The sequence below is a fragment of the Prionailurus viverrinus genome, chromosome B2 (genome assembly GCF_022837055.1).
Source record: "Prionailurus viverrinus isolate Anna chromosome B2, UM_Priviv_1.0, whole genome shotgun sequence".
Taxonomy (NCBI): Eukaryota; Metazoa; Chordata; class Mammalia; order Carnivora; family Felidae; genus Prionailurus; species Prionailurus viverrinus.
This window is the reverse complement of record NC_062565.1, coordinates 125,977,259-126,049,347: the sequence shown is the minus strand read 5'-3', so window position 1 is coordinate 126,049,347 and position 72,089 is coordinate 125,977,259. Positions and strand designations below refer to the sequence as shown.

The 72,089-nt window shown below is 43.2% G+C and overlaps 1 protein-coding gene across 2 annotated transcripts; it reads right to left on the bottom strand.

Moving 5' to 3' along the window:
* Positions 1–17,138: 17,138 nt before the first annotated feature.
* Positions 17,139–68,513, bottom strand: HECA (hdc homolog, cell cycle regulator). 2 transcript variants are annotated; one of them, XM_047858109.1, is made up of 4 exons: positions 67,970–68,513; positions 30,356–31,396; positions 23,897–24,072; positions 17,139–20,747 (listed from the first exon to the last, which is right to left on the bottom strand). In XM_047858109.1, the coding sequence occupies exons 1-4, from the start codon at positions 68,238–68,240 to the stop codon at positions 20,583–20,585; spliced, it is 1,653 nt and encodes a 550-aa protein (XP_047714065.1). In that variant the 5' UTR covers positions 68,241–68,513; the 3' UTR covers positions 17,139–20,582. The 2 variants fall into 2 exon arrangements, with proteins under 2 accessions (XP_047714065.1, XP_047714066.1); XM_047858110.1 differs by having other exon boundaries at positions 23,897–24,051; positions 67,970–68,511.
* Between the last annotated feature and the right edge of the window lie 3,576 nt (positions 68,514–72,089).

Genomic DNA, 72,089 nt, shown 5'->3' with positions numbered 1-72,089 from the left:
GATCTACACCCAGGATAACCAGATCCACCGCTCACATTCACTTGACTAGACTGCCTTCTGCAATGGGGAAACACATTCATGTACATATGTGTGCACATACACACACACACACACACACACACACACACTCACACACACAGAACAACACGAGAAAAGCTCTTCCCCATCGACATCAGTGATTAATCTACATTTGGCACACTGGCATTCAATCCCAATTGTCCTTGCTTCTGAGACAATGTCTTTATCACGTTCTCAAGAATTTCACGAGAGTTCTTGTCACACCTCTGGTCGAAGCACCTGTTCACAGTATCCGTAAACACTGCCCGAAATACCTAACAACCTTTTAAAAAATGTAATGAGATCAATCTACCCTGATTTTTTTTTTCTTGAACTGATCCTGATTCTTGGAACTATTTAATACTCATTCCTCACTTAGTAATTCAGTCAAGGACACATTCCCGTGTCCATCAAGAAGAATTTTTATAACTGAGATATTAATGAAAATTTTGTTTCAGCAAACTGTCTAGTTTGTCAAGCAGCATAGAGAGTTGCACTTAAAAGTTTAGAGAAAAGAACAGTTTGGAATAAAAAGGAAGACTTCGAAGAGACTGTTTTTCAGATGATCAGATATCTAACAGGATATTAAATGAGGGGCGCCTAGGTGGCTCACTCAGTTAAGCCATGACTTCAGCCCATGTCATGACTTCATGGTTCATGAGTTCAAGTCCCACGTCGGTTGAGCTTGAGCCCTGCTTGGGGTGAGCACGAGCCACGCTTCTCTCTCTCTCTCCCTCTTTCTCTATGCCTCTCACTCACTTGCGCCCTCTCTCTCTCTGCCTCTAAAAAAAAAAAAAAAAAAAAAAAAAAAGACACTAAATGAGATTTTTCTTCCTGTTGCCCCAATTTCAACTAAAGTCCCAAGATGGAGTACAAGTAATAAAGTGCCCCACAATATTCTCTTTTTTTAAAGTTTTTTTTGGTTTGTTTGTTTGTTTTAGTTTATTTATTTTGGGAGACACAGAGAGAGAGTACCATCAGGGAATGGGCAGAGAGAGAGGAGAGGGAGAATCTCAAGCAGGCACCTGTCAGCACGAGCCCAGTGTAGGGCCCAAACTCCCAAAACTATGGGATCATGATGTGAGCCGAAATCAAGAGTTGGACGCTTAACCGACTGAGCCATCCAGACATCCCCAACAATCTTGCATCTGGACTGTCTTTGCAGAACTTTCTTAGGAGGTGGCCTCAAACGACCATCAGCAGTCTGGCAACTGTCTGTAGTCTATATTTGAGAAAATTGGAATAATAAAGAAAGGAAACACTAGTGGGTGAGGCTGTCTTGACACAGAGTTGTCAGACTGCTGTGTCACTTCTCTCTCGTGTCTCCCAGAGTTGGCAGCAGGGGACGGGAGACATGGGGAGAGAGTGGCTGGGAAGCATCAGAAGGGGTTGAAAGAAAAAAAAAAAAAAAAACCAGGAGAGTGCGTTGTCATGGAAACCAAGGGAAGAAACTGTTTCAGGGAAAAGGGAGTAGGCAGCCTCTTCAGGTGCCTCCGAGAGGTTAAGCTAAGGAGTGAAGGCATTTCTTGAATTCAGCAATAAAGGGACACCGACTTCCTTGATTAGAGCAGTTTCGTTGGAGCAGTAGGAGTGGATGTGAGACAGCAGTAAGTAAAGCACTAATGACAGAAAATCCAGACAGTTTTTTGAATTAGGCTGTGCAAGGGGAGAGAGAGAGAGAGACTGGCCAGTGAAAGTAAATGTGAATTCCAGGGAAGAATGTTCAAGATTTTACGTTATCAGTACAGGGGCGCCTGGGTGGCTCAGTCAGTGGAGCGTCTGACTTCTGATTTCAGCTCAGGTCATGATCCCAGGGTGGGGGGATCAAGCCCGCGTCGGGTCCACACTGAGCATGGTGCCTGCTTCGGAGCCTCTCTTTCTGTGCCCTCTACCCTGCTCCCCTGTGCTCTCTCTCTCTCTCTCTCTGTCTAAAATTAAAAAAAAAAAAATTATCAGTATAAAGCACTCCAGAAAAATCAACCTGTAGTTTTATATGTGTTCATGGGAGATCCCACCCTGCAGTGTGGCAAAGTCGTGAGCCTTGAGGAGAGCTATATGTATATACACCTCAACATTGTAATAATCTTTAAAACAAAGACCACAGTCCATTTGTTTAAGCCCTGCTGCATTAAACAAAATAAAAATAAAATAGATAAGGAACCGATGTATCTCTCAAAATTTGAAATTCCTAAAATGTCCAGTGTATGGAACTGTCGAATATTTTATCAAGGTTTCTGAGAAGCCTAGGATTGTTTCACCTAAACCAGAGACACAATTTGCATCCTTGAAATGGTCCCAGGTGAGCCCAGTAAAACAAAATGCATGACCACATACACGTTGATATGATCACTGACGATTAGATTATTCATCAGGTCAGTCTCAGACAAGTTTCTAAACTGTGCTGTGTAACTAGAAACAACAGAGAAACTTTCCAATGGAAATTTTATATAGTGTCATTTCAATCAAATGAAAATAATGAAATTAAGAATACATATCGTTAGCAGGATAATCACACAGAAAGTCGTGACACCGAGGCTCTTCTTTCCAAGAAGCAACTTTATTCCTGCCAGCATCGCTCAGTTGGGTTTGTACCCGAAAAACTGAGCCCCAAATGCCATGTGGTGTAGTTTTTTTATATATTTTTTACTACTTTGTCTGCCATATATGGTAACATACAAACATGTAGTCTGATGAAGTGGTCTCATGTTACAAGGTCATGAGGGATGTTATCACATAGGTGTATAACCAGGTTGCCTTGAGGTTTTCTTTCTTCTTTTTTTTTTTCTTTCCTTAGGGAGGGGACCCTACCACAATATCACTGGGGGTGCCTGACTGGCTCAGTTGGTGGACTGAGTATCACTGGGGGTGACTCTTGATCTCTGGGTTGTGAGTTTGAGCCCCATATTGGATGTAGAGATTACACAAAAGCAAAAAAAAAAAAAAAAAGAATACATATCACTATCGCGAGAGGAGGAAGAAGCATGTTATGATGTGGGTCCTGTAGGAGGGGAGGGGTCAGGGCACACATGAAGGGTTAGCTCTCGCTGAGTCGAAAGCATTTGATTTTCTCTGGTGCTTTCAACTCTGGGGCTGGTCTAAGGCCTCTCTCCAGCGTGGCTGGCCAGTGTTCATTCCAAAGCGTTTCAGTTAGCCAGTTCGAGAAGAGGCTCACGCTTTCTGGTTTCTATTCCTTCTTTCATGGGGCCAAATAAATAAATAAACCAAGCCTTGAGGAGTCAATAGCCAGGGAAATGTGGAAGAATCAGGATCGAGAATCTCTGAAGCAGGGAAAGAAAACAGGTAACAGATACTAACATTAGAGAGGAAAAGAGACAACCGTTTATGGATAAGACAGAAGGAATAAAGTAACAGCTGCTGTGAAGTTTGGGAACTTGGTGGCAAGCAACTGAAGGATTTTTCATGCATTGACTTGAATTTCAATGTGAAGCCAAAGGCAAGGTTGTCACCTGTGAACGGGGAGCGGGAAGTATGGTGGGAGGGGGTTTAAGAGAAGAGACTTTAAAAAAATAAATAAAACCTGCCATGGAGAATGTGTCAGGGAAACTAGTGAAAAGAGCACAAGATTGTAGACCTGTCGAGACTTGGACAGAGACCAGGAAGGTGAAATGTCTCCAAATGCATGGGTCTGGGGGCTCCCAGCAGCCGCCCAGGCTGTGCAAGGCACAGAGGAGGTGGTCCAGGATACAAATGGCAGCCAGGATACAAGGAGTAACCTGGAGGGTGTTAGCAAGACAGGAGTTGATTGGAGTACCTGTAACTCAGCAAGTCCTTGTTAACAGAGAAAGAAAAAAAAACAGACACCTAATAGTTCCCCCTCTTCCCACCAGACATAATAGCCATGCCTCACCGACTTTCGGTTACAAATCTCTCACCGTTTTCTCCCCTTCCGTCCCCTGCCACTATTGTCACCCCACGGTCACCAGCCTCCCAGAGCTTCCCCTACCCACCATTGATCACCGCAGTGAGAAATCTTTTCTTAAATACCAAAACTTGCCTTCTTGACTCACTGTCTTTCAGTAACAGGCCAACATGGCCAACACAAAGGGGCAGAGCTGAGGCAACACTGATCGTTCTCTGGGCCTCTCAGAAAACACGGAGCTGCTCCTTGGCCACATACATGTGAATCTACAAGAAAGATGTTGTTACCAGGGCACAACAGGAAGTGTGCAGCCGCACCCAGCATGCTCTTGGCATCGTTGTAGACAAAGCAAGTGTAGCACAAGGTTCTGGCCAAGAGCATCGCTGTGCATATGGAGCACACGAAGAGCCAAGAGAGCTTCCTGACACATATGACGAAAAATGATCAGAAAAAGAAAGAAGCCGGGGCGCCTGGGTGGCTCAGTCAGTTAAGTGTCCAACTTCAGCTCAGGTCATGATCTCATGGTTCGTGGGTTCGAGCCCCGTGTCGGCTCAGAGCCCGGAGCCCGCTTTGGATTCTGTGTCTCCCTCTCTCTCTGTCCCTCCCCACTTGCACTCTGTCTCTCTGTCTCTCTCTCAAAAATAAATAAACATTTTTAAAAATTCTTTTAAAAAAAAAGAAAAAGAAAGAAGCCAAAAAGAAAGCTACCTGAGTTCAACTAAATCACCAGCCAGAGGAGCATGCTTTGTGAGAAGCAATGGAAAGGAGTTTGAACACCCGGAACCCACTCCCTATGAATTCATGGAATAATAGGCATTCAAAACAAAGCAAACAAACAAAAACTCTGAACTATAAAAAAAGAAAAAACCCTAAACTTACCTTGCTTTTTCCTGCTCAGAATCCTTCAATGACGTGTGAGCCAGGATCTCAGCTAAAGATCAAGGTACTTCAAACACACGGCCTATGAGACGGTTTTGTTTCTCCCACCCCACAAGCCCTCTAATCTGACGTGCCCCAGTGAGTAAACATGTCCCTCTCAAATGTGCTGCCCAGATCCTAGACACCAAGATGGGATTGAACATGCAAGGACGTTACCAGGGAGAGAAAATAAAGGAGACAGCGGAGGCAGGGGGAGCAGGGGAACCAGAATGCAGTCTGCCGCCCAGGGAAGGGCAGAGGGGAGCAAGGTGGGGGGAGCGCCCGAACCTCCAAGCAGCTTCTGGAAGGGGTGACAGGCTGCTGGGGAGTCCTGGAGCTGAAAGCACCTTCCAGGCATCCTGTGTCGCCCAGGGAAGGGCCAGCCTTCATGACCACGCTGTGGTCGGTCACCGGCTGGCAGCTGCCTGTGCAAGCACAGCTCAGAGCAAACACGGTGAGGAATTTCAACCTATGGCAGCTGGACCCTTGGTTTCTCTCTCTGTCGCTGGAGTGTCTGTGAGGTGTACTCTTAGGACCACTTTTAGCTAATGTCCCAAATCCTTATTAAAGTGGCACATGCCATATAAACTCTGACCTTCCCTTACCACTCCAGCTTAACCCAGCCCTGTTTCTTCTGCTCCAACTATATCAGACTTCTCTCAAATCCAGGAACACTTCGTGCTTACATTTTATTAAGACTTTATACATTCCAGACGTGTGCCTGGCTGGCTCAGTTGGAAAAACATGCAACTCCTAATCTCAGGGTTGTGAGTTCAAGCCCCACGTTGGGCATACAGCTTGAAAACACACACACACACACACACACACACACACACACACACACACACACGGGTGCCTGGGTGGCTCAGTTCGTTAAGCGGTTAAGCGTCCAACTTCGGCTCAGGTCATGACCTCGCAGTTCATGGGTTTGAGCCCTGCATCAGGCTCTGTGCTGACAACTCAGAGCCTGTAGCCTGCTTCGGATTCTGTCTACCTCTCTATCTGCTCCCTCCCCTGCTCGAGCTCTCTCTCTCTCTCTCTCAAAAATAAATAAACATAAAAATAAAATTGAAAGTTAAACACACACACACAAACACACACACACACCCTTGAAGGCTTTATACATTCTGGATCCCCCACCAGGAAGGCTCATCCTGATCCCACCGCCAACTTTGCTCAGCTATTTTCTTTACTAAGTCTTTACTCACGTCTTCACTTAAACACCATCTCCTCAACCCCCCTGCCGATATCCCTCAGACTGGATCATATGCCCCATTACGTGCTCCTGTGATGGCCAGTTCTCCGATGTAGAAGAGGTCAGAGGAGTAAGCATCTGTCTAGTGTCTTGACTTTGCTGCCGGATGAAATAGCCGCATGACAGCTGGACCCGTCTGTCTCACTCTCCCCTGGCCCCCAGGGCCTAACGCATGGTCGATGCTCAAGAGATACGCAATAAACCATCTTGACTGACTGCCTGGCAAAAGGAGATCAGGTAGAAGGGGGTTGCCAGCAAGAAATCAGGGCACTCACAATCCTAGAGTGCCAGCTAAGGTTGAGGTTTAGGAGAAAAAAATTAGTGAGAGACCTAACACAGGAGGATTGGAATAGAAAGTCAAATAAAATGTTTTGCAAAGAAAAATTAAAGCAAAGATCATACTAACAATGTGACCATTGCTGAACTGGGTGTGAATCTAGGACATAACTATAGATATTTTTCTTTTTCTTTCTTTTTTTTTTTTTTTAAACTATAGATATGTTTCAAAGAACATGGCACCTGAAGGCTGTATCAGTCAGGATTAAATTTAGCTGCATATACCAAGGAACCTAAATTTGAAGCTCTATCCATCAGGGATCCTAGCATGAAACAGATGGTACATTCAAAAGGCTTTTACTAAAACAAGGTTTAAGGGAAGCACTGGTATAGAGGTGCGACAGGACCAAGGAAACCAATAAGGAATAGGTGGGGAAGCTCCCTGGGGTCACCAACACTGGGAAGCCATGACCACCTCCAGGCTGAAGAGACAGTGGAGGGATGGTGTTACTGGAGCCCATCAAGAGCTGGTGCCACAGAAAAGGGGCCACTGGGCAGGAGCTCTGGCCACAGAGGAACAGAGGCTCCGCTAGAACTGAGACAATGCAAGCAGTGTGGAAACAGGAAAAATAATCGTTCTCTTCTCCCACACTGATCTGCCAAGTGCCTCAACTGGCCAAATCCAACCAGAAGCCAGAGGGAAAGGGAGCCTCCTAGGGCACAGTTCATGGAAGAAAGGGTACAGAATGGATCTTGGGGGGGGGGGGGGGGACGGGGGCGGGAAGGGCTGTGAAAGGAAAATAACCAACACAACAACTTATTTATCTCACATGTAGCAGATCCTGATGCAGGTGCCTTAGGACTAAGATGCCAGCTCCATGGTCTTCAGGAACCCAGGCTCCTTCTATCTTTCTGATCTATCATCTTTAAGAGCTGGCTTCCTTCCCTACAGTCGGGCACGGTCCAAGATGGCTTCTGGTGCTTCCGATAACCATTCTGATTCCAGGAAGGAATAAGGAGAAAAGGGAGAAAGCCAAAGGGTGCCTTCCATTTGAGGAGTTCCCCAGTAGCCCAACCCCAGTTCTTCCCTTGAGGAGTTCCCTAGTAGCCCAACCCAAGACTTCCACAGACACCTCATCAGCTACCCATCGCTGCAAGGGAGACTGGCAAATGTATGCAATATTTTGGCTGGGCGTGTTGCTTTCCAGAATAAAATCATGGGTTTTATGAGGGTAGAATGCATATTAAGTAGGCCCTCTTTGAAACCATGATTGAAGTAACATTGCTAAAGATGCACTGAGAGATGGTATGAATTTTCAGAGGGAGAACAGTTTTTTTGCCTCATAGATCAACTTTACAACCTAATATCCAGTTAGGTTTCCACAGGTTCCTGTAATTCATAATCTTCCTAGACTACAAAGACCATCTTCTCAGTCACATCATTCTCAAAGAAGGTCTGTCAATTAGTGAGTGACCGATTTCCTTAGTTGATTGAAATGAATCGTAACTTCCAGCTGATGAAAGATGAAAACTCTTCATTCATTCGCTCAGTAAACGCTTATTGTGTGCTTACTATGTGCCAGGTACCAATCTAGACCAGCAGCGAGCGAAATAGAAAAAAAATCTCCATCGTCATGGAGCTTACCTACTAGCAGGGAAAACAGACACTAAATATGATACATAAATATATGTTTGTTGGTTCTAAGTGCCATGAAGAAAACTAAAGCTGGAAAGGGAAAAAGAAGTGTTAGGTAGGAGGTGCAATTTCCCACAGTCAGTAAAGACCTGAAAAGGCCAAATACAAGTAAAACCCTACAAGAGGGCGTGCTTTGCTGGTAACTGAGGGGAGAGAATAGCAACAAGTAGAAGAGGTAGTTCCCGGAGAGGGTAGAGTAGGCAGAATAAAAACTCCCCCAAAGATGTCAATGTCCTCATGTCAAGAACCTGTGAAAATGTCATGTGGCAAAGATTGCTAATTAGCGGACTTTAAAACGGGGAGATTATTCTCGCTTCTTGGGTGAGCCCAATGTACTCACCAAGGTCCTTGAAAGTAGAAGAGGGAGGTGTAAAATGATGTCAGAGGGATGCCATGTGAGGACTCAGCCCACCATTGCTCGCTTTGAAAATGGAGGAAGGAGCCACAAACTGGGGAAAGCGGACAGCCTCTAGAACCCGGAAGGGCAAGGAAACAATTTTCCTCTGTAGCCCCTGGAAAGGAATGCAGTCCAGCCAACACTATGATTCTAGCTCAGCAAGATCTGTATCAGACTTCAGACCTACAGGACTGTAAGATAATAAATGTGTGTTCTTTGAAGCCACTATTTATAGTGATGTGTTACAGCAGAGCTAGAAAACTAATACACACGGAAACACAGCAGTATGTTAGAGGAAACGCAAAGAGACATCACTGAAACAGAGCGGACAAAGGAAGGAGTGGAATACTTGCACTTGGAGAAACAATTGGGAAGCCGATCACGTCATTTCTTGTTGGTCATCTTAAGGATGTTGACTTACACTCTGAGAGGAAAGGGGACACATCACAGTTTCCAGCAGAGCTGTTACATGGAAAATACACTGAGAGCACAAGGTGGAAGGAGTAAGACGGACCAGAAGGCTAGGCCAGTGAGTTGAGCAAGACACAATGCCTTGTACCACGCAGTAGCACTGGGCTGTGTGAAGTGATCGGATTCTAGACACATTTTAATGGCTGAGTTGACAAGATTTTCCAAAACATTGGATATAGAATATGAAAAAGAATTGGATATAGAATATGAAAAAGAAGAGTCCAGCATGATTCCAAGCATTTCGGTCTAAGCAACTGGAGTTGCAAGTAATTGAAATGGGCAGGAAAGCAAGAATAATAATAGGTGTGGAGGGAAGACCAGGAACTCAATGTTGGACACGTCAAGCCTAAAATGTCTAATACACATTCCATTGGATTATATTGTTGTTCAAAATCATTCACTCCCTTTCCAGTTGATGGGGTACACTCCCTTGTCACGTTGACCTTGGTCTTGGCCACATGACTTGCTTTGGCCAATAGAATGTGAGCAGATGTGACATATGCCATGTCTAGAGGCATCAAAAATTTTCACCTGCCATCTTGTTCTCTCTGCTACAAGAGAATAGCTCAGACCAGATAGAGGTGATACCTTCAGCCAGTCTGAGGGGTCTGAGAATGAGAAGACAGGGAGAGAAGATCCATCTATGGAACAAAGAAAATCTGAACCCAACCCATAGCCTGGAGCTGAGATGCAGGTAAATCCATGAACAAGCCATAAATGGTTGTCAGTGTAAGGCACTGAAATTTAGGGGTTATTTGCTTTTAAATTAATGCAGTCTAGAGTTTAGGGGAGAAGTCTAGGCTTATATATATATATATATATATATATATATATATATATATAAAACATTATATAGGATATTATATAATATAATATAATATAATATATATAATATATTATATGTAATATATATTATATAATTATAATACATATTATAATTATATTATAATTATAATATATTATAATATATAATTATAATATAATATATAATTATATATAATTATTTAATTATGTAAATTTATATTTATATCATATAATTTTATAATAATTATATAAATATATAATATATTATATAATTATAATTATATAATAATTATTATATATTATATATTATATATATATAATATTATATATATATAGGATGAGATCACCAAGACAATGAGTACAGATGAAACAAAGAGGATCAAAAGCTGAGCACTGGGGCACTCCATTGTTAAGAGAATGGGGCGATGAAGGAGGACCTGCTAAGGAGGGATTGAGAAGGAGTTAGCCAGTAAGGTAGGAGGAAAAACTGGAACATTCGGTGTTCTGCAAGAGGGAGTGATCACTATTATCAAATGCTATTAACCACTTAAGTATGATAAGGACTGAGAGATGACCACTGGTTTTAACAGATGGTGGTCATGGTTTTAATGGAGTGATCAAATGGAAACATCACTCTTTGGAATCACATCCACTTATTCATTCAATAACTGTATCTTGACCATCTACTATGCGACACACTATCCTAGACATTGGGTACATGCCAGTGAAACACACACCCCCTGCCTCCCCACTTCTCCCTTAAGAAAACACCTGTGCCTTTAAAAAGCTTAGATTGTAGTGGGAAGAGACACACAAACAAAAAGCACAATAAATGGGTCAGAAGGTGATAAATGCTATTAAAAAAAAAAGAATACTGCAGGGAAAGGGAAATCAGAAATGCCTGAGGGGCTGCAATTTAAATAATGTGGTCAGGGCAGGCTTCATAAAGAAGGTGACATTTGATTTATAGCTTGAAAGAGCTAATCCTCTGATCCAAGAGGCTCTCCAGGATTTTACTTCTCTCAATGTCCTCGCAGTTTACAGCCCTCAGCTGGCATTAAGGAATCGAGAAATCTGTAAGACCTGTGACTCTAGAGGCTGCCTGAAATGTTAACTAGCTAAAGAAATAAACCAAAAGTAAAAACCAAGATTCAGTCTCCACTTATTTCGCCGTTACCTTTAGAATGATCCAATCAGTACTGCGATCTATCAGAAACACCAAAGAAAAGTTATTTCCTATTAAGTCTAATGAAAGTTCATAAAACAATACTAAGACAAAAAAAATCTATCAATATTAGATTATTTAAAACTAAATTAAGTATATTTAGCTGCTCACAGAAGAAGCTAAATTAAGCAGGGATGTTAAGAACACCAGCTTTGGGAAGTTACTTGACACAGACCTGGAGTTAACTTTGTTGTTTCACAGGAGGCAGACAAGGGCCAAATAAGGCCTTTTCTGCTCAATCTCAGGGACATGGTTCTGCAACTGCTCACATCTAAAGGAACCATACACACTGAGTCTCCAGATCCACCTCCCTCCTGGGATAACAAAAAATGAGTAATAAGTAACAAAATCACTTCACACGTTGTTTCCAGTTTTCATTCATTTATTGAAACACAGTGTGAGGGACCAATCACCAGGCACCCATTCATTAAGGTTTTAAGTGGAGAAAAAAGAGCTTTGGTGAAAAAGTCTAGTCGAGCATGGTCTAACAGAACTGTCTCCAATGACAGAAATGTTTTAGAACTGGTGCTGTCCAGTAGATTAGCGCTAGCCACGTGTGGCTACTGAAAACTTGGGCTGTGGCTAGTGCAACTTAGCGAGTGGATTTTTAAAACTTTGTTAATTTAATTTGAATGGCTAGTGGCCACTGGACTGAATGACACAGTTCCAGAGGCCTTGATTCCAAGCAATTTTTGTACTGTTTCCCTTTCTTTCCAGAAAGGATTTTTAAGGGGCCTTCTATTTTTGACATTCTCTAATTCTAATTTTTTCATCTTAACTACCTAAATCATCTTAAACAAGATTACCTTTATTGTAAACGTGTGAAAGATGAAGTGATTTTTGCCAACGGCACAGGATAAAGGTTAGTTCTAATGATCCAGGTATTTTCTTTTCACATTTTGATATTTGATTTTCTGAAAGAAATCCCGAAAGGAACAGGCATCACAAATGCAAACCACAGTATGATGTATAGTATACTAGGTGAAAAAGAAACTGAGTTCTCCCACAACTGGCTCATTTGTGTCTCTGACCTGCAGAACTACCAGCACATTCGCTCAACATTTAACAGAGAGGTAACGGGGAAGGCCCTGTGCCAGGCATTAGGAATACAAAATGTCAAAAAAATAAGCCCTGCCCTTAAGGAGAACGTAATTCCATCATACAGTTTCCACAGTACAAGAGCCTAGCAAGTTCTCTGTACCCCACATCTGAGCAATTTCATGCCAACAAGATCATCCTTGCTAAATGCTTACATTGCAGTCCAACAAAGCTCTGTTTTCGCTCTGCCCTCCCCACCACACACCTGCAGAGGCAGTATTGCCTTTGAAGAGTTGAAAGCTTTCTTCCCTGACCCACATAAGAAGCACTTCTGACCTGGAGGGGTGCCTGGGTGGCTCAGTCAGTTATATTCCAAATGAGCACATCTCCACAAGCCAGGAACTCCATTTACTTCGAGAACTTTCTGATTTCCTTTCTTTTGGGTGTCATGATAAATTTTGAAATCTTCAGACTCATACTTAGTACCTTGTTAACTGAAATGACGTGTAAACCAAGAAAACTAAAAGTGCCAAACAAAGTACTTGCTCCAACCTCAAAATAGAGTTCTAATAACAAAAACCTTCAACTTGACTATTTTAAACATTTTTCTTTTTAGGAAAAATCATCTTTTGAACTTTAAAACAGCAATTTTGAATAAGCTTTCTCACATCGCTTAGATAATTTGCTACAGGTATTTTCTTAAAACTGTCAATGCAGGCAAATCCAAATATGCGTATCAGCTTTAAGCGAAATCATAAAGTGGGGTACCTGGGTAGCTCAGCCAGTTGAGCGTCTGACTTTGGCTCAGGTCGTGATCCCGCCGTTCTTGGGTTTGAGCCCCACCTCAGGCTCTGCACAGACAATGAGGAGCCTGCTTGGGATTCTCTCTTCTCCCCCTCTTTTTCCCCCCCCTGCCCAATAAATAAATAAACTTAAAAAAAGATTTAAAAAAAAAAAAAGAGAGAAATCATTAAGTTTTTAGCAACAGCAACAGAAAATGCCTGTTACGTCTTCTGTAATGTTTGTATCCCCAAAGCTATAATAAAACATTAGTACTTCCTACACTACGCATCACTACGCATTGCTTAAAGTCCCAATTTCAAAAGAATAAGAATCACAGCCCGGCCCATATCCTGCCTACACAGACACCAGATTAAAGACATCTGGAAAACAATTGAGATTTTTTTTTTTTTTTTTAAATTTTTTTTTTTTTAACGTTTATTTATTTTTTGAGACAGAGAGAGACAAAGCATGAACGGGGGAGGGTCAAGGAGAGGGAGACACAGAATCTGAAACAGGCTCCAGGCTCTGAGCTGTCAGCACAGAGCCCGATGCGGGGCTTGAACTCACGGACCGCGAGATCATGACCTGAGCCGAAGTCGGCCGCTTAACCGACTGAGCCACCCAGGCGCCCCAAGATTTCAACACAGTTCTTCCAAAAGCTCTTGCTTCTCCGCACACAACGTGCTACATACGCATTAATAAACCTGACAAAAATGTAAATGAGATATGCCCGGCGTGAAATGTCTTTCGACTTTTTTCGGCCTAATAAAAATCATAATCTAAAAAAGCAAACCTTGTAAGCCAAATGCTTTGTTAAGAAACTCTATTAGTTCTCTTAAAAAGGATCTACACTTAAACATTCATTTCAGTGTTAGGGGGAGATCACCAATGAAGACAGCAATTCTCAGCAAGAACGATCTTAGGTGTACATAACCTCAAGGAGCTTGTCACCTCTCACAGGATGACACTTCAAAAGTAGACTTCAATAAGAGTCTTTAAAAGATTTTCACAGCTACTGAAGATCAGCCTTCTGAATAGTCACATTTTTTTTAGCAAAAAAGCATGTGCACATAGTGCGTACTCAATAAACAGTGTGTGCTCAATAAATGCTGAATTAAATAGCATTTAGCAAGCCAACCTTGTCATGAGAAAGACAAATTTTAGTGACATAGTCACAGCCATTAAACACCAGGGATCAAAGGCATCTGGTATAAACGCTCCTGTTTTAAAGAATTAAATGGAATCATCACTGACTTGCTCATTTTAATAACTTCCTTTTTTTTTTTTTTTACTACATTTTGGGAGTTCTTCATAGATTCTGGATGCAAGTCCTTTTCTTCTAGTCTGTAGCTCATCTTCATTCTCTTAATATCTTTGAGAAGCCTTAATTTTAAGAAAGTTCAACTTGGGGCACCTGGGTGGCTCAGTCGGTTGGGTGTCCAACTTCAGCTCAGGTCATGATCTCAAAGAGTTTGTGGGTTCAAGCCCCACATAGGGCTCTGTGCTGACAGCTCAGAGCCTGGAGCCTGCTTCGGATTCTGTGTTCTCCCTCTCTCTCTGCCCCTCCCCTGCTAATTCTCAGTCTCTTGAGAATGAATGTTTGAAAAAATTAAAGAAAAAAAAAAAGTGTAGACACTTCTAAAAAATGGCATTTTCCCAACTCTGCCATCGCCAAAGACCATCCCCCACCTAACATGACCGTATCCTGCTCTGAAAGGTTATGTCTATGAGGTAAACAGCACTTATTAGATAATAATTCATTTGTGCCCTCATATATTATTCATCTGAGACACAGGCTACTGCCAGTGTTTCTGAGCACGAGATAACCAAGGTTGCCAAAACTCCTGCCAAAAATAAGTTGACCTTTTAGATATCCTGTGCAGTGTCATGGTGGGCAATGTTACATCTCCATTAAGCTTTTTGAAATATTCACAGTAGCCCCCAGGACTGCCACCATTTTGCTCCCTGCCCAAACCACTCTCTTCTTAGAGCCATGGGCTTCTAGAGCCTCAGACAAACCCTAGCCTAGGGGCTTCACCTCAGCTTTACTTTTTTCATCAACCACATGCTGGGTCAACAGAGCTTCATAAAAATGTGTGATTTGTTAATGGGATAAAAACAACAAGTATAAGGCACTGATTGCCAACCCATGGTTGTGCAATAATTTGGAATACCACTAATTATTAGCTCAAGAGATAGCCCCTGTACTGTGAAACATCTTAAGTCTCTAAAAGAAACATGTAACCAGCATTTTCCTCCCCAAGGCTGTGTGGGATACCAATACAGTGCTCAGGTTTAGCAACTCAAGAACTCCCAGATACCAGAGCTTCGGACAAAATAGTGAGCAACTGAAAATGAAACATACCAAGAGCGACTGTTTGAAAAGTTAGTCAAAAAGGAAAACCGTACCCAAACTGCAGAGACCAATGCTATCAAATCTGACAGCTGGACATATTTGAATCAAAACACAACTCAAAGTCAGATCCCAACGTGAATAAAATGATAGACTCCAAGTGCAGGCTGTTAAAATGTTCCCTTACACTCTCAAGCAATGCTCTTACAAAACGGAACAGAGGTCAACAAATTAATGCATGAAAAATGAGGCAAACACAATTGCTGACTTCACATATTATTCTTCCCTCTTATAAAAGTGTTTGTTTGGTTTTTTTCTTCTTTCTAAAAATAGGGGGTGATTTCAAACATACTTGTCACCCTTATACAAGGGCCCAGTGAAACCTTCCAGAATTACTCCCATTTTAGCACCTGTGCAGCCAAAGTGAGGGCGACTATACATTTTAAATCTACTGCGTTGTGAAAACAAACCCAAAGTTATCTCTCACCTGGAAACAAAGTACCCACCCATTGATCTCATCTGGAAGACCAGGGAGAGGAAACCCAGACTTAATATTCTCGGCCATTGACTATGTGAACTTATTATATAGATGTAAATTCTCTGGGTCTCCATTTCTCTCTAAAATGAGTACAAGAGTCAATGCAACTTAACAAACATACACTATTGAGAATACAATCAAAAATATAGCCTTTGCTTCAAATTCTGGCATCCCTAAATTCTAGACTTTTATGGCTGTGTGTTTTCACTTTTAGGTTTATGAGAAATGTGACTAGCTGGCTCTAAATGTGATTTTAAGATATGATCTAAATTTTCAATCAAGTGTATCAGAACCCCTTGGCTATGGTGTCCATCACCAGGAAATGGTACGATGGTGGCCGATTCCATTTGTTGAGCACCAACAAATGTAAAGAGTGTTATTCTACTGAATTCCATAAAACAAAGTGCTTTGTTAATTTTCATTTTACTGTCCCTGAGGCTTAGCAATGCCAGAACTATCTCCAAAGGTATTTTGTATTCATCAAATAAGATTTATCCCAACTATGGTCAGTTAACATGAAAAGAACACAAGCTCCAAACAGCTTTTTATTCTTCCAAAACTTAATGCTTTACTAGAGAAACAGCCTGAATAATTAGCAATCTGATTGCTAAAATTAAGTAAAAACAATGTAAGATTTAAAGACATGGCAACCACTACAAACAAGATTCTTCTTCCATTAACCTTAATTCTAATCAGTCACTGTTTAGCTGTTTCTTTCTACCACGGTGAGAACCGTATTTTTCTTACAATTGCTAAGGAATTTTGTTGACATAAATTACACCAGTAGAAACCACAATATCCTTGGGCCTTGGGCCCTTATGTGAAATTTATGCCTATGATGTCTGTAGTAAATAAATGGTAAGACAGGCCTTTGAATCCACCGGCAGACTGGACACAGTTTCCTCACCCACATTTCCACATCTTATCCTGTGTTCTAATGTTTTTGAGGATTCCAACCCATTGGCTGAGAATATTTGAAATGAAAGGGACAATGAGATTTAAAAGATAAAAGATACCTGACCACAGTGCATAAACTCAGCAAGAAGTTTAATTACGACTCAGTTTTCATTTCTTTACAATAAAGAAGCACATGATCAAGTCTTTTCATTATGAAAATTGGTATAGGCCTGGGAATCAAAGAAAAATCTGCAGAATAAGATTATCTACCTATTCAGTAGAATTCCCTCTAACCAGAACAAGAACTGTGGACTATCCATACGGAACCAACCTTGTGATTTTACTGCAGAGGTCAGCTACATGCGACACACTGCCATCACACAGCTTTCTAAGTTCGAAGTTTTCATCAGCCGCAGCGGTGATTGTGGGATGGCTACCTGAGCAGTGATCAAAATCCCAGGTCTTCCCTATGATCTCTTCTGATCAAACAACCCCAAGCTCAAAAACCTTGAATCCCAAATAAAGTGACACACTGAAGAGAGATACAATGTTAGTTTCTGAAATTTTATTATTTTTAATACATACATGTCACAAACAGAAACCTTCAAACACCACACACAATTCCATAACCAAATGTTTCAGGTTTATTAACATTCTTTAACTATTTACACTTTCTTCCCCCAACAAAAGTGCAATCCAAGACATCTTGACAAGAAATGTTTACTGACAAGAATATATTTGTGAGCTGGTTTTAATGATGCCCATCCGTTATTTTTTCTTTCCATTACCTGGAATAATAACAAAGTCAACAGGACACAGAGATGAGCTGGGTTAGGCAGCATCCTATTAAAGGAACGAAAACACTGAACAGGAGCACTTATTCCTCAAGTCCTCCCCAAACCTCCAACTAAAAATGCTCAAGAGCTGCAACCAGGAGACCAAAGAGGAGAGCTGAGTGGAGGTCCTGATCTGGCCACAGCACAACAGACTGTACATTAAGCGTCAGTCTTACAGGACAAAACAGAAGACTGCAGCAAGTTAGGTCTCACGGTCTGAGAAGTTACATGTCAGCCTATCCGTTAGTTTTAGTATTTCAACACCGAATAATATTCTTTCCTGATGAGGTCATCTCCCCCCAAACAGATACGAAAATACTTTTTATTCTGAAAATAAGCTTCTTTTGCAAACACTGGAAAGTAAAGACCGGGGAGAGCTCTTTCTTAGAGTGGAATAATTCATCCCACTCCGCAATTTCATGGCCAATGTCTATCTTTTAATCAAACAGCTGATAAACTCAGTATATCTATCACTTGCTTCAGATGCAACCAGAAGGGAGTGGAGAACTGAGTCAGCCTGAAGAGGAAGTAATAAAACCATCAGAAAGAGTTTCTCACTAGAATGAAGCAGGTAACATTTTATTTGTTCCAGGTACAGAATGCTTAAAACTAAATGAATTAAAAAAAGAGTTAGAACAGATGAAAACTCACTTTGAAATTACTAATCACTTACAAGTGGTTCATTTTATTGAACACTACTTATCAGAAAAAAAGAAAATGGATCTCTGGTGTGACTAATGTCCTTTAATATCCGACCCACAACAAAAATGGTCATTTTTGACCTATTCCAATTTCCACCAGAGCAAAGTACTTTGACAAAGTGTGGCAAATATACCAAGGTCAGCACATTTCCAAAATAAGATTTATTCTCCACATTGTTGCATACTCAATTATATTTTATTCCCAAATAAGCCAGATTCTCTACTTTAGAGGAGAACGTGATGCCTTAAAGGCAAAAGATACTCTCAGATGATACCTGTGCCTTGACTTTTAACATAACTGCAGCATCCACAGAATCCTAACTTTGTCATCCAAATAAAGGCCAAAAGCAAATTTTATCCAATTATAGGAAAACTCCTTATCTTACTTTTCAGAGAGTAGAAAACAAATATAAGGAGAAAATACTGAATGCATCAGACACTACACTCACAGTAGTTTTAGACTACTAGGAGCTTATGAATGTGTCAATGTGTCAATTTTAAGATCCAGAACAACAATATAAGCAGGTTTCTCTACAAAATTTTAGGTGAATTAAAAAAGAGCATTACAGACATTTATTTTACTATATGTTTTAAGTTCAGAACTAAAATCCAAATGCTACTCTTAGGATAAGAGAAACCAATTTTTATACTTGGGTACATGAGAGAATCAATGGGGAACCAGTTAATTCACAATTACAGCTTTGTGTATTAAAGACAAATTTGCAAGGGCTATGTCCTATAGACCTTTTAAGTCGCATCAAATACCGTCAGACCAATATCGATTTGCCACTTCTTAAAGGCATTGGGCATTTCCCCCTACTGTGAAATATTTTTCAGATCATCAAACACCAAACCAGATGCAGTAAACCAAATTACAATCATCCAAACTGAAAGATAAGAATATTAGTCAATATGCTGGTTCTTTAATGTTATCTCAAACAAAACATCAAATATTTCATACAATAGAATGGAGACTTGCTTGCAATAATAGCTAAATGCTTCTGAGAGGAAAAACAGCTTTCTGAGAGGGAAAAAAAAAAAAAGGTATAAACCAAATGAATAACACAAAATGCTCGCATAACCCCAAATTTGGCTGCCCATGAAACGACTGTATTTTCAGCATTCTATTAGCCTACATGTTAATACTTGAAATTATCAAATCATTTTTGAGGGATCATATTCCAATTACAATTCTATACGGGTATGAGGTGCCCGTCTATTTAAACCATCAAGCTCTCATTAACACACGTCCATATTTTGGAAAGCCCAATGCTCTGACTAATCGAGTTACACAAATTACCATCTTTTTTCACTAACGGTGAAGTATCACAGAGAGCTTCAGAATGATCTCTTCTCAAACATACTGTTACAACAGATTACTAATGTTTTGAAAAATGAAACACATTTAAAAAGAAATATTAAAATTCTTTTCCTCATATCCTCAAAAGCAATTTTTTCCTTTCCTTCCTAGGGTCAAACCTATGATTTGGGAAACTCAGCATTAAATGGGTAAAATGTGGCCATAACAGTTTTGTGGAAGGTAAGGCATGGTAACGGTGGCTCTGAAATTCACCAGTTAGGGTCCACGGCTGTGAGATTACCCCTAAGAAGGATCTGACATCAGATGACACCTCGACAGTGCAACCTACATAAATCGACACCCACCCAAATCATGTTATTCATGGATTCTCCTTCAGGGCTCATCTGACCAACCTCAAAGACACAATTCAAATGACAGAGTTCTTTCTGCCTGATCTTGCCCCCTCCCTAGAGTCACTGTGTATCACTTCCAAATTCACTTAGCATATTCTCTGTGACAGGTCACTTACCCACAAATATTTGCAACACCATTAGTTTTCACAGGTCTTATAATTCGGATATAATTTTCAGGAGGACAACTGCTAAGTCACAACAGTGACAGAAACAGCACTCGGGTCTACTTGCAAATAATGTGGTCAGTGCGCAGTGCAGAACACTAAACCAAGACAGACTAATCCACTATCAGCTCCCTAGGCACAGACTCACGTTCACACGTCACGTGTTTTTCCCAAGGCCCCGGGAAGATCTAAGAAGTGGGTCTTGAGACGGTTAACAAGATCGGAACAGGAGTTTCCTTCCAACACCTACCATGCTTTTAGTTTATAACCACATAATCCCTTTGCTAATTTCACCCTATCCTCCCCACCACCTTCAAAGCTGCATGAGAGACGCTTAGTGATGGTGAACCACTAGCCCAGACTCACAGGATTATCCGTTTGGGCTCCGGTCGTGACCACAGACTAACACTGAGGAGTCAAGAGAGGGTAAGGGGCCAACCCCATGTCAGTGGCACATGTACACAAAGGAACTCTCCTTTAAATTAGAAAAGAAAGTAATGTCACAGAATGTCTCCCTATAAAAGATATGTAATAAAGAAGTAAGGTCAATAAAATAGCTACTACTAAAGCAAAGCTTTCATCAATAAGCTTCGAGAACTTTGAAGGAGGAAAATGGCTTCACGAAATGGTAGTCCAGGTTCCCACAGTGCGGACACTGCTGGACATTGCTGTACTCGGAGAAGTACTGCATCCCGATCCGTACGTCTATCACAGGCTTCCCGCAGTGCTTACAGTTCAGGCGGGCCTGGGGGGGGGAAACACAGACGTGTGAGCCACGATGCCCTTCTGTCTCACAGCACAGTCAATGTCACCCACACCGCGATGCAACACTGCTAGGCCAGAGAAACGGATCGAGAGTTTAGCAAAGCGTCCCTTTCATTGCCAAAAGCAGGTTATGCAAAGCCTAAGACGCATGCTCAACTGCTCATCGTCAGTCCGACGCACTGACTCTTAACATTTCTCCCTGGATGTGCACACCGCTAGCATTTCCACCTACTGGTACGAAACCAACTCCAAACCTGTACTGCCCGAACGTCTGCACTAAAGTTCTCCTAACAACAGGAAACCCCCTCCCCTGGATTGTACCGAGTGGCTGAAGCCAACTTCCCTCATTCAAAGCCTCATGAAGCTTCTGGGAACATGCTGAGTTTAGGTTAAAACTTCATATACATTTCTTTCTGCTCCTTACTGCCCTTGTTTCCTTTGATGTAAAAATAAAATGCCCCCTAAAATACTCAAGGAAAATTAACGATCCAGGAAGAAGTGCTATGTTTATCCTGAGGCTTCTGGGAAACCACCGCACAGCAGATCTTCATTCATGCCTGGGCCTCTGACAGCACAAGACTAGAGTCTTTCAGCAAAAGGTCCAAGAACTTAAGTGAATAACCAGAAATGATAAATACAACAGACTCTCAATTTAGACTCATTCTAAAAATGTAATAAAAAGTATGATCTCATTTTGCGCTCAACACACTCCTGTGAGGCGTGTGAATTTTAGATGAAGAAACTGAGGCACACAGTGAGAGAGCAACATGGCTAAGACCACAAAGTTAGGAAGCAGAAAGGCTGGGAACTGAACAAAGTAGCTTACTCCAGAGCCCACGTGTTTAGTTGTGACATGGACGACTTTTCTGGAGTCTAAGATCAATTCTCTTTTAGCTGATTAATCTCTCTGAACAACAAAAGTGAAATTCTGGGCAAACCTCTCTCTTTAATCATTCTCTTTAATCTGCTGTTCCTTTCAAATAACTAACCATCGCTTACTTTGGCTCAAAGCCTTATTAGAAGACTTTCCTTGATTCCTTAATACGGTCTAACACTTGTACCTTCCCGGTGAATAAACAGCTGACCCTTGAACAACCCAGGTTGAACTACATGGGTCCTCTTATAAATAAGCAGATTTGTTTAAATAAATACAATACAGTATTATAAATGTATTTTCTCTCCCTTATTATTTTCTTTATAATATTATCTTTTCTCTACCTTATTCAATGTAAGAATACAGTATACAATACATATGATATACAAAATATGCGTTAATCAACTACTTATTTATGTTATCGGTAAGGCTTCTGGTCAGTAGGAGACTATTAGTAGTTAAGCATTTGGGGAGTCAAAAGTTGTATGTGGATTTTCGACTGCACAGGGGATCAGTGCCCTTAACCCCTATGTTGTTCAAGAGTGAACTGTAATTAATTGATATTTTTTTAAAGCCAAAGAGTAATCAAACATGTTTTCCATTTTACTAGGAGGCCATAAAATAAAAGTCTGAGCTTACAGTTTTAAGGAAGAAATACATATTGGGTACCAATATTGGGTATGGCAGGATGCCATTCTGCTTTCCTCCCTAAAGATAAGGAAATAATCCCATCGCCTTTCAAGCGTCTAGTAGAAAGAACACCAGACTGGCTGTAACACATTTGTAAAGACCTGGGCAAAAAGGTCTATTCTGTGTGTGGAAAACAAGGAGGCTAAACTAGATCTCCCGGGTCCTTCCCGGCACCAACATTCTATGAGGCACAGGCCCCAAATTCTTTTATTTCCTTATTTCTTTAAAAGAGAACCCTCTCTCACGTGTGTAAAGAGAGAGAAGCCGCCGCCTCCTGTTTCTCTCATCTCAAAAGCTGCCATCACGGCACGATGGATATTACAAAACGCTACAGTGCAGAACTCAAAGGCTAATGAGATCTCATTTCCAACGCTAATGGAATTTTAAAATGGAAATGTGGTCAATGTATCAGAATAGCATAAAAGTGGTCAGTCCTATCCGGAATCAAATGACAGGCTACGGATGGCCATCTAGGTCTCTCACGGCCGTGCTTCTCTTCTGAGATCACTAGTAGAGACAAAATATAGCTGAAAAACCCACCCTGCCAACCTTTTAATTCAACCGACACAGGTTATCACAGGATACTCTCTTTATAAAATCAAACCATAATGCTAAAGATACAAAACTATGTAGTAACCAATAAAGTGTGTACTAGTTATTGACATTGAAAGCCAGACTTGGCCACCAAAGAGCCAAGGAAAATTCTCTCCTACCCATGAATATCAAGGAATTCTAAAACGAGGCTTTCTTTTCCCCAAGCACTTGGAAACAAACCAAGATACTTCCAAGAAATTTCTTTTGTCTGCTGTGTTTCCATGTACTTATTAATATGTTTTCAGAGGCTACCACTTCCCTTTTTCCTGGTGGCAGCTAAGTTTTGGAAAATGCTTCCTCTTACCGGTGCTTTATGGATTACATATCTTTCATGTTGACCTCCCAACACTGTACAAAGCAGGCAGTTCCTGGGTAACTTTACTATCCCATAGGAAGAAAGCAAAAGAAAATCCTCTCTGTTAAAGAAGGGGTTTGAACCCATGAACTATGAGACCATGACCTGAGCTGAAGTCAGACAACTGAACTGAGCCACCCAGGCACCCCTAAGTAATAGCTTTTTTTTCTTACTAGAACCTAAGTATACGTTAATCATACAAACTTAAGAAAATACAGCAAAAGAAAACTTAGGGAACCACTTAGCATCCCACCATCCAGAAACAACCTCTGATTAACAGGCCAGCAGCTCCCTTTTTACAAATGGAAGCATACTTCCATACATATTATGCTATTTTATAAAGTACCTTTGTGACTTGAAATACTAAAACTCTTTCTTATGAATTAGACATTACTCTACATACCCCTTTGAGTGGCTGCCGAGTATTCCAGCAAAAACTCCCTCACACTGGTGAATCAGCTATCATCCCTGGACTCTGGGGAAGTCTTAGGATTGTTCACTTATCTTCCTCCTCCTCTCCCAAGCTAACTACAGCACTGCCTCTAACTCCTCTACACCGACTACAGAAAAGAAGCCGGAGATCATCCACAGCTCGCTCTGTGGGGCCAATACCAACCTGACAGCACGGAGAGGCGGCCAGGATGTCGTAGGTGTACATGGTGCCCAGCTGGTGCCAGCTGCCGTCCCACCGCGACTTACACTTGATGCAGATGATCTTGTGAACCCCTTCCAGGCAGTCCACGCACACCGCGTACAGGTGCATGAGTCTCCCTGTGCACAGAAGACATAATGCTGAGAGTGGCCGTTAGAAGGGATAAAAAAAAGTGGGTTACCCATCAATTATAAACAAACATGTTATCATTCAAATAAAATAAGCAAAATAGGTCCTATTTATCACATATCCCCAAGATGTCCTTTTAGAATAATGATGAATACTAACTATTATCAATGGGACATATATTTGAAGTTCAGTTTTAATAAATATTGGCTCAATTCACTTTTCCAAAAAGAACTGACAGGTTTCCAATATGGACATCCAAACTCAAATGATCAAGCCACAAATGCTAAAAACTAGCCAGTGATGACAGAGGACTTTCTGCTCAGAAGTCTGTGCGTGGTGTGGGGACTGAACCACAACACTAGTCTGCAGTCAAGGGCTTTCATCCACCGACAGGTCCCATCATAAAAAAAGGCAAAAGTCTGTCTTGATATACTGGTGGCCCAGAATTCTACCACAGCCACGATTACTACGTTAACTGTCTTTGTCTCCAAAACTGCTCAGCCATCACCATATTTAATTTAGGAACCAGAATTATAGCTTACTTGTAAGTGGTTATTTAAAAGGAGTTCAATGCGGGGCGCCTGGGTGGCCCAGTCGGTTAAGCGTCCGACTTCAGCCAGGTCATGATCTCGCGGTCCGTGAGTTCGAGCCCCGCGTCAGGCTCTGGGCTGATGGCTCAGAGCCTGGAGCCTGTTTCCGATTCTGTGTCTCCCTCTCTCTCTGCCCCTCCCCCGTTCATGCTCTGTCTCTCTCTGTCCCAAAAATAAATAAACGTTGAAAAAAAAAATTTTTTTTTTAAATAAATAAATGAAAGGAGTTCAATGCTTTGTTATTTACTTGGCTCTTCAAAGACACAACCCCATTCTTCCATCACCTATTAACATCTAGTGCTTGAGAAAGAAGTCACCCTTGTTTACACAGAAGGGTTAGTTAGGATTCAAATCATTGGGAAAGACTGGGAATGTCCAGGATCAGCCCAGACAGTGTGTAAGAGCAACACTGTTGCTCTCACAGGGAGCTCTGCTGTGCTGAAAGCTATGGTAAGAAGAACACGTCCCCCTCCAGAATGTGCTGCTCCCTGCCATCCGCCCGCCCATGGCTCTTCACCTTTCAGAGGTTAGGGCCAGCCTGCTCCTTACCTGTTGGGGGGTCGGGGGTAATACAGTACTTACAAAGACACTTTTCATTGCACTTGCTTACAAGGCTCTCTCTTCCTCCATGAGGGTAGGAACACGTCTACACGCACGCACGCACACGCACACACACACACACACACACACACACACACACACACACACTGTTCTCAGGACTATCTAATTTTCACCTTTCTCCACCCATTCCCTGATAGGTTCCCTTCAGACATGGTCCTGGGCTCTGCCATATACTCTTCCTTTACTTTCTCTTTTCTCCCTATTCAAGAGTTCTTCTAATCTTAAAATCTGAACCACCACTGTTATAAAAGAAGCTCCCCAAATGCTTATTTCTCAAGGTGCTTGCTACATAGACCTCTCCAGTGAAGAGTCCCAACACCCCTTCAAACCCAAAACACACCAATGTCCTTCCTCATCGTCTTTCCCCTAAGACAAGTCCCCTTCCCAACATTCTCCACTCCCGTCCATGAACAGCATCATTTATCTGATCTAGAGCCAAAGTGAGCTAACAGGGATGCATTCTCATCCTCTATAGGCAAGCTGTCCCCCAAGCTCCAATTTTTCCTTTAAAATAATCTCCTGTAGATATATATTCCTACCTTTCAGTTCCCACTGTTAGCACCCAACAGTCTCTCATTCCTGCCATCTAGACTGGAGATAGAAGTTCTACCTCCCTTTAAAAAAAAAAAGGAAGTTCCACCTCCCTATAGATAGGTTCCACCCCTTTTGAACAATTTTTTCCCCAACCGATCATCTACTCTTAAAAAAAACAACTCTTGGGGCGCCTGGGTGGCTCAGTTGGTTGAGCGTCTGACTTTGGCTCAAGTCATGATCTCACAGTTCGTGAGTTCGGGCCCCGCGTCGGGCTCTGTGCTGACAACTCAGAGCCTGGAGCCTGCTTCACATTCTGTGTCTCCCTCTCTCTCTGCTCCTCCCCCGCTCGTGCTCTGTCTGTCTCTCTCTCTCTCTCTCTCTCTCTCTCTCTCTCTCTCAAAAAATAAACAAACATTAAAAAAAATGTTTTTTTTAAACTCTTCAGTTCTTAACACGGCAAAGCTCTTGTTATGGCTCAAAAGGACACCCACAATCTATTGTCCACCTGACCTACTCATTGTCCACTGCAGAACCTCTACCCTAACCAACCTGTTCTCTCCAGTTCTGTCTCCCGACTTTTTAACCACCATTCCTTTGCTCATGTTGCTCCCTGTCCTTATCAGCAAAGACCTTATGTGAGCAGACCCTCTGCTTATCAAAATCCAGCCCACCTTCTGACATCTGCCTTCACGCTGCCTCCTGTGACTATGCAGGCCAAAGTGGCCCCTTCCTTACTGTAGGCAACTACAGGATGCCTAACGTACATCATATCCAGGTGTTATTAACTCCACAGGTGGTACTAGTGTCTTCAGTCTGGTAAAGTTAATTACATTTTTATAAAAACATCTTACATCCTGGGGGCACCTGGGTGGCTCAGCTGGTTGGGCATCCAACTTCAGCTCAGGTTATGAACTCACAGTTCGGCAGTTCGAGCCCTGCATCGGGCTCTGGTGGTGCGGGGCCTGCTTGGGATTCTCTCTCCCTCTCTTTGCCCCTTCCCCACCTGCACATACTCTCTCTCTCCTCTCTCTCTCTCTCAAAATAAATAAATAAACTTTAAAAAAAAAAAAAAAGAACATCGCATCCTAAGATTATAAATTGGTGAAAAGCAAGAACTGATAGTACCCAGCACATGTATGAAATTCATAAAACGGACTCGCTGATGAATGGGTTAAGCGAAAAGACTCCATCACAAATAGAAGAACACTCCTCTCATGTACACTGAACGCCTGTACTCTCATTCATCTTCAGAAAGAGTATTTCCAGCCTTAAAACGAAGTGAAAGTAGTTTCCACCTACTTCCCTCTAAAATTATCCCCGACCAGTATAAAGAATGAGAAACAAAACACAAACTCCATTTTCCAGGAAACTACGAGATACCTGCAAACCTGAACCAAAATAAGAGCTCAGAAGCTGGATGAAGGCATTTTAAATGGTTTAGCTCTGGAAGCAGCCAGCATGCACAGGGGGGAGTGGGATGAGGTGCTGAGAGGAAAACAGTGTGGGATAGACAAGTAGCCATTCTGTGCAACTTTTTCCACCAAATCAGCCCCCAAATCTCGGCTAGCCTTACAACTTATTTTGAAGAACACAACGTGACGGAAGTGATGAGACTCAGTTCCACACTTACGCCTCTGGAGAGAGACTGCAGCCCCCACACTCACCCCCGCTGAATGCAGGAAAGAGCCCAGCCCAGCCCTACTGGAAGACAGAAGACTACACAGAACAAGGAGGAGGGTAGAGCCATTCAGTCCGGCTGAGGCTCCCCAGGCCAGCCAGTCTGCCAACTGTCAGACCCGTGTCAGGGGCCATCCTAATCAACCTCCCCACAGAACGGTGACAAATCAGAAATCATCACTGTTTTAAAACACTCAGTGGGGGAGTAATTTGCCTTTAACAAAGGTTAAAAGACATTCGGGATGAGGTGAAGCTCTGGAAAAGGAAGGGGGTGGGGCTCCCCCTGCAACTTCACTTCCTCTTCCTCGGATGAGAAAGTTAGGACAAGAAACTGCATCTGTGAAACAAGAACAAGATGCTATTAAAAAGAGCTCTTGGAAATTATAATTCATATTTACATAACAGAAAATCTTAAACTCAGTAAAAATACTGGAATATAAAGTCCAAGAAATCTTCCAGAAGGCAAGATAAAGAGATAAACAACAGGCTCAATGTGTATATAATAGAACAAAAAAAAGGGATCAATTTTAAGAGATCCAATATCTGACTAACAGTTGCACAGGTTTTTTTTCCCCCCCTTAAATGAAAGAAAAAATCTTCAGAGAAATAAATTAGAAGAAAATTCCCCCAAACTAAAGACTGTAAGTTTACACAGTCAAATGTTTCACAACGAATTGGGGGGGTGGGAGGTGGGGGGGGGGGGGGGGGACAAGTGACGGTGAAACTTCACAACACTAGGGATAAAGAGGAAATCTTAAAACCTTCAGGGGATAGAAGGGGAGAACAAAGGGACAGGAATAAGACTACTATTTGACTTCTCAACAGTGACACTGGAAGACAGGAGACAGTGAAGAAATGCCTTCAAAATCCTAAGGGGAGAATATTTATAACTTGGAAGACTTATACCCAGTCAGACAGCAATCAAGTATGAAGATAGAATCAAGATCTTATCAGACTTTCAAAGTCAGAAAATACCTATTCCCATGCTTCCTTTCTCAGAAAGCTCCTGGGGATGTTCCTTAACAAACTGGGGGAATAAACCAAGAAAAAAGAAAACACAGGATCTAGGAAACAGAAGATTAAAAAAAAAAAAAGAAAGAAAGAAAAGCAATTAAAGAATTCCTGGAAGGGCAGCTATGTAGTACAGCCAGTAATGAGTGCACCAGGACAGACAGAAGCAGGGAGACGAAAGGCTCCGTGAAGGAGATTTCTGCAAAAAGAAATTTATAAAATGTATGATACGTATGTGCAAATGTTTCTGAAAGCTTTGTGAGAGCTGCTGGAAAGTGAGAACAACCAGCCATTGTTTCCAAAAAGATGAAGCCAATGAAACTGTGAAGCAACTATTAACTTGAAGAAAAACAAAAGATGTCTTAGAATATACTGTACTCTACACAGGAAATGCACCTACACTACTTACTCAACACTAAATATTTACATAATCTTAACAGTAAAAACATTAAGGATTTAACCAAGAACTGTAATAGATTATCCTGATAGAAAGCGGAAGATTTAAGAAAGCAGAGTCATCCACCTCAAAAGTAAGCCAACAGACAGTATCCAAAATTGGACATGAAGATAGCAGTTTCTAAATGATGATGGGAAAAACCTGAGAATCAGTTACAGTTGAAACGTGCTCGTCTCTGGGAACCGAAACAGCAGGCATTGATGGGAAGAAGGCAGGTGGGGCTACATCGTTTCTACTACAGGCTTTGTTAGCACACTTTTTTTGAAATTTATTTTTGTTTGTTAAGTTTATTTATTTTGAGAGAAAGAGCATGCACAGGAGGGGCAGAGAGAGTCGGGGGGGGGAGGGGGAGAGAATCCCAAGCAGGCTCTGCACTGTCACAGGCGCCCCATTTTTTAGCACGCTTTTAAAGTTACATATGTGTTACACATCATGTATCTCACTTTTATAGAAATTCAGTAATTTAGGGCGCCTGGGTGGCTCAATGGGGTAAGCGGCTGATCTTGATTTTGGCTCAGGTCATGATCTCACAGCTGTGAGATCAAGCCCCACGTTGGGCTCCATGCTGCCGGTGTGGAGCCTACTTGGGATTTACTCCCTCTCTCTGTCTCTGTCTCTCTCTCTCTCCCCCTCTCTTTGCTTCTCCCCACCTCACACATCTATGTGCATGCACTCTCTCTCAAAATAAATAAATAAAAACCTTTTTTAAAAATTCAATAATTTTACATGAATGGACAGGTTTCTCCCTGATACTGACCAACCCCCATCACTTAAGTGATGGCCGAACTATCCCTACATCCTTGAACAGTCATCCACAGCACTAAGTTCCCCCCACTCCACCACCAGGGTGATGTCTCAGCTTTCAATAACCCTCCACTTTCCTTTTCCTGCTATCAAGAAAGACTCACCTTCCATAAACTTCAAGATTGTTTCAACTAATCTAAAAACGCGTTGGTGGTCCTCTCTGACCCCCACTTTCCCTTACTCCATCATGTTTACAAGGATCAAACCGAATACACAACGTGCTGGGCACATTAACAAAGGTTTGAAAGGCAACTGTCTTACACCAAGTGACATAATTATGCAATTCCTACTCTCAATTCCCTCCCAGTTACAGAAAACTATACACCAGGAATCCTCCCTTCAAAATCACATCAGAACCAAACACAAAGTTACCCCCCGGGACAACAACGCTTGGTACAGTGACGTCGGAGTAAAGGAAGAAAACCAGCCCCACTGCCACCACCTCAATGGGCAAAGCTGAAATACTCAAGCATTACGTAGCACCTGACTAAGACGAAAAGCAGCAACAGTTAAAATTAAGCCAGAACAGAGCCATCCCATCGTGTTAGCTTTTCAGCTTGTAACAAACCGAAAGCAGGCAAGGTGAATGAACACCTGTACCTTGAAGATGGCACGGAACATCATATTCGATCTCATCGTGTCTCGACGGGCTCAAGAACAGAGTTCCGTCCACCAGCGGGAACTGTTCGAACACCGGGAGCGCCCGGTGGCACAGAGCACAGTTCACAACATTCCTGTGGCTGGCGCTGAGGGCCGCGAGAATGAACTTGCGCAGATCCTCGCCCTGGCCCATCTGGGCATCGTCTTCCATCCGCACGTGGAAAGTGTTCAACTTATGCCGGGGGATGTGAGTGAGCAGTTCGGACAAGTCCAGCCGCCGCAGGAACTGCACGGGCGCGTCGAAGTGGCCCCCCCTGTGCACGGATAACCCAGCCGGACTATACTCGAAGTGGGTGTTTCGGAACACGTGGCCCCCGGCCATGGCCTTCTTGTGAGGCTCCAGATGGATGGCATTCTTCAAGAATTCCCCGAGGTACCTGGAGGAGCGGGGGCCGCTGAAGTGGGCAGGCGAGAGGATGGAGTAGCCGGTGGGCGGGGACTGGCCAGGGGAGCCGCAGGGAGAGCGGGCCCCGTAGGCTGCGGCGCCGACTGCCTTCTCCTGGGAGTTCTGCCGGTCCATGGAGTGCCGCCGCGGGAGGTCATGGCTCAGGCCTTTCTGGGGCTTGTTCGGCGGCCTGCACTTTTTTGCTTCCTCCCCTGCTTCGCCGGGGGGCCTCCCTGTGTTCTTCTCCGACACGGACTTCTTCTTTTTCTCATCCTGCATCCGCTTCACCTGGTACCAGTCTGTGTCCTTCTTTAAGTGGCCCTGCCCGCAGCGGCAGGAGCAGAAGCGGAAGGCCAGGTCGTAGCCCTTCTTTGTCCACATGTTTTGGCGGCACTGCTTCTCGTTCCAGCTGCGGGCCCGGCCGATGCAGTTGAACTGGACGAGGATGCTGCTCTCCCACTCGTAGAAACACTGCAGGTGCATCCAGGTGCTGGCGGGGCAGTGCTCGTTGTTGCACACCACCTTCTGGTAGTCGTCCTTGTCCAGGTCCACCGGCCTGCCAAAGCTGCAGATCAGGGGCGTGGCACAAGGGGCTTCTGGGAAAAAACAGAGAAGAGACAGGAGGGGAGAGAGAGAGAGAGAGAAGGGGTGAGAGAGAGAGAGAGGTTCAGCACGCAGGAACTGGAATCCCAGCTGGCACCTGGTCAGAGAGCAAAGCTACCATCCCCACCTTAGCCCATTCATGCCAACAGTGCGATTTTCTGGTGTCAAGATTTCCTCCGCTGGAATAACACCAGACAGGATTAGACAACACGTACTACTCTCTTCTGGTGTTTTGCTGGGCCGAGGGAATTTATTTTCAGATGTTTGTTATCTGCTGAAAAACACACCAGTAAGCTTCAGAAAGTCCAAATCCTTCACAGTGCAATTAGCCGTATGTCAATACTTACAACGGTATAGTGTAGTACGAGGTTTTCCTAAGATGTGAGTGTAATGACAGGCAGTTCCAAGGTTCTTTTAAAAAAGGAATCACTCTAATGAACTAGGAAATCATATGATGAAGCCACTTAGCCAACTAGTTCAGGTGATAGCTCCTAAAGGGCCCGCAAAGCCCTTTTTCACAAACTTTAGGTTATCCTGAATATCACAGAAAAGCTAGAAAACAGAATTACCTCTCCCCAATTCTCTCCTAGAATGGTCTGATACCTAAGGGGAGAATGTCTGGTCAAACTAATTGTTGGTCTACACAGAATTACACCGCCAGGTCATGAAGGAGAAAACCGGAACTCTCCTCAAGCTATCAGGACAGAAAGCAGGAACACCGAGATATTTCTGCCCTATTTAACCACATACCCCACGGGCATCCAAAAGGCCAATCGGGTCCCCCTAAAAGGAGGGAAAACTTGGTGACACAGAGTAGGATCTATTTCTTAACAAGTAAATAGGATTTACAGTGACGAATTCCACTGGATTCTGGTTACTTCAACACCCTTAATATTTTCAAAAGGCCCTTTTGGAAAGCAGTAATACTCCTAGTCGGGAACCGCTGGGCTTGATCAGGAAGGTTCTACATGCCAAGCTTAGTTTAGACTTTATCTTTTTGTAGCTGAGAACGGTCAGTCAGAGTTCTGTTCTAGAAAGCTTACCCTGATGGCAGTGTGGGACATGAGTCCCTGGTGGCAGTGTGGGACATGAGTGAGAGCCTGACCTACAGCAGCAGCACAGTAAGATGGCACCTGCTGCTGGGATGAGCAAACTCTGATGGACAGCGAGCACAAGAGGGGCAGGTTTGGACAAAGACAACTTGGGGCTGGCCTGATTCTGGATCTGCTGAATTGGAAGCCTGTGTGCCGCCGAGGTGGAGAAAGACAAGCCCAGAGCTCAAGTGACCTGGGGCCCGAATACAGATGTGCAGCTACACACCCAGAGGTGGAGGTTAAATCCCTGGACTGAGGAGTTAGCCCAAGAGGAATGTGAGGAGAGGAAATGAATCCTGAGAGGCAACATTAAAAGGCAGGAGAAGAGTCCTCCACAGAGCCTAGTAAGGAATGAACTGAGGATTCACTGAAAGACAAGTCAGGAGAGAATTCTATCATGGCAGCTGGAAAGTTACAAGAACAGAGGACTAAGAAATCCCCCAGAGATCACTGTTTCTCAACCTCTGCACCACTGACATTTTGGACTGGGTACTTCTTTGTTGTGGGCAGCGTCCTGTGCACTGTAAGACATTTAGCAGCATTTCTGCTAGGTGCCAGGAACACCACCCTCCTCAACTGTGACACCCCAAAATGTCTCCAGACACTGCCAGCTATCCCCTGGGTGGGCAGAGGGAAAAAAAACTGCCCCTCGTTGGAAACTACTGGGTAACTTAAAGACTGAAAAGTCCTCACCAGAATGGTCAGTAAGCCAGTCAGTGACATCTTAGCAAGAACAGTTCCAGTGGGATGACAGGGGACAGATCAGAGGTGGATGGTGAAGAGTAGATGGTGAGGTAAAATAGTAGTAGTACAGATGACCTTCCAGAAAACTCTTCCCAGAAGTACAACTGTAGAAGAAAGGGAAAAGAATGGGAAGAGGCCAGTAACAGTAGGGACCTACACATGTATATCTACTCAGGGAACGAATACCAAAAATTCAGGATAGCTTTAACAGTAGGAGAGGCAATGAGCTCTGCAACTGCATCACTCAAAGCCCTTCCCGACCTCACCCCCGCCCACTGGATCACAAATACAGCACTCCACCAGCACAGGTGATGGCACCCATACAGCCTATGGCACTCGTGTGTTACAATCTACCCCTTCAGCGTGGAACTCCGGGCGTCGGTCAAAGGCCCTACCCAACTTGTCTACCTCCATTCCTTTGATCACTGTGGTTCCCCCATCCACCGCCTAGGAGCCCACAATCCTTAATCTTCATTTGTCCAAATCCTACCGGCCTAGTGTAGCAATTCACAGCATGGACTCTCAACCAGACTGCCTGAGCTAGAATCCCAGCAGTACCACTGCTGAGCTGCGTGCTCCCGGACAAGTCACTTCTGTCTTAATTTCCTGTACGGAATGCAGGTAACAACTGAATGTACTTTATACGGTTGTTGTAAGGACAAAATATACCAACACACGAGTGGCACTTAGAGCAGGGCCTGGCACATAGAAAACCTTCTCCGTTTCCTCCCATCCTCCAAGGCCCACCTCTAGACACTGATTTCACCAGAACCACCCCCTCCCGACCACAGTCTGGTCTGAACCTTACTTGAGTCCCCACTGTGGTCCCACCAGGTGATAACTTCAGACAGGATGCCTTTTCCCTCTGTGTTCCTGGCACCACTGGGCCTAGGCCTTGCACACATCCTGTGCTAATGAAGCTGCATTAAAATGACACTGGCAAAAGAAACCCAACCCGACAAGCAGAGAAGGAAGAGAGCAAGCCGAAATCCTACACAGAGAGAAAGGCCTAGTACTGAAGCACACTGAGATGAAGTAGAAAAATGGTCTGTAAACTGGGCAAAATTAACTGCAGTCCCCTGGGCTGTGACCTTTAGTGTCCTTTAAAATGTTAATTAGTCAATTAAACAAAGTTCAGTTGCTTTTATCTATCCTTCAGAGAAACAGCTTTGGAGAGAATGCCTCTGAAATGTAATAGCAGTAGCCAAAGTGATATTAACCCAGGACGAAAGAAATCAAAGAATGGCCTAACTATACCTTGGCATTCACAACATCCAAAGTTTTAAATCTTAAATGCCGAGACTGGCTTGATATTTCTCTTTAAAGTATTTCCACATTAAAGAAGGTAGATTAAGAGGAGAAAAGTCCTATTTACATCTTTGTCGAAAAGCCGCAAATACATCACGGAAGCAATTTTGAGCCCTGCCTACGAACCGGGTCTTTGGAGCTGGGAGAAGCAGCAACTCAGGCAGAGCATTCTGGCAGAAAGGTGTGTGTGGATCGGAGGAGGCCACCTCTTCCCCATCACTGCCCCACCCCGACCGCAGCTGTGCTAGCCCACAATCTCCCCTCCGCGCTCTGCCACGAAGAGACCCCCGCTCCAACCTGCCAGCTCGCTCGTTTACATCTCAGCCACTCCGATGTGGCCTTTGTGGCTGGGCCTCCAAAACAAAGACAAGGGCTTGAGACCAAACATTACACACCGCCAGCCCCACGGCAAGGCTCCAGGGGCCAGGGTGAGTACCAGGGTGAGACTCGGGTCCTTCGCGAGGACTTGGAACAGGCTTCTCCCATCTCACACAGCCTTCCGATGAAGCCACGGAGGGCTGGCGTCTGCATGCAGACACGATTTCCTTCTAGGCTTGGTTCAGACTTGCCCTCTCCCTCCCACTGTCCACACTGGAAAGGCAGCTGGGAACGATGCACGAGGGGGTTGGGGACTAGCTGTTTGACGTGGGGCAGTTTCCTGCTTCCTCCTCTGTAAAGAGAGAACAAAGATGCTTGCCCTCATTCACGCTAAAACGTATGTGGAGGCTCTCTGCGCAGTTCTGCCCCAACTCTTCCTGCTACCTCCACCGTCACTGGATACCTGTGCCTCTGGCTCCACAACTCAACGCAAACTGCTCCAATATATTGCCTACTTTTCCTACCTAATGTTTTGGACCCACAAAAGGGGTTCAGAACGTAAGGAAATGAAATGAGGCCATGTCTCTTTCAATCTCCAAAGTTTTACAGGTAACTAAAACAGACAGGGAAAGATTTCAGAACTCTAACAAATAGCACAGTGTTCAAATCGCACCCATAACAAATGACAGTGTTATAGACATGCACTGGATTGCTTCCTGAGAGTAGTCTCTAAATTTACAAAATTCCTAGCTCTTAAGAATTGGAGTTCCTGGGGCACCTGGGTGGCTCAGTTGGTTGAGTATCCGACTTTCGCTCAGGTCATGATCTCACAGTTTGTGGATTTGAACCCCACGTCGGGCTCTGTGCTGATATCTCTGAGCCTGGAGCCTGCTTCGGATTCTGTGTCCCCCTCTCTCTCTCTGCCCCTCCCCTGCTCATGCTCTATCAATAATAAATAAACGTTAAAAATTAAAAAAAAAAAAAAAAAAGGAGTTCCACAAAGGTGAAGGTATAAATATACTACAGACTGATCTGATACAACTAAATCTTTAATGGGAGAGAGGGAAGAAGGGACCCCACCCCCCGTTCAGTGAGGGCCCAAGCCCTCAGGACATCAGTCTAAAGCTGAGATAGTCTGATGGACAAGGAATACGGGGCACTGTTCCTTCATGCAGTCAACACTGCTTTTACACAATGTATATAAACCCTCCAGTGCATTTTTACTGCTTCATCATCAGATACTGCAATTTCTGCTGCTGCTCTCCCTGCCCAAGTGAAAATAATCAGGGATCACCTCATTCTGGGCAAAAACCTCAAGTAGTTTCAAGTCTCGACAATGAACTAGCTAGGTGACATCACTTGGGTAAAGTCTGTCACTCTTCCCAGCCTTCTCATCTGGTATCCCGTCTCCCACCCCCCACCCAAGGCAGGTCTCTGTGCTCCCACGCCTATTAAAAGAGAAGGATCTGACGGTACTCATCTACGCTGGCTGCCCAACAAACCCAAACCCCTCGACACACCCATCCACGCTAACTGGAGCCCCATAAACCAGACAGACATTGCCATTGTCAGCTTTTTAACTGTAAAATTAAATGTTTCATCCCTCTTAAAATAGTTGCAAGCATCACAAACAGGTGGCGAGTTCAGAGGGGCAGCGGGGTGAGTGAGGAGGGTCTTCTGAAGTCACACAAGGCTCTCCAGGCAAAATCTAAGGTAGGGACTTGGTCACATGCATCCTTGTAAGCCCACTACTATGAAAATCATACTGTTCAATTAACGTCTTCGTGAAGGAAAGCACGGCCCAACCAGATTTAGTACTCTGCGGTGACAGAAGAGCTGAAGGACGGGGAAGGGGTGAGGGCTGAACCCTTGGGGCTCACTGTTCTCAACAGGCCTCCCAGACTCATCCCGGGACTCCAATTTCAGGGTACAGCCTGGCCCTCACCCTCACTTCTACAAACTTCCCATAATCTAGTCTCCCCTCTTTCAGTATGCAGTTACCAAATACAAACCGCAGGGTTTCTGAACCACTATTTTACTACACGTATCTTTTCCATACAATAATTCCTCTTCAGGGGAACACATCCCCTTGTTTTTGGAGCCAATTTCCCTCAGCGTATGAAGTTTCTGAAGTGAGGATCCTCATCTCCAGCTTCCTGAGAGGCCACAGAGATTGGTCAATGAGGACAGCGACTCTGGAGACAGCCAGCCTGGATCTGACTCTCAGCTCTGCAATTTAATAGTTTTAAGATCTTTGGCAAATCACGTCACCTCCCTGGGCTCCTGTCTTCTCCCCTGTAGAATGGCACAAATAACAGTACCTATCTCAAAGGGGTGCCATGAGGATTGAGTGAGTGATTAAATCAGTTCACACGGTGCCCAGTACTTATTAACCAACATTTAAATTTAAGAAATTATTATTAGAAGCCCTATCACTTTACATTATGTGACGTAAAAACCAAAGGACTTTGAAAGCACTTAGCGCAGAACTGCAACCAGAAAGAGACCATCCTCCTTTCTCCTTCACATAAATAAGGGCAAGAAATGCACTTCTTCCCCACAACAAAGCAGGGTGGCATGCATAAAATAATTCACTAAATGTTTACTGGCAAGTCTTGAAGAAACAGATGCAAAATTTCCTTCTTCTAACCCTTTAAAGATGTTCTACTCCCTGTCAGACAAGTAAGTATCTTGCTAAATGTATTTTTTCTACCTAAGCAATCTTTTCCAAGCCTAGCTAACAGGGATTCATAAAGCATGGCTACATTTGATTCATGGGATGTGTCCCTGAACAACTCCCATAACTAAGGGAAAGGTTGTGGGGAATGCATCCTCAGAACACATAAATCTGCAGTCATTGTGTTCTATTTTTCTTTACTGTTGCTTTTTAATATCAGCATTATCTCTAATATTTCTCAGCTGTATCTCATAAATTGACATGGCCTATCATACTATGTTTTATCACATTTCTGTTCAAAAGTTACCAATTTTCAGGGTGTTTTTCAGCACAATATTAGCACACCTGGATATTTTCAAAGATAGACTTAAAGTATGATAATCACTTTCAAATGTAATATAATATCATTATATATCATGATATATATAAGTATATATAAATATCATTAATATAAATATCATTAAAATAATAAATATCATTAAAATCCTTCAAGAAGTTTATTTAAGTAGGCTCCATGCCCAATGTGGGGCTTAAACTCACAATCCTGAGACCAAGAGGCACATGCTCTACCAACTGAGCCAGCCAGGTACCCGAAAACAGTTCTATAAACAAAGAGTCCACATTAAAAAAAGAAACAAAAAAAGTTTACATAATATTGCCAAGGGTTAGTAGGTATTTCTGTTTGTAAGAAAAGGTGATGCCACTGGGTATCAAAGCATTTTTTTTATTTTTTATAACAGCAACTTTTTTTAAGTTCATTTATTTTGAGAGAGAGAGCACACACGCAGGAGGGGCAAAGAGAAAGAGAGAGAATTCGAAGCTGACAGCGCAGAGCCCAATGTGGAGCTTGAACTCTAAAACTGTGAGATCATGACCTGAGCCAAAAACCAAGAGTGGGAAGTTTAACTGACCCACCCAGGCACCCCAAAGCATTTGGGTAATTCAGCTGAACTGCCAGCTTGAAAATGACATAGCTTGGTACATAATTTGGGGGAGTGGATCCACTGAAATTTTGCACATCATGTGAATCTTTTATTAATATTATTTGTCATTAGTTGGAATTTGCATAATTTAATTTGCATATAATAGGATCACACTGTACTAGGAAATAAATGAGCAGGCTGCCTTTCTTTTGCTTGGATCACAGAGGGAGCTGGACCACAGAGAAGTACACAGCATTACATGTACTGCCTACACTCACCCTGGAGGAAAGACAGGTTCACAAGCTCTTGGAACCAAATCACAGTATCATAAAATGGGAACACAACTCCAGGTTAAGTATGTATGTACATGCAGGAGCGTATTTGTATGTAACTGCAGAGAGACTGCCCAAGCGTTAAACTATCCCATTTCTTTTATTATTGAGGTATAATTTACATGCAATGTTTCTATTAGTTGCAAGTGCAAAACACAGGGATTCCACAATTGTATACAACTCTCAATGCTCACCACCATGGTAAGTATAGTAACCACCTGTCACCATACAAAGTTATTACAATATTATTGACTATGCTATACTTTCCATTTCCATGACTTATTTATAACTGGAAGTTTGTACCTCTTAATCCCCTTCACCAATTATACCCATTCCTTCACCCACCTCCCTTCTGGTAGCCAGTCTATTCTGGGTATTTAAGAGTCTATTTGGTCTTTAGATTCATTTAGTCATTCGTTTTTTAGATTCCACATAGAAGTGAAATCATATGGCATTTATCTTTCTCGGACATATTTTACTTAGCATAATACCCTATAGGTCCATCCATGTTGTTGCAAATGGGAAGATCTTACCTTTTCTTATGACTACTATTCCACTGTATGTATATATGCATGCATATTGCATATATATATACATACGCCACATCTTCTTTATCCATTCCTCTATGGACACTTCGGTTGCTTTCACAAGTTGGCTATTTATAAATAATGCTTCAATGAACATAGGGGTGCAGGTTACCTTTTTCAACTAGTGTTTTCATTTCCTTTGGTAAATACCCAATAGTGGAATTAATGGACCATATGGTATTTCTATTCTTAATTTTCTGAGGAACCTCCATACTGTTTTGCACAGTGGTTGTACCAATTCACATTCCCACCAAGTTTTGCACATCCTTGCCAACACGTGTATTTCTTGCTTTCCTGATTCTAGCCATTCTGACAAGCATGCAGTGATATTCTCATTTTATTGCGGTTTTGGTTTCCATTTCCATGATGATTAGTGATGTTGAGCATCTTTTCATGTGTCTGTTGGCAATCTGTATGTCTTCTTTGGAAAAAATGTCTACTCAGGTCCTCTGTGCATTTTTTAATCGGATTGTTTGGTTTTTTGGTGTTAACTTGTGTAAGTTCTTTATATATTTTGGATATTAACCCTTTATTAGATATATCATTTGCATATATCTTCTCCTAGTCAGGAGACTGCTTTTAAACAATCCCATTTCTAAAGACCCCAGAAAAGACCTCCTGTCATCCTTCAGTACTTTATTCCAATTTTAAGAATTCTCCTTGCTCTTCTGAAACACCACAGAACTTGATTATCTTGGTCAATGTGCTCTCCTTTGCCAGCACAAATATTCAAAACGTGGCCATAATCAAAACTCCTAAATTTTTTTATATGTGATACCCATTTACCACCTAAGTTATAGCATGGCATCCCCCAAATGATGGCCTATCTCTTCTCTCTTGGTGGGCCCAACATGGTGCCTGGAGACCAAAGGCCACAGTGGAAATGGCCCTTTCCCCTTACCTCTAGATTCTGATGTGGTTCAAGGCAGGCCACCCCAGAGCTTAAGATAATCAAGGCAAAACAGACTCAAGAAGAGCTTTTTACCTCCCCCCTTAAAAATTTAGACAGGGAGCCAGTACCAGGAGGAGAGGTATTACCAAAGATGACTTACCCCTCACACACACACACATAACAAAGATCTCTCTGCAGGGCAAACACTTGTTTACCAAACATCTGCTCTTCCCATCTTCCTGTAAATTGTCTTCCTCCCCTCTGAAGTCCCTGACTCCTATATCTACTCTCTTTTAACTCATAGTGGCATATAAACTTCAATTGCCTGTCAGAAAGCCTCTCATGTCTTCGTGTGGCTCTCATAAATATATAATTAAATTTGTTTTTCTCCTGTTAATCCGTCTTATGTCAATTTAATTATTAGGTCAGCCAAAGAATCCGGAAGGGAAGAAGGGAAAAGTTTTCCTCCCCTACAATTCCCAGTGGACTCAGCTAAAAAGACAAATGGCTTTACCTCCTTCCTCGTCTGTCCACCAAGTCCAAAACAATATAGCTGCATGATTAACTGGCAACATGGGTCATCTGCAGACCTGGTACCCGTCAGAGAATACGACCCACAACTCATTGCTGCTCGGTATCTTCCAAAAGCTCAGCTGAGAGAAACAATTTTTAAGAAAGTTTTCATAGATGATGCCCTCACGTTCCTCTAGACCAGAGTTCCTGTGGTGTGTTTTGGCCTGCAGTGTGACTTCTTAAACCAGTACAGGATTGTTTGTTACGGAATATGAGCCCAAATGCCTTTAGGTGCATCTCCTACTCTCCAGGTCTTCCAGGACTGCACTCCAGCCCTACTTCTTCATGCCAGGACTCTGGAGGCGTTTGGGTACGAGACTCCTATACTAGATAAAAGCTATTCCTCAGTGAAGCCAGGTATCACAGAGTTCGTTACCTAGCCCACACTGTTTCCTTCTCTGGACAGACTGCTTTTAATGATGTGAGCGAGCCTAGTAAATTTTTTTTGTGTGTGTTATTTATAAAAGGATAATTGTCATGGCCATTGCTCAGTATTTTATACTGCTTTAGAAGTGGCTAAGTGACCGTTTTTTTTCTTCTTTAATCTGACAGACGCTGTGGAGTACAGCACTGCTTCTGTTCGCTTCCTCCTTCTGTGTGCAAAAAATATGGAAGCCAAGTTTGTGACTTACCTCTTATAATGACTCAGGACATTGGTTATTTTTCCTAATAGTATCGTCCCTGGTACTAATATTCTCATTTATTACTTATCTTCTAGTATTACATGTATTTTTGAAAACCACCTTATTTTAGGAAGAAGAATATAAGTGATCAAAAAGAATAAACCCATTCGCCACCTGTTTCCTAACTTTCCAATCAGTTTTGCCTAACATATATTAAAATCTGTACCTGACAGGTGCCAAGGCGCCCCTTTCCCGCCTTACCTGCCAAGGTCAACCAGAGAAGGGTGCGAAGGGAGAGGGGAGGCTTGAGTGACCCACTGACCCCATAGGTCCCATAAAACATAGCACATTTCAGGAGGGCCATCCTCTCTGCCATGCCCTGGACTCCACTCCTCAGAGAAGCACCCTGTGGACAAGCACAAGTGCTCTCTGTCCTTGAACCACTCACCTCATCCACTGCACACCTCTTCTCTACTTTCCCTTGGCTCAGCTCCCGGAGCTTCAGACCCTGCTATCCATACTCAAGCCTCCACCCATTCCCATTTCATCTTTCTCTTCTCTCAGACACAGCCTGGGCTGCTCCCGTCACTCTACTCTGCCAGCCAACCCAGGCCTCGGTCCACCTGGTCCACGTATGTCCCTCCCCCCACCTCCACCCACCTGCTCCCAGCCTCACTGGTGAAACTGAGACAGTGGTGAAATGGGCTCCGACAGCTCCCAACTCTACCCTGCCTAGTCTTCCGTCAAGGGGTCCCCTCCTTGGCTCTAACCACAAAAGCTAGACTTCTTGGGCACTGGCATCCTGTGGGCCCACTCTTGTCTCTACTTGGCTCTTCTCAAGAGCATTGTCTTTACATCCTCTGCACCCCTTCTCCTCCCTCACCTATCAAACCCGGGAATTCATGTCCTGCAAATATGAAAAGGAGAGTCCCAAATTTACCTCGGAAACTAGATCTATGGGGAGAGGCAGAAAAAGTGCAATGAACTGAGAAATGACAAGTGATAAAGATGTGGCTACATAATCTGAACCTAGTCCTGAAACACCTCACCACTGACAACTAGAGGAGTCCAGCCAATTCCAATCTCATCCTCTTGGGATGGCTACTTAAGAAACATCAATGGGGGCGCCTGGGTGGCGCAGTCGGTTAAGCGTCCGACTTCAGCCAGGTCACGATCTCGCAGTCCGTGAGTTCGAGCCCCGCGTCAGGCTCTGGGCTGATGGCTCAGAGCCTGGAGCCTGTTTCCGATTCTGTGTCTCCCTCTCTCTCTGCCCCTCCCCCGTTCATGCTCTGTCTCTCTCTGTCCCAAAAATAAATAAACGTTGGAAAAAAAAAAAAAGAAAGAAACATCAATGGGGGCACCTGGGTGGCTCAGTCAGTTGAGCATCCGATTTTGGCTCAGGTCATGATCTTACAGTTGACGAGCCCACATGGGGCTCTGTGCTGACAGCTCAGAGCCTGGAGTCTGCTTCCGATTCTGTGTCTCCCTCTCTCTCTGCCTCTTCCCTGCTCATGCTCTGTCTCTCTCTGTCTCAAAAATAAAAAAGATAAACATTAAAAAAAAATTTTTTTTCTAATAAAAAAAAAAAAGAAACATCAAGGTTGGCCACCTGGATGGCTCAGTTAAGCGTCTGACTTCAGCTCAGGTCATGATCTCACAGTCTGTGAGTTCGAGCCCCGTGTTGGGCTCTGTGCTGACTGCTGAGCCTGCTTTGGATTCTGTGTCTCCCTCTTTCTCTGCCCCTCCCCTGCTCACGCTCTGTCTCTCTCTCAAAAATAAACATTAAAAAAATAAAGTAAATTAAAAAAGAAACATCAATGTTTAAAAAAAAGTGTCAATGTAACAACTTTATGGGGAGAATAATACATTATTGAGGTTATCTGGTCTCCATTAATGGCATTAGCAATTATAATGGCAACTTGTTTTAATAAGAAAAAGTCATATTCATTGGTAAACTAACCATAGATACATGCACTCTAATATACAAAAATTAAAAGAAAAAATAAGTTTATAACAGATGTCAATTAAAATAAGGTGCAGGTTGCCTGGCTGGTTTAGTCGGTAGAGCATACGACTCTCAATCTCAGGGTCGTGAGCTCAAACCCCTCATCGGGCATAGAGCCTACAAAAGACAGGCAGACAGATAGATAGACAGGAAGAAAGAAAGCAGGTGCACACATTCATATATGTACATGAGTTTTTCTACGAATAACTGGATATAACCTTATCCGTGTAACTTTATACACATGTACCTATCTACATGGAATATGATTTCCACAGTGGGGGGGAAAAAAAAACCTTGCACTTTACTTTTACTTGCTCTAGTGAAAACCCCAAAATGTTCTTTCATTGGAGATTTGTGGTGTTCATATATACTTACAAAAAGAAAGTTGTGAAACAAAAACTAGAAAAGACAAGGGCCTTCAACTTACTATTAAACCCAAACTAGTCCTCAAAAGAGAATTATGGTTTGGCTAACCAAGTCCTTTAACAATTCAGTTTTAACTTCATGATCATTGTAAACCCCGGTCATTTGGGGCCTTGTTTACAAATGCCAGTAAACAACTGCTTACTCTCTGGGTTCCCCTTTCACGCGTCACTCTTTGAATGTTGGCCAGCTCAGCATCAGCTGCTGCAGGAACCTGTCATCATCATTTGGAATTCTGACCACATTCTCGAAGATCCTAATCAGCCCTTGCCTCCCTGCCTGGCACCAGTGCAAATTCTGGCAGCATCTTCTTCTTGCAGTGACACAGGATTTTGAGGCTTGCCAGTCTACAGGTCTACTTCATCTTTTTTCAGACACTGGAGTAAAAGATGATGAAAAATATGCAAAATGAGATCTGGAAACAGGAAATATTGATAACACTGTATGCATACAGGTGATGATATCAGTATTTCCAGTTCCCTTTTTTGTACTCCTGGAATGAATCAATAAGTACACGACAACCCTGAATTTCTTCCACCATCACAACTGATCAAGAAAATTGTAAAAGTCTGTCATCAGCCAATATTATGGATTCGAGGCCAGATTTTTAAATCACCATATGCTGATAAGTAGTCTTAACGCAATTCACTAGGTCTGACACACCAAAATCCTCAGAATCATTAAACAAAGAAGTCAAGGAGCCTGGCTAGCTCAGGCAGTTGAGCATCCAACTCTTGATCTGGGAATGATCCCAGGGTCACGAGATGGAACCCTGAGTCAAGCTCTGCCCTGAGCATGGAGCCTGCTCAAAATTCTGTCTCTCTCCCTCTCCCCAGCTCATGCTCGCTCGCGCTCTCTCTCTCTCTCTCTCTCTCTCTCTCAAAGAATGAATGGATGAACGAATGAATGAAAGAGAAAGAAAAAAAGTCAAATAACATGTGACAACTTGACTATAGGTAACTAGAGATCTGGACACCTGCAAAATAAAAGTATAATAGTTATATTCTCAAAATGCTTTAAAAATTCAAACTATAAAGATAAACTTCACATAGGAAATATTTCAAAGTGATCTGGTCTCCAAATAAGTCAGGTTTTTTTAGCGGATTTGCTATATATAATTGCCTAAAGAGCCTTCAAATTTTCCAAGATAGTAATCAACACACATTTGGACAAATGGATGGCTTTTTAAAATGTCATTTAATAAGGATCATGTTCTAGGAGATGTAATAAAAACACCAGGGTTTGTCTTAGGGTTAAACACTTACTACAGAAGAAAGAAAATACACTGGGGCGCCTGGGTGACTCAGTTGGTTAAGCGTCTGACTTTGGTTCAGGTCATGGTCTCGTGGTTTGTGAGTTCAAGCCCCGTGTCGGGCTCTGTGCTGACAGCTCAGAGCCTGAAGCCTGCTTCGGATTCTGTGTCTCCCTCTCTCTCTGTCCCTCCCCTGCAATCTCTCTCTCTCTCTCTCTCTCTCTCTCTCTCTCAAGAATAAACATTAAAAAAAGAAGAAAGAAAATACATAGGGTCTCTAAAATCAGCTACTTACAACTACCTGCTAATCAATCCAAGTCAATTCAAATGTTTTTGGACACCTGTTATGTGGCCAGTGCAGAGTTGAACATAGGGGATGCAAGGGGTGAATAAGATCGTAAGCCATTCTTTAATATTTCTGACTACCTTATTTTTTTAAGTTTCTTTATTTATTTTGAGAGATAGAGGGAGAGCTCATAAGAGTAGGGGAGGGGCAGAGAGAAAGGGAGAGAGAGAGTCCCAAGCAGGCTCCGTAGAGTCAGTGCAGGGGCTCACAAACCGTGAGATCATGACCTGAGCCGAGACCCAGAGTCAGACTCTTAACCAACTGAGCCACCCAGGCGCCCCTATCTGACACTTTTTTTGTTGAAAACTGAATACTTTAGGGGCGCCTGGGTGGCACAGTCGGTTAAGCGTCCGACTTCAGCCAGGTCACGATCTCGCGGTCCGGGAGTTCGAGCCCCGCGTCGGGCTCTGGGCTGATGGCTCAGAGCCTGGAGCCTGTTTCTGATTCTGTGTCTCCCTCTCTCTCTGCCCCTCCCCCGTTCATGCTCTATCTCTCTCTGTCCCAAAAATAAATAAACGTTGAAAAAAAAAAAAAAAAGAAAACTGAATACTTTAAAACTGTAAGGTGGCAATTCTGAAAATCAGATTCCCTCTCCTCACAAGACTTGCTGTCACTGCTGTTGCTGCTATTGCCGTTTGTTTGTTTGTTTAGTGCTTTTCTTGGACTAATTCGATGAAGTCTGTATTTTGTCCTGTGCAGCCACTGAGGTCTCTGCTCAGTTGCTTAGTGATAACGGAGCTAAACACTGGAGAGAGACTTCCCTAAATGCCTTGAACAAGTGTCCCACCCTTCAGCAAAGGGCTCTGTGTGTGTGCTGGCACATGTCTTCCATGCTTCGGCGGTTTACAACTGTTTTAAGCCTCTACTTTCTGCTGGTGCAGAGCCTCAAGGCCCGAGGTGAGAACAGGGTTTCAAGCGTTTCCTGGGCATGAGTGCAGTCCTGCCCATGGGCATCATCTTCTAGAGCCCCAGAGATACAGCAGAGCTTTTCATAAGCCCCCTATGGACATCTCATTCCCAAGATTTTCTTAGTTTTTTTGGCCAGCTTCTTCTTTGCCCCAGTGGAGACCACCGCCACAGGCAGTTGTGATGTTAAACAATGGCTGCTGATTGTTTTCAACAGAAAAACCGAAGAGGGCTTTACCACGGAGTAACCTCTGAGCCCGGCCAAATACAGACAAGCCCTGGGAATCAGGCTTTACCAGGGAGCTTCCGGAGGAGTCACACAGTGGCAAATCTCTGGCTCTAGGGCTTTTGGGGACTCCAAACCTGTCTTTCCCATCCAATGATCCTACGCTACTTGTTTAAAGCTACCACAGAGCCAGGGAGAGGGAGTGGGAACAGAGCGAGTTAAAAGACAACACTTTCCTTGAATACACACTCCTGGGATTACTGCAAGCCTATGGCTAATTTCCAGAGTTCTGAAAAGGTTGATTTTAATCATTTTTGCCTTTGTTCTCACTGCTTTTACAGAGAAGTAGGTTTCTAGACGTCCTTATTCTGCCATTCCAACAGTGCTTCTTAATATAAACTTGTTTGTATGTACATTCTATTATAGAAAACTATGACAGAATAATCAACGAGAGACTTTCAAGCGGGAAAATACTTGGTCTTAGAATCAAATTCTGGGTAAGAAATGAATAGAAATAAAGAAAAAATGTAAAATTTTTATTATTTTTTAAATGGCTGACAAATGGTTATCAAGTTACTATGACATTGGGATTCTCTTTAAATACATTTAAGTGACGTTTACGATACACTGGAAATGGTATCCTCTGCATCTAGTGAAACCTTTAAACAACTGGGTGCAACAACATTACATGTGCAAGAGGAACTCTGGGTTCTTCAATTCTTCTGGGGTCACATAAGCAAAAACGCTTGGCTAGCACTTTGAAATCAGCCTTCTGAAAATTACACTGTGGTTACATCATCCACACACTCAGGAAACTCAGAAACTCCAACACTGAACAGCACGTCTTCAGAACATCAAGGAGCTCCACAGTTAGGCCCTAGTCTGGCCTTCCCACCCGATCACCCACCAGGCCCGAAAGCAAAGCCTGGGCTTCAGCCAGGGTCTCCCCCTGTGGCCGCAGTGCAGGAAGCAGGTCAGATGAAAACAAGTGGACAAAGACTGAGTAGAAGGCTAACTGGAGCCCACGGTTACCCAGTACCACACCTTGAATTCACGGAAGGTTTGCGTGTCATTTCTTGATTAACTGGTAAGTATATTTTTAAGTGAAAACTAAGAAGCTTTATTAATTTACTTTCTTTGTCTCAACTATTTTGAGACCTGTTCCTCTACTACATAAAAAAACACACTAAGTCCTATACATAAAGGGAAGTTACTACAAAACTATTTTGTCAACTTGTTTTAATTAGTATAGGAGCTACAAATAAGCTCACTTAAGCACATCTGTCTTAACCTCTGATTTAGTTTATCCTCCCTTATGTTATTTTAGTAGCTGAGACTGCTCCAAAGTGAGTAGCAAATCCAGTACATGGCGATTACATTCAATTAAACATGTTTTTATGTTTAAAGTAGGGTTTAAACACATGCTTTTACTCAGACAAGCCACTCTATACAAATAAACAAGGAAGTTTTACATTTAAAAAAAAGAGAGAGAGAGCTCTCCAACTATATTTAACAACTCAGGCCTTTAACATTCCCTCAATCCATTGTTTATTCTCCTAGACCTACTCTTTCCTTTCAGTTAAAACCCACAGCCTACCTCGCCTCAAGTTCAAGCAAAATAGAAAGTTATAGGCTTTTATTTTACCTATTTTTCATTTCTTTTCTGGCTCTAGCATTCTGTTATCAGTAAAAAAATCTATAACAATAATAACTCTAAAGTAGAAAATTCATTTTTCCTTTTTTTTTTTTAAATTATTTTTTAATGTTTATTTATTTTTGAGACAGAGAGAGACAGAGCATGAACAGGGGAGGGTCAGAGAGAGAAGAAGACACAGAATCCGAAACAGGCTCCAGGCTCTGAGCCATCAGCACAGAGCCCAACGCGGGGCTCGAACTCACGGACCGCGAGATCATGACCTGAGCCGAAGTCGGATGCTTAACCGACTGAGCCACCCACGCGCCCCCATTTTTCCTTTTCTAACAGAGGCCATGTCAAGATCCAAAAGGACAAAGACCCGAACGTGCATGGTTTAGGCTGAATATCAGAATGAAGATAATGGCTGCATAGCTTTCCCAGCATGTTTCTTAAAAATACCAAAGTTCGTGGACACTTGGGTGGCTAAACTGGTTCAGCATCCAACTTTAGCTCAGGTCATGATCACCCGGTCTGTGAGCTCGAGCCCCACATCGGACTCTGTGCTGACAGCTCAGAGCCTGGAGCCTGCTTCCGATTCTGTGTCTCCCTCTCTCTCTGACCCTACCCCATTCATGCTCTCTCTCTCTCTCTCAAAAATAAACATTTTTTAATAAAAAAATAAATAAATAAATAAACAAATACCAAAGTTCTACAGAATAGAAATAAGGTAATCTCTTCATTCAAATTCTACAAACATTGCCTGAGCCCACATAGGATCCTTTAGTGATTTGCTGAAGGTCATTCAGCTAGTACATGGCCTTCCCTCTTCCACTCATACCCATACTGCAGACAAATCAACGAAGAGCATAAAGCCACTTTATAACAAGAGGCAGTGACCAACAAGCTTTGTGTAACCGGATCATAGTAAGTCTTTCTACAATTTGGAATAGCATCTTATACAAAATTATAGAATGACTTACTATGATCTGATTACCCAAAAGCTTATTCAAAGTGTTCAATACCCATATTAATCCTCAGTACCTTTTCTACGTACCTTAAAACTACGTATAAAAAACCCCCAAGTTAAAGAAGTAAGTGCTGGGGCACCTAGGTGGCTCAGTCAGTTAAGCATCTAACTCTGATTTCACCTCAGGTCATGATCTCCGTTTGTGAGTTCAAGCCCCACATGGGGCTCTGTGCTGACAGCGTGGAGCTTGCTTGGAATTTTGTCTCCCTTTCTGCCCCGCATCAGCTTACTCTCTTTCTCTCTCAAAAATAAATAATAATAAACGTTAAAAAAAGATTAGTGTTGGGGGCACCTGGATGGCTCAGTTGGTTAAGCGTCCAACTTCAGCTCAGGTAACCATCTCACAGTTTGTCAGTTCGAGCCCCGCATCAGGCTCTGTGCTGACAGCTTGGAGCCTGGAGCCTGCTTTGGATTCTGTCTCCCCCACTCTCTGCCCTTCCCCCACTCATACTCTCTTTCTTGCTCTTTCAAAAATAAACATTAAAAAAAAAAACAAACCCTAGTGTACTTAAATCAGTAAAATCGCAGCACACCATAGCTAAACTTATCTCCCTACCCTATTTCCATACTCTACACTAAACTAAATCCTGATGGTGCCTGGGTGGCTCAGTCAGTTAGGCACCAACTTCAGCCCAGGTCATGATCTCACGGTCCGTGGGTTGGAGCCCCACATCAGGCTCTGTGCTGACTGACAGCTCAGAGCCTGAAGCCTGCTTCAGAGTCTGTGTCTCCCTCCCCGCCTGCCCCTGCCCCTCCCACTCTGTCTCTCTCCATCTCTCAAAAATGAATAACCGTTAAAAAAATTTTTTTTAATAAAATAAAATAAATCCTTACACTTCTTGTTCTCCATGTAACTTTTCTGCCCGGTTAAGCTTCCCTAAGAAATACTTTCTGCTCTCTTGCCTTCCCTTCAAAATAAACCTGGGAAAATGCTTTAGAGGGATCCCTCCCAACCAGGCAAGTCACTCTGCCGGGATCCAAGGAGAAAAGACAAAGCTTTTGCCTGGGGCCACACTGATCTATTTCTGAAATGCTGCATCAGCAACCAACAAGCAAGTTACAGAATCTGTTGCAACAAGGAAAGACTTGTCAAAGGAGAGAGCATGTTTAAATCTTATACACACCTCAGTAAAAATAAAAGCTAGACTCAAGAATCAGTCACGTCTGCATCCTGGTTCAGCAGTTCACTATATATCCACACTCAACCAACACAACCTGCTGTCATATGACTGGTTTTCAAGACACTATTTCATAAGATTTTTTACTGCTAAGAAAACTCAAAGTTATAGACCCCCAATGATATATTAAGCCAGTGATGCCTTTGTAACTAGACATTCATTCCTTTTCCAATTACTTTGGTGGAACACATATAATTTTATAGCATGGCACTCTCAAAGACTCAAAACTATTCATTTCTAAACTAGAGGGAAAAAATAATAGACCGTTTATAAAGCTACCAAAAATATCTAGAAATTTCTTTTTACTATAGGAGAATTTAAATAGTAAATATAATTCTATTTATATTTTATAATATAATATATATCTACATATAAATATATACAAGTATATATATGATTACATACTAATTGAATTCTAAGTGTTTCCAAATCTGTCAAGAGAAAACAATTTCCAATTAATTCTTTAAAAATTCTTCCAAGATATCTTTTTATCACTTACCTCATGGAACATTAAAAAATAAGTTGTAAGGAAAACTGATTTAGTCCAAAGTCAAAAATTTCAAATCTGAGCATCTAGAGGATGAAGCTTACAAAGTGTTTTTAATCAACCAAACCCCAAGAAAAACAATCATACAATATAAACATATTGATATATTTACATTCATACATTAACACTTACACATACCAAGCATCATATGCCTATAGAAGTTATTTTGATGAAATCCATAATATAGTTTGGTATATCCAAAATTCTTCACTATGGTTTAAAATGCAGAATCCAGGGGCACCTGGGTGGCTCAGTCGGTTGAGCGTCCAACTTCAGCTCAGGTCATGATCTCACAGCTCGTGAGTTCGAGCCCCGCGTCAGGCTCTGTGCTGACAGCTCGGAGCCTGGATCCTGCTTCGGATTCTGTGTCTCCCTCTCTCTCTCCCCCAAACTACTCGCATTGTTTCTGTCCCTCTCAAAAATAAATAAACATTAAAAAAAAATTTTTTTTTTAATGCAAAATCCAGAAGGGAGGTAAGGAAACAAATGAAAGTCCTATGTAAGCCTTTCAAATGTTTTTACAACACTTACCCACTCCCCCACTCCATAGGACCCTAGAGGCAGGTAAAGGGTAAAATGCAGAAAGGCCCACAGCGAATGAAGCCCGATTACAGATACACGCACACATGTGAATCATGCAGACAACAGCCAAAAGCAAGGCTCTGTTATGAAAAAATGGTTAAAATCACAGTGGAATCTGCTGCTATAATGAAATGTGGGGCCAGCATGATTCACAGATCACAACAGAATAATCCCCAAATCAGCTCTAGTCATTCTGCTGAAACAACCCTCCGCAAGGCTTACCCCAGTCCTCACGGCAGGGTCAGAAAGCCCTTGCAGAAACTCCTAAGAACGCCCTCCAGGAAGCAGACCTGCCCAGACAACAGTAAACAAGCTCTGAAGATTCTCTTGGAAAATCTACACAGCACAACTTCTGGACCCAAACATGGAAGAAACTAAAGGCTCCCCCAATAAGGATTTTGGAAGAATAACATTCGTAGCAAACTCCACACAGGAAAGCCAAGGGCCGCCTTGGGATTTTCACCAAATCAGAGTGTGCATTCAACTAGGCGGGAGCAGCCACATCAAGTAACTTAGAACCAAACACTCAACCAGAAAACACTAAAACCCCTAAATCATGACCCAATAATTTGTTTTTTCAAAAAGCTCTACACTTGGTCTGCAAAGAGTTGGTCACAAACAATGTATCATATCATCTTTATTTTCTACAGATAAGAACATTTGAGATGAGAAAAGTTCACTTGGTCCTACGAAATGCCAGATCGCAAATTATGACCTGTCTCTCAAACCTCACACTCTGTAGAACAAGCATTGAGTTTGGGAACCTCTTCCAAATCACAGACATCTGAGAAGCACAAGGGCTAACTGGATCAGCACGATGCATGGGGGTGCAAATAAATTTTGGTTCAACTGAGTGCTGTATCTTCATTTCATTAATATGCAAATGTAATTTCAATCCAAGTGTCACAAAGAGAAAAATGAGAAGTTTCATGACTCAGCATTTCAATTTGTTATGACAAAGAAATTAGGGGATAGGGTGCTTGGGTGGCTCAGTCAGTTAAGCTCCCAACTTCAGCTCAGGTCATGATCTCACAGTCTGTGGGTTCAAGCCCCGCGTCGGGCTCTGTGCTGACACCTCGGAGCCTAGAGCCTCTTCGGATTCTGTGTCTCCTCCTCTCTCTACCTCTCCCCCGCTCACACTGTCTCTCTCTCAAAAATAAATGAACATTAAAAAATAATTAAAAAAAAAAAAAAACGAAGTTATGGGCAATTTAGCGCAAGGAGAACTCAAGTTGCAGCTTTATTCTTGAGAAGAGGTAGTAAGTAAATAATGCACCTTTATCTACAAGTTTCAAAGTCCTGTGGAGGAGGGATAGAAATCGCTTTCAGAAATGCGCCAGAAGCAACAGGTGTTGAGCACCACAGCTCAGCTGTCAGTTGGACAGTAGTGATCAGGGAAGTGGAGGGTCAGGGAGGGCAGCAGGAACTGCGACCGATTCTGTGAAACAGAGCCTCAAAAATTAAACACAAAAAAGGAAACAGAACCTCACTAACGTAAGAGTACTACTGTGCACGGATACCCAAATGAACTCAGTCATTACCCTTCCATCACGCCCACAATGTTTTTCCCACAAGTACAAGTCACAGGTGGGACTTCCTCACTCAATACCTTTCTCTTGAGTTCTCTCACTATGTGGATGTTCTGTGATCGTACAAAACCGTAACATTTCTAACCAGCAAGAACACCTGAAATAAGGCAAAAAGATAATAAACCAAGGAAAATGTGCCTCAAAAAAGTATCCTGAGGGGCGCTGGGGTGGCTCAGGCAGCTAAGCAACCAACTCTTCATTTCAGCTCAGGTCATGACTTCCCGGTTCCTGGGATCAAGCCCCGAGTCAGGCTGTCAACCGTGGAGCCTGCCTGGGGTTCTCTCTCTCCCTTCTCTCTCTGCCCCTCCCCTGTGCACACTCTCTTACTCAAAATAAATAAACATTTTTTAAAAAAAGTATCCTTAATATACAGAAACTTTCTGCACATCAGTAAGAACACAAATATGCCATTAGTGAAATGAATGAAAAAACAACAAATGAGCAGTATACATATAAAGGCACTTGCTCACTGATAATCCAACAAATGGGGCGTCTGGGTGGCTCAGTCAGTTAGGCATCCAACTTGCTTTCAAGCTCAGGTCATGATCTCAGGGTGCATGAGATCGAGCTCTGAGTCGGGTTCCGCAGAGCCTGCCTTGGATTCTCTCTGTCCCTCTCTCTCTCTCTGCCCCTCCCCTGCTCACAGGCACTCTCTCTCTAAACAAATAAATAAACATTAAAAAAATAACAATGAGCTGTAATTTTTCAACGATCTGGTTGGCAAAGATGAAAATGGTTACCAAAGTCCATGTTGAGGAATGTGAAGAAAGGAACACCGTATGCAGGGCCAGTGTCAGCGGAAACTGCTAAACTCTTTCTAGACAGCAGTTAGGCAATTTGTATCAACACCTTAAAAACCACATGCCTTGTGGGGCACCTGGGTGGCTCAATCGGATGAGCATCCGAGTTCCGCTCAGGTCATGATCTCACGGCTCGTGAGTTTAAGCCCCGCGTCAGGCTCTGTGCTGACAGCTCGGAGCCTACAGCCTGCTTCCGATTCCTTGTCTCCCTCTCTCTGCCCCTCCCCTGCTCACGCTCTCTCCCTCTCTCTCAAAAATAAATAAACATTAAAAAATTAAAAACAAAACAAAACAAAACAAAACATGCCTTGTGACCAGTGATCCCACATCTTAGGACTTTAGCCTAAAGATAATCACATCCTAGTTATGAGCTGTGATCCACTGAGAACAGGAAGTGTGAGTTCAAGTGTTCACAACCTCCACAATTCCAACACCAGGAAATCCTTCTGTCATAATGAGAAGGAATCAGATCCCCATGAATGGAAAATGTATGAGCTAAGTGCTTCCTTGGTCAAGTGCTTTGTTTCACAGATTTAATTTCAGTTCAAGTACCCAAATGATAAGCATAAGGCATTTTAAAAGTAATATAAACAGCCCTATTGCTTCCTTGATGTTTTTATACTGAGTTTAAGTCCTCTACTTAAAAACTTGTTCATTATTTATGCACGTGTACGTGCGTCCAATATCACATAGGATCACACTGTGGCACTGCGGTCAGGCACATCTCTCTAACCCAAACACGCCTTTTCGGCAGAAAGGGAAAGAGGCCATCTCTGGAGCTTAGTGTCCTCATATCCTCAAAAGCAGACTCGTGACTGCTGGGTGTTGAGCCTGGCTCCTAGAAAGCACTCAATAAAGGGCAGTTGTGGTGTCATTGTTGTTCCTATACCTAGAAGCGGCTGCTTCTCCTTTCTGTGGATTTTATGGGTTCTGCAGCCCCAACACACCTACCACCCAAGGAATCTCACCTAACTTGCTCTGTACTGCAAGACATCACCTGCACATCTACAACTAAATGCCTTATATAGTGGAACTGTATCATTACAGAGCTAACAGTACTGCAATACGTAAGCACTGCCCGATAAAAAGAGATCCGAGGGGTTGGAAACCATTTGGAATAGTTCTTGGAGCTGCCCCGTACATCAGATGCATGCATTTCTGTCTCTCCCACAAAAGACACTTCCCGTTTCTCAACGCCAGCCTCCCTCCGTGGCTTCTGGCAGCAGCACTGTGCCTGTTTAGTAACAACCATCTCAAACCATCTTAGGCTCAGCCTCTCAGATTACCAACTGCACATGCTGCCAATCAAAAATAGTCAGAACTTGATTCTGTACATTCCCCAGTCTGCATTTCTACCCAGACCCTGAGCTTTGTCAGGCATGTGTAACAAATAATGTGTCACTTTAATAAGAAGTTGTAACATAATAAAGTTCTACTAAATATTATACTGAAATGATCACATTTAAGAGTGCTCATTTAGAAATCTAAAATAGAGTTTGTGATTCAGTTTCAGTATTAGCGTCAAAAGACTCGCCTGAGATACTTTTATAACTTGAAAGGACATGATCTGAAGTATCAAACTTATACTCATCTCTAGGGAAAAATATACATTTTAAGTGTGGCAAACAGCTCCCTTACTATGAACAATTTGATACCCTGCTAACCTTTGCCTAAACTTATCCTTTTTATCAGTTTTATAAAGGCATATGCCTTAATACCATCCATTTCTAATAAATTTCTAACAAAATAAAACATAGAAACCCTGAATTATGACACTGTCTTTCGCTATCAGACTACCTACAATTGGTATTACGGGGGGGGGGGGGGGGGGGGGGGGGTAATGTGATCTGAACTGCAAAATATTTTGAAAAGATCCAGAATGTGCCACTGCGGCCTAAAAACTGCTTTCAGCTGCAAGCATTTGAGTTCCTGAAATCTCTTATCTGCCTAAAAGCAGAGCTCTCAAAGAACTCAATCGACTTATGTCCCCTCCCTAGGAGCAATCAGGGAAGACTGACTCTTATCACCAGAGAGAGGTCTCCACACCACACCTAAGCAGACATTGTCACAGAACTATCACATCACCCATCTATTCTCTAAGGGCCCATTTATCTTTCCAGAAAGTTATTTGTTTTTCTATAGGTGCTCTTTTTCTCTTCCCTTCTCTCATTTGTTTTCCCATGAATGTCCTTCTCCCCTCCCCTTCACCAATGAAGATGGTATATAAGCCACAAATTCTAACCCCCAACTTTGAGTGGCATATTTTCCTGTGATTAAATCTGCCTTTTCTCTTGTTTATGTATCTTTTGTCATCTTAATTTGCAGGCCCCAATTATTACACCTAAGATGGAGGAAATGCTTTTCCTACTGACAACTTAAATCAACAAAATACAGGGGCGCCTGGGTGGCTCAGTCGGTTAAGCGGCTGACTTCAGCTCAAGTCATGATCTCGCGGTCCATGAGTTCAAGTCCCGTGTCAGGCTCTGTGCTGACAGCTCAGAGCCTGGAGCCTGTTTCAGATTCTGTGTCTCCCTCTCTCTGACCCTCCCCCATTCATGCTCTGTCTCTCTCTGTCTCAAAAATAAATAAACGTTAAAAAAAATTTTTTTTAATAAATCTACAAAATACATCCTGTAAGTGCATGAGAATCATGCTAACTTTCTTATTAATTGCAGTCAAAAGCAATTATATAATTAACATTTAACACTTCCTCTTTAAGTCTTCCTGTTTTCTCGCTTTTCTTTAAACTTCCTATTAATCTTTGTTTCTAACTCTTAGATTGTTTTCAAGTATTATTCTCATAAGTATAATTTGGCAGAAATAAAGTTTCCCTTTTCTACATCTGACAAATCAGAACATATAATAATTGAGCATTAGAAACACTACTCTTAAAAAAAAAAGAAAAAAAAACTACTCTTTGCCATTTGATAAAAACCTCTCCAGTACAATCAAACTAAAACATCCTGTTGATTAAATAAAGCAAGTTGCTATCTCACCAACCACTGAGAACTGGAAGCTTTCTGAAATATACAGAATTAAGGCACCCGCACACATACCCGTACACACACACACACACACACACACGTACGTACACACACACACACACACACACACACACACACACACACGCAGGGTTACTTTGTACAAAACAATGAAAGCCAACCACAACCAGAGGTTGTTTTAAAACTGATCCAGGGGTGCCTGGGTGGCACAGTCGGTTAAGCGTCTGACTTCAGCCAGGTCACGATCTCGCGGTCGGTGAGTTCGAGCCCCGCGTCGGGCTCTGGGCTGATGGCTCAGAGCCTGGAGCCTGTTTCCGATTCTGTGTCTCCCTCTCTCTCTGCCCCTGCCCCATTCATGCTCTGTCTCTCTCTGTCCCAAAAATAAAAATAAACGTTGGAAAAAAAAAAATTTTTTTAAACTGATCCAATGATGATAAAAATAAAATGACAAACCAAGAAAATTAGTCTAACCTGGCTCTGAGATACACACTTTTTACCAAGGTATGAAAAACAGACAACTCTCCCTGCAGGGAAAAACCCTTTCTGCTCCGATGGCCACAACCACTCCCTTGGCAGTCAGTTGTTTCTCTTAAATTAACCTCAATTAGCTAACCTTGCATGGCTCAGAAAGCACCTGGATGCTGGTGCCCACAATGAAGACTCCCCACACAGCAGCCTTGGGTACCATAACACCATCACCCGTGTGCCCACTGCTTTACTAAAAAGCCACAATCAAGGGTCCACGGCAAGTTGGGCCAACAATCCTTGACCAGCCGTATCAAAAGAAAAATTGCTGGGGTGTCCGGGTGATTCAGTTGGTCGAGTGTCCAACTCTTGAATTCGGCTCAGGTCATGAGCTCATGGTTCGTGGGTTCAAGCCCCACGTAGGGCTCTGTGCTGACCATGTGGAGCCTGCTTGGGATTCTCTCTCTCAAAAATAAATAAACATTTAAAAAAATTTTAAATAAGAAAAATTGCTAAAATAGCATTCTGCTGAAATTACAACTGAATAGGGATAGGTTTAGTAGTAGGCAGGGATAGATAAGGGAGCCGTGACCACATGCTTCAAGACTCCCTGTAGAGGCCCTGGGCCCTCCTGGGCCCTCCTACTCCTCAGAGAGGCCACCAGCATCCCCCACCCCCACCCCCGCCCCTTCCACAGATTCAAGTGGGAGGCTATATAGCTGCAGGTGGGTAGGGGGTAAAGAAAGGACAAACACATTCCAGACCTGCCCATGCTGGGTGCCATGAATAGATTCTCACAAACTGTTATCCAGTTCCTGATAAGGTCCTAATAAAAAGTCGGAGACAAAAATCTTTGGTGGAAACCCAGTTGGGACTCCTCTCACTCCCTCTCACTCTCTGAGAACTTTGTACTTTTGCTCAATAAACTCTATCACCGTGCTCGCTCTCTGCTGTATGAGATTCATTCTTCGACTCCATAAGACACGGAAGGACCAGCGTCTCTCCCACCCAGCTATAACACAACTTTACAAGCCTGTCAACAACCTACGATGACAAACCAAGCTACTCCCTTGTGCGGGTTCAACTGACCATGTGCCTACTTACACACCTCAGGGATGGTCCTCCCCTGGCTACAAAACATCCAGATTTAACCATCTGGCCCCATTCCCTTTCCAGCTTCCTGTCCTACTACCGCACCTCAAACCAGTCAGAAACTCCTGGCAGCAATCTTTCCCATCTCCCTCTGCTTGAAACATCTTTCCTCTGCTTTCAGAACTACATGCTTCTCTTCCTCCAAGACTTGGTTCAAATGTCCCCTCCTCCGGGAAATAAATCATTTTCTCCACTGGGCATCCACAGCACATTATCATGCTCCTAGTGTTTACAGGTCTCTGTCCCAGCTTCACCATTAGCCTGTAGGGATGTAGAATCTGATGTCTTCAACTACAATTCAACATTAAACTTCCAGTCATAGAAGAGACAACAGGCACATAATAAAGGTTGAGGAAATGGCCAAGTGCACAGATGAACAAAACAACCAACGAGCAAACAAATGAACACACCAACTAATGAATCTTCTAGTTGTGGCCTGGAGAGAGGAGACATTAATATTAATATGTCAGTAACATTAAGCCCTGGCTAATCCCCAAAGGACACCCTGAGCTCCTTACCTCCTTTCAGCTACTCTTAAACCCCACCCATGTTCATTTCACTTCTCTGTATCTTCAAATACAATCCGCATCCTTAATCCACATTTTTACCACCTCAGAAGCTCCAGCTCTCTATTTCACAGTTGCCCTTGTGTAGTCCATGTAATAACCAACTTGCACTTGTTTCTATAAAGGCTCCCAAACAGACCATAAACCCTTTGGGCACAATTCTTTTGTCCTTGCAATCCCAGGGCCTCACATTGTCCTTGTAATCCCAGAGCCTAACACAGTGCCTGACAAATAGTACTCAATACATGAGACAAATAAATAAATGAAGAAAGGAAGATGTAACCATATTCACATCTTGCTTGTTACTTTTTTTTCCTGTTTTGCTAAATCACCTGATTTTTCCACGTAAACTATAATAATCAGAAAGAGAAGATGAGGGAAGAAAATATCATTTATAATCAAATCAGTACTTGAATAAAAACCTGTATCATACAAGTCTTTTGCTATATTAACATTCACAGACACTTCACCACCATCTTATTGTCTCTCAGTGTCTGTTCTCAATGCATAATAGTTTTGTTTTTTTTTTCTTAGAGAGACAGCGCATAAGCAGGGGAGAGTGGCAGAGAGAAAGGGACAGAGACAGAGAGAGAATCTTAAGCAGGCTCCACGCTCAGCACAGAGCCCAACAGAGGGGGCTGGATCCTGGGATCATGACCCGAGCTGAAATCAAGAGTCAGATGCTCAACCGACTGAGCCACCCAGGTGCCCCTCAATGCATAATAGTTTAAAAAGCTTTCTAACTGAATAAAGTTGAACAAATCACAAAACATATAACGCTATTACTGCCAGTACCCATATCAGCCAGGCTCTGAGCCAAGATCTTTAATGCACTGTTTTTCTTAATCTTTATAAACATTCCAAAAGGTTGTATTTGGAAAATGTGAGTCTGAGAAAGGTTAGATCGCAAAGTCACTTAGCTGGTAAAGTGGACCACCTACACTTGCACCCAGGTCTGTTCAGACCACATGCTTTTTGACTAAAATTTTAAAAATTCTAGGCCTGGGGCACCTGGGTGGTTCAGTGGGTTACACATCTGACTCTTGATTTCGGCTAAGGTCACGATCTCACGGTTTATGAGTTTGAGCCCCACGCCGCCCCCCCAACCAGGCTCCGTGCTGGTGGTACAGAGGCTGCTTGGGATTCTCTCTCCCTGTCTCTCTCTGCCCCTCCCATGCTCTCTCTCTCTCTCTCAAAATAAATAAACTGTGAATGAATGAATGAATGAATGAATGAATGAATGAATGAATGAATGAAATTCTAGGCCTTATTTCTTAAAATTAGAATAAATGATGCAGACAGAATTTCAAAAGCCTATGCCTTCATCTTCACTATTACCAACTGCTCAAATATCATTCACTATTATTAGATATCTTGTTGAATCCTTGCTAGCCACCAAATCACTAAAGAGCACAGAAGTCCCCAACCGAAACATATGCAGCCTTGGAAAGTCCCCTTAAGTGTGACAGCATCTGCTCCAGGCTCTTGATCCTACTGGGGCCCTCTTACTGCTGAGAATTAGGCAGCAATTCTCCAGCATGCCATTAAAACTACAAGAACTCAGGACGGTGAGGCTGTGGGGGAAGGGCACTCTGACCAGAGCAGGGTCAAATTCCCACAACTTTTCTATAGGACAATCTGTCAGCATACATTAATGTAAATATTTTTTTTTAAAAGCATATCATTTGACACAGTAAGTCCACAGGGAAGAACGTATCCTAAGTAACTGGATAACACCCACAGATGTATAAATAAAAACCTAAAGGTCAAACAATAGTAGAATGATCAAATTATCCAAGGTACGGACACATGATGGCGTATTACACAGTCACTGAAACATTAAAATGGTGATGAACCTGTGTATTTACTACTCTGCTAAATTTCCACAAAATACTGCCTCTGTAAAAAGCTGGTTACAAAACAGATTATCCTCTTTTTTAAAAAATTATACATGTACTTTTGAAAATCTATAAGAGAAAATATTAAAAGCATACAAGTACAATGGTGATCTAAGTGGTAAGATTATGTGTTTGAATAGAAAGTCAAAGAACTTCGCCCAGCTTTATTTTTTTTAAGTTTATTTATTTGAGGGAGAGAGAGAGAAAGAAAGATTGAGCAGGTAAGGGAGGGGCAGGAAGAAGGAGAGAGAGAGAATCCCAAGCAGGCTCCACGCTGTCCACGCAAAGCCCAATGCAGGGCTCAATCCCACGAACTGAACCATGAGATCACCTGAGCCAATACCAAAAGTCAGACACTTAACCAACTGAGCCACCCAGGCACCCCATCCGCAGTGGCCATTTTATTCTCTTTCCACAGTGGCCATTTTATTACTGATAAAATAACGAAATAGCAAAATATTTTTAATTAAATCTATCCCTTAAAAATGCCAAAGAGCTCGTGAGCAAAATCAATCAGATTTTTTTTCCCCTAGAGTTTTCCTTTTGATGCCTTCAAGTTTTTTAAATTGTTCATAGATAAGCGTGGAGTAAATTCAGAGGAGGATTAAGCTGCAAGAGACTTCCCAGTTTTATCTCCTGTTTTCAATTCTTTACAGAATGATATATATTCTTGGACTTGGATTACATGATACATATTCTTGGACTTGGATGACATTGAAGGTTCAGTTTTTAGAATTCAAGCTCAGGTCCTTTCAGAAGTAAATAAAGAAAAGATGGTACCCAAAACCTCCATTAACAGATCACAGAAGAGTTTTTACTCGCGGTGCCTGGGGTGGCTCAGTCATTAAGCGTCAGACTTCACCTCAGGTCATGATCTCACGGTTTGTGAGTTCTGTGAGTTCGAGCCCTGCATTGGGCTCTGTGCTGACAGCTCAGAGCCTGGAGCCTGCTTCAGAATCTGTGTCTTCCTCTCTCTGCCCTCCCTCCCTTGCTCACACTCTGTCTCTCTTTCTTTCTCTCTCTCAAAAATAAGTAAACATTAAAAAAAAAAATTTTTTTTAAGTTCTTACTATAATATACAAAGTGCACAAGATGAATCTTTGATGGATGAGGCAATATTTTCTATCAATCCCCATTACAAAGGTGGATCTCAAAAGACAAGATCCAAAAGTAGCAGATTTTTTTTCATTTTTATTCGCTTTTGAGAGACAGAGCATGTGCACAAGGGGGGAAGAGGCAAAGACAGAGGGAGACACAGAATCGCAGGCAGGCACCAGGCTCTGAGCTGTCAGCACAGAATCCGACGCAGGGCTCAAACTCATGAACTGTGAGATCACGACGTGAGCCAAAGTCAAACCCTTAACTGACTGAGCCACCCGGGTGCCCCAAGTAGTAGCTGTTCTTAAACACCTGACAAAATTAACTTCTAAATAAGAAAATGTCTTCCAAGATGATAATCGTACCCTACATACCTTAGGCCTGCAATAAATATTTCTTGATTTGAAAATAAACAGGGGGAGCTTGGGTGGCTCGGTCGGGTTAAGCGTCTGACTTCGGCTCAGGTCATGATCTCACGGTTTGTGAGCTCAGCCCCGCGTCGGGCTCTGTGCTGACAGCTCAGAGCCTAGAGCCTGTTTCAGATTCTGTGTCTCCCTCTCTCTCTGCCCCTCCCCTGTTCATGCTCTGTCTCTCTCTGTCTCAAAAATAAATAAACATTGGGGCGCCTGGGTGGCGCAGTCGGTTAAGCGTCCGACTTCAGCCAGGTCACGATCTCGCGGTCCGTGAGTTCGAGCCCCGCGTCGGGCTCTGGGCTGATGGCTCAGAGCCTGGAGCCTGTTTCCGATTCTGTGTCTCCCTCTCTCTCTGCCCCTCCCCCGTTCATGCTCTGTCTCTCTCTGTCCCAAAAATAAATAAACGTTGAAAAAAAAAAAAATTTAAAAAAAAAAAAATAATAAATAAATAAATAAATAAACATTAAAAAAAAAAAGAAAACAGCAGGCAAACACTCTTCATTTTTCTTCTGATGAATACAATTTAAATATAGTAAAAATTCAAGTAAACACCTAAAAAGAGAAACTACTTATAATAAACTACAAGCCTGAAGTTATACAAAATGTGTTCACTGACCTAGGTATGCAGAAAAACACAAATCTTGTTTATAGGGAACAGGTAGAGTTCCAAAAACCCACTTGTAAAGATGTATGAAATTCAGGGCACATTTCCCGCCAAAACCCTGTTACACTGGTAGTGAATTCCCGGCCTGATCCGTAAAGGGTAGTGAGAACTATTTATCCCACGCCTGTGTTTTACGTGGACAGCACTAGTGGTGTATGGGAAGAAACAGGTAATGCTAGAGGAATAAAAAGGGCTCTTCGTCACTCGCCACTCGGAGCAGAAGGCTCTCAGCTGAGTGCCTCTCCAGAGAGGCTCTCCAGCCAAGAGATAGATGCCACTCCCCAGGTCATACTGTCTCTTTCAGGAGACAGTCCAAGTCCTAAAGACCAGTCAGTGGAGGAAGCGGAGTTTAAAGGCCCTGCCCCCGTGCCTCAAGGTAAGATAACTCCGCAGGGCATCCCAGCTCCAGAGTTCCCTGTTGTAACTGCAGGGCAGTTCAACTCCTTGCTTTACTCAATCCTGCTTCCCTCGCTGCCCAGCTAGAGCATTCCCAGTAAAACTCTTACACGTAAAATCTGTTTCAAAGACTGTTTCCAGAATCTAAGGCAAATAACTAACACTTAGCTCACATTGTAAGTCAAGCACTGTGCGTATACATACTTATATAGTATATAAGATATATGTATGTCATATATGTGATCTTGCGGTATTATGTATGGGTAGGTACTACAATCCCATTTTAAATATGCAGAAACTGAGTCTCGGAGACGTCAAATGACTTGCCCAAGATTATATCTATGCCTTCCAAATGCACAGCCAATCAATATGTAAACAAATTCTCGTATACTTATCCTGTAAGTGTTGCTGAATGGAATGGATTAAGGCAGATTCAGCTACCCAGAGGTTCTGGTGGCAGTCAGGAATGAGTGGCGTGGTGACCCATGGTCATACATAAAACAGGAATTAATAAAAGGACTTGGGATCCAGGCCCATTGAAAACTACATACTATGATCAAGGGTCCATATATTTTAGGCCCTCAGCAAAAAAGCAGTGGCCTAATGGAACCAGAATTCCAAAATGAAACTACATCGTAATAATCTACCGCATGATTCCTAGACCCTAAAAATAATGATTGGCAAACCTGGTCCACCTACGATCAAAACGCTACAATATGTACACCGATGTTTACTATGTAGGAGGAGCATGGCACTTCATCTTTTACTCCAATTCCTGCAAGAAGCTTCCGAAGCCAGTATCTAGAAATGCACTAATAAACTTATGAGGGGTACGAAGTCTTTACAATTAATACTCATCTTACCCAAGACGCACAACTGCACCCAGTGCAACTTCTTCCCCTATAACCATTCCATAGCTTCCCGAGCTTTCCCTGACAGTCTTCTTTTATACATTAAGCAGCTATTTACACGTACTGACAAAGAGTGAACAACCAAGAACTAATATTACCATGCCCTGGTGGCCATCCTGCCCAAGAACCACAAGACACAAAACAATTCTATCAACTCCAAACAAGTACAAACGACAACTACTGTTAACTTCATTAAATTTGCGTTTGCATTTGTAGATCACAACTGACTTGAACAATGAGAAAAAACTGTTTAAAAGTTTAAGAGAAATCAGATTCAGCACATCCTCAAAATAATCACTTAATTTGTAATATTCATAACTGCAAAATCTAATGTCACAAGTTAAAAAAATCAAAATATACTTAGAAATACTATAATAGTGTAATCAATGTCATTCTAAAATTCAAAAATAATGGGCCTTAGCAGCTGATTCTTGAGAGTTTGCATATCTGTTGCCCCTTCCTTTAAAACTCACCAATGCCACTTCTCCTACCCCAACATTAGAAAGCATAGCTTTAAATGGCAAACACACACACACACACACACACACACACACACACACGCATATTTGTAATTTCCTTATTTATCAATTTTGTACACAAGAGGCCTTAGCACCCATGTTCAGTTACCAACTGCAGTGACAAGTTCTTCAAATTAAAATGGATCACGGAGACTTCACACCATGGCACAACCAAATATGGAATCCTAAAATACAGCTTGCTGATCAAAGTCTGTATCTTCTCTAACCCTGACAATGGCAATGTTTGGCCCAGTTCTTACCTTTTTCTCCATTCACCTCATAAAACAAGTTCCAAATCAGAAATACACAGTTCCACACAGATAGACACAGAACTGCTAAATATACCTGAGTTTGACACTGCAGACGAGAGTAATAATAGTGACACCATAACCAGCTTAAAGTTTACAGAGGAGGACGTATCACCAGCCTAAGAAAAAGTATTTCCTCGCACGGCTGTAAAGTGGTTTAATCTTTTGGAGAAAAAGATAAACAGCTGGGAATGCAAGCTGGTGCAGCCACTCTGGAAAACAGTATGCAGGTTCCTCAAAAAAACTAAAAATGGAACTACCCTACGACCCAGCAAATGCACTACTAGGTATTTATCCAAGGGATACAGGTGTGCTATTTCGAAGGGACACATGCACCCCCATGTTTATAGCAGCACTATCAACAATAGCCAAAGTATGGAAAGAGCCCAAATGTCCATCGATGGATGAATGGATAAAGAAGATGTGGTATATATATATATATATATATATATATATATATATATATACACACACACAATGGAGTATTACTCGGCTATCAAAAAGAATGAAATCTTGCTATTTGCAACTACGTCAATGGAACTGGAGGGTATTATGCTAAGTGAAATTAGGCAGAGAAAGACAAATATCATATGACTTCACTCATATGAGAACTGTAAGAGACAAAACAGATGAGCATAAGGGAAGGGAAGCAAAAATAATATAAAATCAGGGAGGGGGACAAAACATAAGACACTGAAATATGGAGAACAAACAGAGGATTAGTGGAGGGGTTGTGGGAGGGGGGATGGGCTAAATGGGTAAGGAGCACTAAGGAATCTACTCCTGAAATCACTGTTGCACTATATGCTAACTAATTTGGATGTAAATTAAAACACAAAATTAAAAAAAAAAAAAATAAGTAAACAGCCATCGTGAAGCTTCATACAGACAAAAAATAAAAAGGTACACCAGAACTGGAATGCGAGCTCCATGAGGACTAGGATGTCCTCTCTTGATTACCACTGTACCCTTTCATACTTACCACAGTACTTGTAACACTGTGTTTAATATTTTTTGAAGGAATAAATGATAGCTATCATCACTCATTGATCACTTTTCTTAAAAAACTTTACTAAGCATGTTAAAAGCTTAACAAGCCTTTAAAACAAGAACTGCAAACCGGAGAAGAAAATAACACTCTGAGCCTCAGAATAACTCTATGGGGGGGGGGGGGGGGGGGGCAATGGAATATATACAATTTTTTTTTTCAATTTTACAGGCGAGGAAATCAAGTTTCAGAAAGACTGACCTTCCCAAGAAGACAGAGCTCTAAAAGGCTAAACCACCAGTCTGTCTTCCTTCCCCTATGCCAGCCACATCAATACCAAAATGAAGTTCAGAGCTAGGAAAACAAAAGAACATGGATGGAGAAGACGGTCTGGCCAAAAATTGTATTATCAAACATTCAAAACTAGGCTGTCTGTTCCTGGAAAAAAAGAAAACTTTCCTACATCACTACTGCGGAGATACAGCCAATGGGGCCTATGGTTCTGTTCTTAATTGGCTACACTTCAATCTCCCACGTTCAGAGCACTGTGGGGCTCTTCTGAGTGCAGGTGCCTCTTTAAAAAAAGTGACTGATCTGCATGAAGAATGGCTTCAAAAGCTGAAAAGCTACAAGTTAAAAGTCAGAAATAAAGCTCCTAATATCCCTTCGTTAAAATATACCTCTATTCCCTTCCCTGAAAAACTGCCTGACCAGAGGAATTCAAAGAACTGTCCAAGTAAGAAAAAAGTGTTTGGCCGGCACCCGATAACGAAAATCGTGTCTCTCTAGTGACAACGGCAATCTGTCACATCTTCAGTATTCCCTAAGTGCCCTTCAAAAGGTGCATTAAGGTACTGCCTAAGATTAGCAGGCTTCCTTCTAAAACTGTGAAACAGAATCATACAGACGATGATTTTTTTTTTTTAACTCCGGTCTGAGAACGGAAGTCAAGTTCAGATTCTCTTCCTTCCTCAAGCGAGTAAGAGAATTAAAGAGCGCGCGCGCGCACAAGCACGCACACACACACGCCCTATAGTAAAAATGTCTCGGGGCCTCTTCACCTGTGGCAGTCGCCGCAGCAAGCCTCGATTTGCTGGGATTTGAGGCTCTTCCCCACGCGGGGAAAAGGCGGGTGGGTGAGGGGGGCACAGGGGAGAATGAACTGGTGCCTAAGTTTCCAAGCGGATCATTCTTTTCAACTTGGGCAGCTCTTTCCTTCCCCCCACCCCCCAACCCGCCGCTCCCCCACGGGCCGCAGCACACAGTCGGCTCCGCCAGAACCGGCAGGGCCCGAGGGGAGCACTGCCGCCGCCGCCGCCGCCGCCGCCGAGCCCCGGGGCACCCCCTCGGCGTCGGAGGCGCAGGCGGCCCCGGGTTCTCGGCCCGGGAGCGTCGCAGACCCCGGGCACGGGCCGCAGATCAGTCGTCGCCGCCGCGCGTGGGGACCGGGAAGGGGCAGCCGCCGCGGGGCGGAGGGGCGGGGTGAGCACTTCCTGACTCTCGCATTGTCCACGCACCGCCCGCGCCGCCCCGGGCCCCGCCACCGCGCCTTCCCCGTCGGGGAGGAAGTTGGCGTTCGCCCCGCCAGCCCCGTCTTACCGTTCTTGGCGTCGCCCGCGGCAGCAGCCCCCGAGGCGGCCGCGGCGTTGGCGGCGCCAGTCCCCGCGCCTCCGGTGCCCGCCGCGCCCCCGGTGCCCGGCGCGCCCGCCGCCACCGCTCCGCAGCCGGCCGCCGCCGCCAGGCCCCCCCCGGCCGCCGCGCCCGCCGCGCCCGCCGCTGCCAGGGCCCCGGCTCCATTTTCCTGCTCGTCCCCGCTGCTGTTGGCGCGCTTGTTTTTGCGGCCGCCTTTGCTGTTTTTGGGGTTGGGCATCTCGCGAGCGTCCAGGTGCCCGGCGTCAAGGAAGGCGGCTCCCCGCCGCACGGCCGCTCCCGGCCCGCGCGGCGCCGGCTCCGGGAGGAAGAGAATGGAGGGCGCGGGCCGGCGGCTCCTTCGGCGCCCGTCTAGCCGCGCGGCCCGCGCCGCGCCATCCCGGCCGCCGCGCCCTCCCCGGCTTCCTGGAGCCGGCGCGCGGCCACCCGAGGCTCGCAGCCGCGCGAGCGCGGCGGGCTCGGGACCCGAGCGAGACGCTCCCGAGCCGGAGGGAAAAGGCGGGTCTCCGGCTTGTTTTGATTCGGCTTCGCTGACACGCTCTGGCCCCGCCCCCGCCCGTGACGACACTGGGGATTCGGCCTGGCCGCGCCCACCAGGTGACCTCAAGGCGGACCGGCCCGCCCGCGTGACGTCACGCCCCGCGCGAGCCGGCCACGTTCGAGTGACGTCATTCTGGCGCCCTCACCGCGGGCCTGCGAAGCTATTGGCCGTGCGCGAAGCCACCTTCCTGAAGTGGCCTCCTACACCAATCCGGTGGCATCTGGCGTAGTTATTCGGTGGCCTCCCGACCTTCATGTAATTGAGGCTTAGAACAATATGGTCCTGAAAAATAGGCGGGTGACTAGAAGAAGGGAAAACAAAGGATTTTGGATTAATAATCCATCAAAAGACCTTACCCTTCAAGAACAGTTTTAGGGTCAGTAATTACAGAAATAGGATCGAGGTCCCAGACAATGGGGATGAACAGCGGGGTCCCTGAATGAGAAGCCGGCACAGTGCAGTGGTGAAAGTAATTCATACAAACAGGACCCACCATCCAGGGATAAAACTAAATGTTGCCTGTGACCACTAGGCAGGACCTGCTTGGGAGGAAACCCAATCCCTGTGGGCTGAGCTGTCCCAGAAGAGAGATAGCTGCGTTGGAAGCAGGCTAAGATTAAAACGTGACGCCTCTGAAGAGAGGCAGTGACCTGAGAGCAGGAGACCCCTGGGAAGAGTTCTACATGGTTTCTCTTTTCTGCAACTTTATTCTGCCTTTTCACAGACCAGCTCCTTCCCATATCTCAGGTTCCAGATCAAACACACTTCCTTCAGGATGTTATAGTAGAGCTCCTACCTACCTTCCGGGAGGAGCTGTGAGAAGTATCACTGATAATTTTTCTCATCCATCTCTCATTTTGTTGACGACGTATACGTTTACTTGTTTCCTAGCTATCTCCTTCTCATACTTGGGAAAGCTCCACAGGTAGTAGGTTTTATCCGTCTTGGGCACCTCAGGGAGCAGCTAGCATATATTTGTTGAATGTATAAATTAGGTTATTTTCCCCATGATCTATGGAAGAAAACTATTTTATTTGACAATTTACAGTTTTCCCCTCCTCTAGTGTAAACTTTAATTAACCCAGCTCTTCAGTAAAGGCTCAGTGGCTGTGTTATAAAGCATAAAGGGACAGACAGGGATGTGCAGAGAAGAGAACTCTCCCTCTCAGGCTCACCTAATGGAGAGATTCTGACTGGGAGCTCCCAGGTTCATAGGAGAGTCCATAGCAGAGCTTGGAGCTATAGGGAGGAGCACTGGATACTCAGGGGTAATTGCTGGTTGGACTTTTCAGAAGGAAAATGATGAGCCTTTTAATTCTCCAATACATATGGAGAGTTACATTAGGTAAATAAATATTTTGTGCCTATATTTTCACATCTATTTCTCCCCCACCCTGACATCTTCTAAGCACTAGAGGAACAGAGATTGAGTCTATCTTTCTAGCTAACTCGGCAGAGTCTAGCAAAAAACCTGACCCACAGTAAGTGGTGAAGAAAATCTGTTGAGTGGAGGTTGCGTAATGCACTTTTCTCTGGCTACATTTTCCTGAACCTTGAAGTCTCAACCTAAACCATCCATTCTCTAGGAAGTCTACTCTGACAGCCCAAAGTGAGATTCGCCCCCAAGTGCTCCCTGTTACCTTCCCTACCAAAACGCCATGCACACATGTATTGAAGATGCCTGTTTACTTGTCTCTTGCCTGGGCCCCCACTGGACTACCAGCTATGTGATGGCAGAAACTGTGTCTTAGTTTCTGCCTCACTGAATCCTTGTTGCCTAGCTCAGTGCATGGTATAGAGTAAGTATATGAGAAGTGCATGAATAAATGAATGGACAAATGCTTTGAAGGTATATGAAGCAGGATTTGGTCACCCTTGGCCCCGGGAAGTCAAACAATACTGAAAACTGGAGGAAATGCTGACAGTGTGTAATTAGAGACTTCACAGGGAGAATGGAGGAGCTGGGGATGAAGATAATGAGGTAATGTGGCCTATTCAGAATTAGCTTAATTTCATTACTGAGATCCCTCACTAGAGGTGGCTGAGACGTCTCACCTTGCCTTGGGCCTTTCTTTCCTTTTTTTTTTTTTTTTTTTTTTTTTTTTTTTTTTTGAGTGGTGAGAATGAAGAGGGTTTTTTTTAATTTTTTTTTAACATTTATTTATTACTGAGACACAGAGACAGACAGAGCATGAGCATGGGAGGGGCAGAGAGAGAGGGAGACACAGAATTGGAAGCAGGCTCCAGGCTCTGAGCTGTTAGCACAGAACCCCACGCAGGGCTCGAACTCACGGACCGCGAGATCATGACCTGAGCCGAAGCCGGACGCTCAACCAACTGAGCCACCCAGGTGCCCTGAGAATGAAGAAATTTTATATTAGAATATCGGAAAATGGAGACAACTATTTTCTTGAATAAGCACATTGCTGTCATGCCAAATTGGATCAGAGTAAGTATGCCTGTACCCTGCAGACAGATGTTCATTCCAGCTGCCTCCCACCTCTAGATGAGACTTAAGAATTGGAAGCTTTCCCACAAAAAATGTCATAATTAACTCAAAGCACACAGCCATCCAACCAGTTGCTTTTCTTATTCATTGTGTGAGCCACCTCCTCCTCATTCAAACTAAAACAAAATCAAAAGGAGGAAGGAGAAGCTGGGCCACTTCTTCCATTCTTAACCATGCTCATCTGTTTTTAGCCTTAGTCAAATTTGATGCAGAGGCAACGGTAAAGGACTCCATTTCCTACTTCCAAACAACATGTGGGATTTCCTTGGAATCCTAGCCCTTTATCTTTCCCTTTTTACATGATTTTTGACGAAGAGAGAAAGGGAGAAAGCCTGTCCAAAGAGCAAAAGATGGATGGTGGGTGACCCAAAGCCCTCCCCTCAGATGCTTCCAGAAGAAAATGTGAAGAGTTCTAGGAAACCATGGAAGCCTCTATGCTCTGTACATCCACACTTGGCTTCTGTTTAATTTCCATGATCAACCCATGTGTTCTGAAGTAAACTTTCAAAAAAAGTATACCTATACCCAAGGTTTCTTCCTCCAAACTTTATCACCCACTCCAAACCACATCTTTGCAAAATTGAATAAAACACAGCAACAATCCAGGTCATCAGAGGTAAACAATCGATAGCCTTGAGAAAAGGGACAAGCTAATCTTCAGGACTGGATCAGAATAAATGGTCATTGTTTCAGTATTCTTGTTCTGTTTGCATTTTTGCTTGACCTATGTGCCTGTCTTCTGACCTCTTAGGGTCAACGAAGTCCTTTGGGCTAGAATTGGGCAGATCTGCTAAAGTCATTTCAAGTAAATATACCTTGAGCAATGCCTATTATCTCTATGGACCAGGGTTTTTTGTTTTTGTTTTTGTTTTTGTTTTTTCTAGAAATAGCCTCTCCTATGCCCAGAGGTTTACTTTGAGGAATAGTAATTGTTGTGATTACCAAGACTTTTAACAAAATGCAATACTAATGCAAATAATGACATGAATTATTAAATGCCATAGATCTGTTCTCATATT

Bases quoted from the DNA above. Each gene is read 5' to 3' on its own strand.
- HECA (XM_047858109.1), bottom strand. From the start codon at position 68,240: ATGCCCAACCCCAAAAACAGCAAAGGCGGCCGCAAAAACAAGCGCGCC. The intron at 31,397-67,969 runs GTAAGACGGGGC...GTTTTTTCCCAG, and splicing joins CGCGGGCGACGCCAAGAACG to AAGCCCCTTGTGCCACGCCC. The intron at 24,073-30,355 runs GTACAGGTGTTC...GGCCACTCTCAG, and splicing joins TGTTCCGTGCCATCTTCAAG to CATTATGTCTTCTGTGCACA.